Source organism: Glycine max, chromosome 10, assembly GCF_000004515.6.
Source record: "Glycine max cultivar Williams 82 chromosome 10, Glycine_max_v4.0, whole genome shotgun sequence".
In the NCBI taxonomy this organism is placed as follows: domain Eukaryota; kingdom Viridiplantae; phylum Streptophyta; class Magnoliopsida; order Fabales; family Fabaceae; genus Glycine; species Glycine max.
In genome coordinates, this window is record NC_038246.2 from 5,186,726 (window position 1) to 5,258,814 (window position 72,089).

At 30.8% G+C, this 72,089-nt stretch overlaps 5 protein-coding genes across 7 annotated transcripts; 2 read left to right on the forward strand and 3 right to left on the reverse strand.

Annotated features, from left to right (window-relative positions):
• Window positions 1-8,618: 8,618 nt before the first annotated feature.
• LOC100778636 (RNA polymerase sigma factor sigF, chloroplastic) lies at window positions 8,619-14,227 on the reverse strand. Its single transcript, XM_006588730.4, has 9 exons — window positions 13,751-14,227; window positions 12,338-12,489; window positions 11,919-12,043; window positions 11,604-11,804; window positions 11,210-11,498; window positions 10,907-11,137; window positions 10,301-10,441; window positions 9,913-10,113; window positions 8,619-9,254 (listed from the first exon to the last, which is right to left on the reverse strand). The coding sequence occupies exons 1-9, from the start codon at window positions 13,848-13,850 to the stop codon at window positions 8,967-8,969; spliced, it is 1,728 nt and encodes a 575-aa protein (XP_006588793.1). The 5' UTR covers window positions 13,851-14,227; the 3' UTR covers window positions 8,619-8,966.
• A 6,593-nt stretch (window positions 14,228-20,820) lies between these two features.
• LOC100779699 (transcription factor TCP11) lies at window positions 20,821-21,682 on the forward strand. Its single transcript, XM_003536953.4, has one exon. The coding sequence runs from the start codon at window positions 20,897-20,899 to the stop codon at window positions 21,467-21,469; it is 573 nt and encodes a 190-aa protein (XP_003537001.1). The 5' UTR covers window positions 20,821-20,896; the 3' UTR covers window positions 21,470-21,682.
• A 4,013-nt stretch (window positions 21,683-25,695) lies between these two features.
• LOC100814098 (OVARIAN TUMOR DOMAIN-containing deubiquitinating enzyme 12) lies at window positions 25,696-32,356 on the reverse strand. Of its 3 annotated transcripts, none has more exons than XM_006588732.4 (11): window positions 32,262-32,356; window positions 29,618-30,034; window positions 29,361-29,518; window positions 28,749-28,822; window positions 28,456-28,510; window positions 28,245-28,319; window positions 28,059-28,132; window positions 27,911-27,959; window positions 26,972-27,056; window positions 26,485-26,541; window positions 25,696-25,988 (listed from the first exon to the last, which is right to left on the reverse strand). In XM_006588732.4, exons 2-11 carry the CDS (start codon window positions 29,937-29,939, stop codon window positions 25,927-25,929), a joined length of 1,011 nt encoding a protein of 336 aa, XP_006588795.1. In that variant the 5' UTR covers window positions 29,940-30,034; window positions 32,262-32,356; the 3' UTR covers window positions 25,696-25,926. The 3 variants fall into 3 exon arrangements, with proteins under 3 accessions (XP_006588795.1, XP_006588794.1, XP_003535167.1); XM_006588731.4 differs by having other exon boundaries at window positions 32,133-32,268; XM_003535119.5 differs by having other exon boundaries at window positions 31,950-32,264.
• A 6,394-nt stretch (window positions 32,357-38,750) lies between these two features.
• On the reverse strand, window positions 38,751-43,184 carry LOC100817276 (serine/threonine-protein kinase PCRK1). Its single transcript, XM_041006351.1, has 5 exons — window positions 42,664-43,184; window positions 41,762-42,163; window positions 40,808-41,068; window positions 40,464-40,586; window positions 38,751-39,748 (listed from the first exon to the last, which is right to left on the reverse strand). Exons 2-5 carry the CDS (start codon window positions 42,140-42,142, stop codon window positions 39,218-39,220), a joined length of 1,296 nt encoding a protein of 431 aa, XP_040862285.1. The 5' UTR covers window positions 42,143-42,163; window positions 42,664-43,184; the 3' UTR covers window positions 38,751-39,217.
• Window positions 43,185-48,694: 5,510 nt separating this feature from the next.
• Window positions 48,695-59,869, forward strand: LOC100780238 (putative white-brown complex homolog protein 30). The gene is made up of 14 exons (XM_003536954.4): window positions 48,695-48,885; window positions 49,557-49,630; window positions 50,442-50,714; window positions 51,918-51,981; window positions 52,055-52,201; window positions 52,382-52,416; window positions 53,695-53,768; window positions 54,065-54,984; window positions 56,297-56,593; window positions 56,706-57,200; window positions 57,719-57,867; window positions 58,214-58,503; window positions 59,029-59,162; window positions 59,711-59,869. Exons 1-14 carry the CDS (start codon window positions 48,695-48,697, stop codon window positions 59,865-59,867), a joined length of 3,300 nt encoding a protein of 1,099 aa, XP_003537002.1. The 3' UTR covers window positions 59,868-59,869.
• The last annotated feature ends 12,220 nt before the right edge of the window (window positions 59,870-72,089 follow it).

Consider the following 72,089-nt stretch of genomic DNA (forward strand, 5'->3'; position numbering starts at 1 on the left):
AACTAAAATTTATATAAAAAATTAATATATAATTATATTGCATTAAATTTATATAAAAAAATCACCATTCTGAATATTTAAATTGATCAACGTTTAACATTTTTCACACAAATTAAGAAAAGTATAAATAATTTAAATATTGAAACGATTTTGCTAAATTTTTTTAATCATTTTTCATAATTTTTATATATACATTATGAAGTACTATAAAACGATAGTATTTATTATGAGGGGAATTGAAATGAAAATTTTAATATTTTATTAAAAATTAATAACATCAATGTTTTTTTTATACTAATACCTCAACTAATTTAAAGTAGAGGGAGTACTAAATCAGCAGACCCTTTAATTAATTTGAGCTTGATGTTAAAGTTTTATTTGTTGCTTGGAACGAAACATTAATCAAGAGATGGAGAGATCCAAGGACACAAAATTTATTAAAAAAAGATAAGTGGAAAGGTATAGAAGGGGATGTAGCCAAGAAAATAAGTTTACTTGAGGCTTGTTGTTGTCTGATGTTTCCTTAGCACAGGGACCATTAGCGATTAGATAGTCTGAAAAGTAACTAATCATATATGTTGCCTTTTGAAGGTTGCATAAAAAAAAAAAACAGTGATACGTAATATGAGTTATTTGGATTTTTTTAAGATGAATTATGAAAGAAAAATAAACTTTTTTTTCCATAACTTCAAACCAATTTTATATATTTACAAATACAAAAGGTAAAATAAAATAATTTACAAAAAATAAATAAAATTTGACCTATAAGAAAATTTTAATTTATCTTATCTTCGTATATTTTGGATTCTTCTATTTTTTATTAAATTTATTTAGTCTTTTATATTTTTAAAATAATAATTTTGATTCTCATATTTTTTGTATATTTGATGAATTTCATCGCTGTAAAAAGAAATTCACAAGTAGGGTGAGAGACGGAATTCACCAAATATAAAAAATAAGAAGATAAATATTATCATTTTTAAAGTATAAGAATTAAGAAAAATTTTAACTCAAAAATGAAGGACATAAAAACTAATTAATATATTAGTTTAATGAATATACATGGTTAATGTAAAAGGTTTTATATTCTTATTTAATTAAAAAATTATTTTTATTATAATTTTAGGATAATTATTTTTAAAATCAACATACTTATTATATATATATATATATAGATTCGTGATTGTATCACAGCGGAAAAAAACTACAGTCTTAGTCCTTTCTTTTCTGTATTTTTATCCAATCCCCTGTTATTTTAAATGCTAGATTACAGCTAGCTCTCTTCAACCTCTGCAGCATATTAGCAAGCAACAATTTCTTGTTTGTTTTTATTTTCATATCATTTAGAAGGTTTGTCCAGGCCAGGGTGCAAGGAGAAGAAGGGTAGCTATAATTTCTTCCTCTTTTCCCCTTCAATTAAAGTTTATATACACATGCCTGCAACATTGTTACTGATTGCATATTGTTTTATCATATGTAAGAACAATACACAAGAGAAAATCAGATACATGGGCCAGAAGCTAGTGTTTAGTAGATTATTCTGTTCTTCTTTAACTGTAGAATGGAATCCCTGGAATAAGTTTCCTTTTGGACTGTAAAGATAAAGCCATGAATGGAGGCACTGCAAGAACACTAATAGTAAAGATACCCACTTCCTAAGAAAAAGGTTCTAGTATAAAGGAAAAGTTACTTTCTGCACCATAATTCAACCATGCATAGACATATGAGTCTCTATACACCTTTTAAATTACATTATTATAATTCAGTATCTCATCAGTGCAGCTTTTACTTTCCAAATTAGTGTTACTAGCAACTGAAAAAGAAAACTAAAATTAATAATAAAAGTAATAAAATCCCTCAAGACTTTAAGTAGAGAGATACTGATGCACATAAATTTCAGTACCATGATGAACTGAACCTCAAATTGTGAGTTTCAAAAGACCCTTGACATGCTGAAAAAGAAGATCTGTTCAATAATTATGCAAGTTGTTGAAACTGATCTAACCTCTTTCACGTCTTAAACATAACACATAATGTCACAATGTGAAGAATCACATATATAGTGACACTCTTCAGTTACAATCTTTATGATAAAAACAATATAGAGAAACTAAGATGGTACTAGTTCCTAGGCCTTGGCTCAGTGCTCATGCCAACACAGAAGCATGGCTACGCAACGGCGAAGAATGTAGAATTTTGCTCGCTGCTTCTTCACAAGATGGCTGCACTTCTGGCCAAAAGACTTGCAGGGATCACAAACTTGATGCTGTTGCTGCTGCTGATGATTGCTTTGGCTTGTGTTGCTTTCCTGCACTGCCATGAATGATTTTCTGGCAAAATGTACTATTCCTGATATGTCACCATACAGCAATAATATATATTAAAGTGGTAGAAACATTGGAGCTTCTGCTTCCACTATATATATATATATATATATATATATAGCAAAAGAACACATATCAATTTGGGTAGTAATTTTTTGGATATTCTAGATCAAGTATGGACTGTTACCATTGCAACACATCAGTTGTCAGAAGCATGTGGAAAATAGAATGGGCCAAGGTTTAGTTTCATGTGTATTTTACCCACCTTGGCACTATAATTCAGCCACTAGAAAAAATTGAAGTCACTTCATCTCGGATTTGGTTACAGATTTCTTGAAAAATAATTATGGATTTAACAAAATTTAAATACAGTTTCTTACATGCCTTTAGCATTCTGTAAAAAAAATGGAGTTTCACTTCTGTAATTTATGAAATAAAGGTTTTCATTAAAGATATGGTAGATTATTTTTTCTTGTAGACATCACATGTATCTTCTATAGGATATAATCTTACTTGAGTCAAGTAAGTTATTATAGGGAGCATTTTTTTCGATTTTACTTCAGAGTATTTAATGCAATTATATATTTAAGACTTGAATTTGAGATCACTGAAACAATTTTACATCAATTGCATTGATATATCAAAATAAGTTGTCGGCCGATCAAAAAGAAAATCAAAATAAGTTGTATCTGAAGTTTTGTCCTTATGGATTAAATTGGTGCATGTTCATTGATTGCCTCCATTATCAATGTTATTTTTCTTGGGAAGGGGAGAGGGGCTTGTTAAAAGAGAAATTCTTACTTATTCCCAAGTATATGTGAGCATAGTTTCTACTGATAGCAAGACAAGTGCATGATGTTAGATTTGACAACGTTGTCATACGTTGTCTTACAAGTAGTGGCCCAGCCGATGTACATGCCTCATATGCAAAAAAAAAAAAAAATGGTTATGATGGACTTGGCCTGCTGAAGCAACGTATTTATGGAGCCTATACAGCCCCTAAAAATTGTTTTTAGTTCTTAGAATCTAGTGGAAACAACAATAATGACACTTTTCCTTTTCCTCTTGATGCCGTATTTATCAAAAGAAAGCACGAGATATATTTTGTTTGGGGCAACCATGAAGTGAAATTTCCTTGATGAAGTGTTGGCATGCAATGTCTTGCTCATGGGTCATACTTGCAACATAGTATGAGCATATAACGCGTGCTGAAACTAGACATCTTTTGGCATCTTTGCATTCCTTTTTTCCTTCTACACTCTTCTTTTGGAAGTTTTGGTGAGTGCATATAAACTACAGAGATAGTGAATGCTTTTTGTTTGAGTTAGTTAATGATATATAAATAAATTCGGAATCCATGTATTGAGTTGACGCAATGATAAAAGACTCTATTGTATTTACACGTGGTGAACAATTTTCTTGAACTAACAACAGTTACACTACTACGAACAAAATTAGTCTCTGATTTAGTAGATTAGGAGACAATCTCTCACCAAACACAAAAAATTATAGATAACTTGATTTGCATCAGTTTGCTTATAATTAATGTCCTTAAAAAACTTCAGCTTAATTGAGCTTTATGATCACGACCAATATTTGCAATGGTTTATAAATTTCCCCCTTTTAGGATCCTAAGCCATGTCCTAATTCCGGTTGAAGATACAATCATAAAATACATGTGCATCATCTTTCACATACATTACTTTTTCGTTTATCTTATATCAAATTAACTATTAAAATACAAGTATAAAAAGATGCGTTTCAATTCCTTTGTTTTGCGTGCATGTGTTTGTTTTTCTCTTATGAGATTTTTTTTTACTAGGCATGGTACAGATTAGGTGGTGAGCTAAAATTGGTCCATTGTAAGAAAAGTCAAGTTCAATTAGATTTTAGATTGGTCTAATTTAACCTGTACGGGTGAATGTAATAGTAGTTTACATAGAGAAGTTTGCAAATGACCAACAAATCCTATTGATCCAAGTTTTCATCTCTTCAAACACTAGGCAAGTAAAACCTTTAGTTGAGACTTGACCTTGGAAAATTATAGACAAAAACAGGGCTTTAAGAATACTCGTTTACATTTGCATTTACATTCTGAAAAGTTCTATCTAGAATGTAAAATTTTACATTTTTCCAGAATACAATTTCACATTTTAGATAAGGTGTTTTGAAAGCTTGAAAAAGTGCAGAAAGCGAAATTACAGGTGTGGGAAGTAACTACCAGCTCGGCCTATACGTGCTTCCCTGATGAAATGGACAACACAATGGTGGATTTAGAAATAGCCAAGAGTGTTGCTAGGTGCACCCAGTATTCTTTGAAAATGACAAAACTATCCCTGCTAATTTCTCCCCTTACGGATCAAGTTGATCCGTAAGTCTTAAAAATCAACTTACGGATCAACCCCCTTACAAATCAAGTTGATCCGTAAGTCTTAAAAATCAACTTGATCCGTAAGGACTATTTCTATCTTTTCGTGGTTTGTGCTGGGTGCACCTAACAGTACTCAACACCCAAAAGATCGGCCCATATATGGCTGAGACTATAAAAAAAATATTTTGCCTTATCTCAGCCCATCTCTAAGAAAAGTTATACATGTATAATAATTTGTATATTATATTTTGTGTCGATTTTTCTTTCTCATCTTATCATTTATTACATTTCAAATTCATCTTTTGTTTTCTCTCTCTTTCTCTCTCTTAATTGTATTTTGTTTTAGTATTAGTTGTATACTTTCTTATACAATTTATTGTCCTAGTATAATTTTTCTTTCTACGTTATACTCTCTAGGGTAGGTATGCCATACTTCTCACTCTTTTAATTAGTTCCATTTTATAATATCTATCTTCCCTCATTGTATAAGGATTTTCATATATAATTCATGAAAGTGATATTAATTTTTTTAACATTTTATATTTTTAAAATTTAATTTATTATTATTATTATTATTTTGTTATTGTTGTCATCATCATCTTTAAATTCAAATTAAATCTTTTATATTTTATTTTAATTTAAATAAATATTATTATTTTAAAATAATATTAATATAATTATACTATTACATTAAATCAAATTAAATATTATTTATGCTAATCTAATTTATTGAAAGAATATAATAAAATATTTTAAACTTATATAATTAGACAATTGTATATAAATAATATTTATCTGGTATATATATTTACATATTTACAGGTATTGAAATACGAGTACTTATGTTGATATTTTTGCATGATATTTCTAAAAGTATGTGAAAGCATGTCACTGTTGTTTTCATGTGCAACACAGCAGCTGGATCATCCTATAGTAGTAGATGGATATATTTCTGGTGCAGCGGTAAAGTTGTGCCTTGATGACTTATTGGTCATGGGTTCGAATCCGGAAACAGCCTCTTTGCATATGCAAGGATAAGGCTGCGTACAACATCCCTCCCCCATACCTTCGCATAGCGAAGAGCCTCTGGGCAATGGGGTACGAAGTTTTTAATAATATGTCATCATACAAATAAATTCATAAAAAAACAAATGAGATGATATCAACCAACAACACATCACAAAGTTCACACAACAACTAGCCCTAAACAAAAAAAAAATTGTGAGCAGTGTTAATTAGTTTGGCGTCGTCTCAAATGTAAGTTGGCATGTAAAACCCTATTAAATAATGTAAAGAAAAAAGTTAATTAGATTCGGAATGAATGAGTTGGACGTGGAAGTTCACCGGAAGAGCCTCTGACACCGCAAAAGAATGCTGAGAGACCATGAATACATGGATGACTACGATTTTTATGTGAGCAAAACGCTGTATCTCAGTGTTGCTCCGATGCCACCACCAATACATCCATGTTTTGGTGAAGTCTTTGGAGAGTGATGGGCAGTGGCGGATCCAAGATGCTAAGTCAATTGGTGTAAATTATAAAAAAATAAAATCAGTGAATTTACTTATATAAATTAATATAGATAAAATAAAATTAAAAATATAAGATTTTATTTATAAATTTAATGAATTTTAAAAAATAAGCGGGTGCACATCCTCACTCACATGTAGGTCAACAACCTCTGGTGATGGTTATCTGAGGGTGAGAGAGACCGAGATATGGTCACGCTTAGACTTGTCATGAAGTATCGTCTTCCTCTTTATGCTTATTATGTCAACTAGGGTTCTGAGTTCAACTCTATTTGATTTGGTAGTAGTACTTTATGTCTAAATCTAAGTTTATATTGTATCTTAGCAATGAGGATGTAAAAAAATTTATAAACAAAATAAAGTTATATATATATATATATATATATATATATATATATATATATATATATATATATATATATATATATATATATATATATAATTCCTGAGTCAATAGTCTAAGAATACTAATTAATATTTGTTTTTAGGAATAAAAGAAAAAAGAGGAAGAGAGAGTTTGAGATTTGAATTTTTTTCCACAAAGATAGAAACAAACTAACTACTAACGTTTCTTGAAAAATAAAATCGTCACTTTCGAACTAGCACTTTAATCTTTCTTCTGTCAACTGATAGCCATCATGTCCGTTAATTTGATTCGTCATTAATTACCTTTAGTACACATGCATGCCTTCAAAAGTTTGATATTGGTGTGCAAAAAGTCTCAGCCACGTAAAATAAACGAAACAACATCACCTTGGTGTCTACTCATTTATAAAAGTAAAGTCTATATAGCTACATACATCACGTCCTTGTTTGGCACGGCATTTCTTGATTGTACAGTGCTCAATGGAAGTTAAAGACGAACCCTTGAGGCTTCTGATAAAGATTAAAGATTTTTGTTCAGTGTTCCGTTTTTAAAAAATCAAAATCATATCTTAATCATTCGTTTATTCTCCTTTCTTGGACATTGAGCACATTTCTATTAAAAAAAATGGTATAGTATGCTATGGTTCACTGGCTAATCTCATGCTGCAATGGTCGAATAAACTAGGCAATCCAAAAATCACACTTTTCTTTAACGATGTGTAGAGTATAACTAACAACAAGGTAATCATGCAAAACGCCAAACAACCCTTGGTGCAGGGGAAGGAAGGTCTCTAACTTCTCAAAGGCTACTTCTAATAAGTCATAGAAATTAATTATGAAATTTGTAGTGTTACAGTATTTGAGTTTAACGGTCAACAGAAATCAGTTAATAGAAAAAACAACATTGTCAGTTTAACAGATTAGGAGGAGCAAATCTTACCATTAAAAATTAAGGGGATAAAAATCATAAATTTATGAAATTAGAAGGACCAAAATTATAATTCAACCTTTTTATTATTATTATTATTTTCGTTAGTATTGAAATTTTAGTATGCTATCTCTAAAGGTACACGAAAGCCATTACGCTCTTGTTTTTATGTGCAACTTAGTAGTTAAATCATGTAATAGATAGATATATTTCTGGCTCTAGTAATAGATAACATGTCATGATAAAAAAAAATATTCAGAAAACAAATGACATGTTATCAACTAACAAACTAACACATCACAAAGTTAACAACAGCTCTAAACAAAAGGTTTGTGACTTCATGTTAGCAATAGTCCATTAAGTGTAGACAGCCACTACACATGCATTCACCATTCCCTAACATTTCTACTCGTCATAAGCCAGAGAAAAGTGTAACCAAATTTGCTCAAGAACTCATAAAAACTAAGGTGTTTTTCACAATAGATGGTGGAAAGATAGTGCTAAGATAGAAATGTCATTATTAGAAACCATTCTTGATCTGGAACAGAAGATTCGGAAGGAGTTGGATGTGGAAATTTACAGGCAAAGCTTCTGGCACACAAAATGTTGAGAGACAATGAGTTAATTCATGACCATGGCTTCTGTGTAAGCAAAACACTTCATCTCACTGTCACCCCACTATCACCTCAACACACACTCTGTCAAGGTGAAGTTTGTGGGCAGTGATGGGTATGTGAAGATGACAGAGACAGATAAGGTGAGTGACATGTGCAGCAAAGTTGAGAGACAATGGGGGGCATTCCTTCAGAGCTTATAACCCTTAAATAGTTGTAATGGAGGATAACCTCTCTCTGTTTATTATGTCAATGAGGCTTCTGATGTTCATCTCTCAAATTTAATAGAGCCTCATTGAGTTGCAGTTTTACGTAGGTTTGTATTGGAACACTTTCATTTAGTTTGGTTTCAATTCTAGATAATCAACACATTTACTTGTTAAGGTGTGTTTAATACATTTTTTTTCAGACAAGTGAAAGTTATAATAATCTAATGAAAGTAAAGCCAACGCCCAACGGTGCATAGAAGTACAAGGATGGATGCATTCAATGTAAAGTGAGACGATGGAATTAGAAATTCAATCAAAAGAATAGTAGAATACAAATCCACGTAAGACATATACAAGATATAATTTATTTAACGTAAAAAAACTTTCTTTTCTAGAATAAATACTATTTAAATGTTTTCACCTAGAAGTGTTCGCATTTGTATAAGCCTCACCTCTTAATACACACTTCAAGTTTCTTGTGGCAGCCAGGTTCTCTGATTTGTCCTCAATAACAGTATTTATTGTTAAACTTGCCTTCAAAAGTTCGATCCTGGTACCGCTGTTCAGATTGTAACCAGAAAAAGTCTCAGCGAAATGAAGTACATAACCTTGGTGTCTACTCATCTATAGAAGCAAGTCTACATAAGCATCAAGTCCTTGTTTGACAAGGCACTTCTTCAGCTTGTATAGTGCTCGGATCTCCAATTGACGAACCCTTTCCTTAGACAAACCAAATATGTCTCCGATCTCTGATAAAGATTTCTGTTCACCATCCTCAAAACCATATCTTAACCGGATAATTCTCCTCTCTTTTGGGTGTAAGACACTTAGGACATTGAGAACATGCCTTCTCATAAGCTGTTTTTCGACAGTCACATCTGTGGCCTCAACAGTGGGGTCTGCAGTAATCTCCTGTAATTATTAAAAAAAAATATGGCTAAATTTGTAGTGTGTGGAGCATTTGTAACATTATGTTGCCTTAAAAAAGTAAAGGATCCATTATGACCACATTCGACATCAACTAACATCAGGAGACCATCTACACATAAATTTATAATAAATAAACAGAATTTTAGACTACTAGTTGTCTGATTATCTTTCCAACTTAATAAAAGCTCACATGCAAGAAGAGAGGTATTGACAAGTGCAAATTTAAATGAACTTGTGTTTATAATGATTAATGAACTGAACAGAACAAAGTAGATACTGACACTTGAGTCTGATCACTACTCAGTCTTGCCATTAAGTAGTATGCTATGGTTTGATGGCTAACATACTTTAGGTCACTGGTTCCCTTTCATCACAGCACAATTACTAAGAAAAATTCACTATTCTTGCAGTTGCTATTAGACTACCAATTTGTTTTTACAATTATCAGTATAAGCAAAACCCTCCATACAAAGACTCACCAAACTGAAAATGGGAAACTGAATAACACTATAATCAGTTGTAAATCCTTTTGTGTAAACATTATTGATGCAGAACTTGCATTTCACAGTTACCCTTTATAGAGTATAAGAAATTGCATCATTTCAAGGTGGAATCACATTAATTAGCTAGCACACAATACCTGGAAAGTTGTATTTTGGTCAGCCCACACAGTTTGCTGCATTGAAATTGGAATTCTTGCAGAAAATAGTAATTTGTCAATCTTTTCTACAGTAACTCCTACCCTTCTTGCTAATTCTTCTTTAGTTGGGTGAAGGTTTCCTTCCTGAATGTACAATTTCTTAGCCTCCATTACCTTGCCCAATAGGATAAATACCTTCTCCTGGAGATAACAAGAGTTCTGTATTACAGAAATAGAATATCTTGCTTTGTAAATAGCAAAGATACAATAAAAATATTAATGCAACGGTAGTTGACATCATTTTTGTTCCTTATTAACAATAAAAAAATATTTCATGAACACTGACACTTCAAAAGGGTGAAGCTTAAATTTAGACAACTAAATTTACCGGTAGACGGATTGTCCTGGAATGTCGAAACACTGCCTTCCTTATTGCTTGCCTTATCCACCAGAATGCATAATTACCAAATCGACTACCGGCTAGGGGATTGAATTTTTCAACACTCTTCATAAGACCCATACTTCCCTCCTGCAACAGCACCAGAAAAGAAATGTAAAATACAGCTGCTAATTGTAATTGACAATACTGAAGAGTGAAGACAATTATCACAACCCTTTAATAAAAGTAGTTTTTCCCCCCAATTCATGCTCCAACTCAAGCCAATCAATTATTTACAGATTCTTCTATGTTGAGAAAAGTTGATGAATGAGGTTAAGTTGAGATCAGTAAAGATGAAAAATGGCAAAATCTAAAGCATTCATTCCCCTTCTATATTCTACATCTATAGTCTTTTTATCCTGGTGTATCTCTTTCACATTTAAGAAAAGCCAAGAATCTTGGTTTACTAATTGATGAAAATATGAAATACTAGGCAATCCAAAAATTTCTTGAATGATATTCACAATTTAGAATATAACTAACCAGGAAAACCATGTAAGCACTGAACAGCCTTTGCTACAGGGAAAGGAAGGTCTTTAATTTCTAAAAGGCTACCTGTAGTAAGTCCTGAAGGCTGAGACCACGCCCCTGATAACTTTTGGCAACATGGACTACCATGCGTAAATTTGCTTGAATAAGCTTTTCTCTGCTTCTGTTACCAGAATGAAGCTGTGATTGCAGCAATCGACAATTAAGTCCTGCACCCTCTGCCCATTCAGCCATAGTTGGTTCCCTTCCAAATTGAGATTGAAGATTGGTCTTCACTTCTTCCAATCTCAATAAGTCCTGTTACATATTCCATGTTAATAGAGTATCCCATGAGTTTAAGTAAGGAATTCAGGGGAACTAGCAAAACACCTGTATCTGAGATATCAGTTGAGATTCTTGTTCAAGTGTCAAAAGTTGTTTTGTTTCGGGACCCCACAAGAACAAGCGCAGGGGATCATCTTGATCAAGTTCTTCATTTTTCTTCTTTTCTGCACGTAGCTTTTCTTGTGCATCATCCTTTCTTGCAAGGTAGGTTTCATCGTCTATAACTTTCGACTTAGGTACTTTTCTTTGTTTTGATCGTCTCTCTAGAAGCCGTGTTGACCTCACAGTTTTATTTCTTCCAATTGAAGGATCAGCCAAGCTAGTAGAGGCCAGACTGAATGGAAGTTTTTAGTTTAGGCATTACATTCCAAACAAATTAACCTATAAACAGGAAAAATAAATTAAGGATGCCAGAGTTAGCTAAGAAGATAGAACTAACCCAAAAGGAATTGAATCATCATCAGCTTTAATTGATTTCAAGTCTTCAACTACTGAGGATTCTTGTTTCGAGGTAGACAAAGCTTTCTTAGCAAGAGAAACTCCATTAAATTGCACACCATTTGGACGCCTCTCCAAGTCAACAGAAACATGCTCTAAAGTTGAAGAAGCAGCAACTTCCCCTATTTGTGAGGAAGTTAATCTGCAATAGACCATTTATGCCCTTATAAGGAGACAACTAAGGATGGGCAAAATTTACTATAAGCAATTACTAAATGATTAAATTGACATGGAAGAACAATTTTATTTCTCTTACAAGTACTGTAAATTAGGCCAGTGATGCAGGTGCTTCCTAAAGTCAAGCACTACCTGATCAGCATTTTCCGTGTTATTCTCTTCATGAACCGTGACTGTATCCATCTGCCTTGTACTTAACATTGCCTGGAGTAAAACACGGGGAAGAATCATTAATACAGTGTCCATTATGTGACTAAGTAGGAAAAACCTGTAAATTACAACCTAAGAAAATAGTTGATGCATCCATGCAAAAAAGATGGCATCATTACATTTAATAGACTAAAAGTTGGTCTCAAAAGTTTTGATCCATTGAGATTGAATGGACCAGCAATGAATTCTTATTGATTGGACAACAAAATATAAAATTTGAAGGATTTCATTATACGGATTTAAAGAAGCCGAAATTTGATGAATCCAGTATATCGATAAAATTTGAACCTGTGATGTCTTGTCTTCCTTAGACATGTGCAGAAGAGGCCTATATTCATCACGCTGCTCTGGTAAAAGAACTGAGGCAGGAAAATTCTGTGCTGAAAAATTAGAAGACCAAGAGGCAACTGTAGGGGAAGCTTGTTCGTGAAGCATCAAAACTGCAGGTTTATGGGCATAGAAATGTAACAAATTTTCAACTCAGACTAATAACAGGTTGGGGGAAAAATATATATGCACAGTCACACACTACTTAGCTCAAAGCAGAAACATTGTGTGGAGACTAGGTGTAAATGGAAACCCGCAAATTAGTGAAAGGAATTCTTTAAGGATATGTTTGGAAGCAGAATTTCAGAGGAAAAGAGAAGGGAGGACAATTTTGTCTTTAAATTAAGAGTTACCTAATGTTTATAAAAATAGAAAAAAGATTATGACATTAAGTTTAGAGTTTAATAATCATGCACCGATGGTGTAAAATAATTTTACACTATCATCCAATCACAAATCCCCGTTTATATGACTTTTAAATAATTATCCTAAAAGTCAACAAACTTATCATAAATGGTGGGTTGTGATTGGATGACTGTGTAAAACGATTATACTCCGACAGTGTATAGTTCTTTTTTTCTTAAGTTTATATATATTATTGTAATTTTTTTTTTCATTTTAAAAAGATTTTTTACACTCTCAACCAAATCCAATAAAAAATTGTAGTGTATAATAAGTTTGTTGACTTTTACAATAACTATTTTAAAAGTCATACTATCGTTGATTTTTTATTGGTAGATTGTATAAAAAAAATTAAACTAACAATACATAGAAATAGAAACTCCCCTCCCCCTTCCCATCCATTCCCTTCTAAAACCCAACTCTCAAACAGACCCTAAGATTCTAGAAATTGAATATGGTTAAATTCTTCCCTAACACCAGAAATAGCAAAATGATGTAGAAATCCTATGAAATCAATTAGCTAACGAAATCTCAATAACATTAAAATTCATTACTCATAAAGTGAAAAAGAAAATACGATTCAAGTATACAACACACACAGTATAGGTCTCCACTGCAAAATCATGCAGAACTTAAAGTTTTAAACAGCATTGGTAAAGTACAAACGGTATTCAACTTTCTCAGAAAGTAAGCAGAAAGAGTAAAAACAGCATTGAGTATAACCGTGCAATGTATCTTGACACATTACTGATTTTCCACCAATACCAGCTTCATCTTAATTTAAAAATATCTTCTACCACACAAACAAATTTTTAACTTTAAGCTGAGTAAATTTGGGAAAATTCAAATGCAGAGGCAGTTATAACGTTGGTATAAAAAGTAAAAACACTTGTTACTAGTTACTAGTTACTAGAGACAAAAAAAAAGGAAAAGAAAACGGAATTGTAACAATTGAGTTTATAATAACAGCACCGGAAGAAGTAGAAGAGGACGAGGGGAGAGTGCTCCAAGGGTGATGAGTTCTTGGAGGGAACGGTGGAGAAGAACAGAACATGGTCCTGGCGAATTCCATAGCTGAGGAGGGAACAACAAGAAGAAGAACAGCATAGTACGCTAATGTGGTTGCAGCGTGATCATTGTGCAGAGGAAACGGAAGTGGTGTTTGGTTGTTGCCACCACCATGGCGGGGTGGGATATTTGGATAGAAACGGATAGAATGGGAGAAGAAGGAACAAGGCTTTCGTAGAGACGTAGCCTATTTCGGACCTCTGAATTTCTTTCGTTTTTCCGACACTGGATTAGGTTGCTCTTTTTATTTTTACATAAAATAAGAATAAGAATAAGAATAGTGTCATTTTTTCTGTTTGGGTTTGGGCCACCCTGTGGAATGCGGCTACTTCTAGCCCGGTTTCTATCTAACTCCACTAGTTTCAACTGTGACAAAAGTTTGGGACTTGAATCCTGCAACTTCCTTCTTAAACCCTGGACCTCCCATTATTTAGTGAAAAGACCATTATATCCTTAATGAAATTTTCACTTCCCATCTACCAATCCTAACACCTCCCTTCTTCATTCTCTCAATTTTAACACCCCCCTGCGACGGCATCTCCTTTGGCAGCCACCCTTCACGACAGCATCTCCCTCCCTCGACGGCCACCCCCGCGATGACATCTCCGTCTCGCTCCCTCATTCTCATTCCTCCTCCCAAGAAGGTAAGTGGCTTCTCTAATCAAATTTAATCAGCTATAAAATAGCTTTCGGAATGACAATTTTGTAAGCAAAAAAACCTTCCGAAATGACCTTTCCATTAGCAAAAAAAGCTTCTAGAATGGTTGTTCCATAAGTATTTTTGCTTACGGAAAGGCAACTCCAAAAAAAGTTTTTAAAATCAAAATGGAGGTTCTGAAAATCAAAAAAGCCCATTCCATAAGCAAAAACTACAACCCTAAGTAATATTTTTCTAGAAGTGTATTTGGCAACTTTCAAGAAGGTAGAAACAAAAATAATAATCCAAAATAGTCTTTTTGAAAATACAATTTGTATCTTCTTAAATGATTGTTCTGGATAGCACTTTTTTTCTTACGAAAAAGGTGTTCCATAACAATTACATTCTAGAAGGATCACTTCGTAAGGATACTTGTACCCTTACAAAACTCCTGTTCTAGAAACAAATTCTCAACGTGAATGTGAATATGCAGAGTGGAGAGTTGGAGAAGGAGAAGGACTTTTGCAGCGTTGAATTGGACTTACTTTATACCTTCGATGGATGTGAGAGAAAGAGTTGAGTTGGAGAAAAAGAGAAGAACTAAAAAAGGAGTATAGACTTTCGCTACAGCAAGAAAAGAAGAACCAGAGCAGGTTGACTACAAAAAAAAAAAAAAGGAAGAAGGAAAAAAGAGAAAGAAGATAAAAGGGATAGGTTGAAACTTTTTTTAAAAAAAAATAGGAGATATAGTATTCAATTGCCCAAAAGTTTGAACCTATGAAAAAAGGGAAAACTGTCCCAAACCCAATTTCAAGATTTTGTTTCAATTATATGGTTTTGTGAATTTTTTTGAAAAAACAATCACAACCCTTGGAATTGAAATGTGTACATATTTAAATCAGGCTTAATCATACTTTTAACCTTTAACTTGTTATTTTTTGGTATATTTTACATCCAACAAATTAATTTGACTATTTTGTTCATAATTTTTTAAAATGCAAATTTTACCTTTTATTATTAAGCTTGCATGGCATGCTAAAATAACTGTCCTTTTTACTCTCAACTTTTTTTCTTACAACTTTTACCCTAAACTTTTTTACGTTTTAGCTAATTTTTCCTCAATTTTTTTTATTGACCAATTTTACTATCAACTTTTTACTTATTAGGAATTTTACCCTTAACGTGTACGCTTATGTGAGCATGTTCACCTAAAAGATGAAAGGTAAAATTTGTAATTTTTTTTTAAAAAAATTAAAAATAAAATACATCAAATTAATTTGTTGGGAATAAAATTCATAAAAAAAATAAAAAAGTATTTAAACTTTTAATTTATATGTAGGCTGAATTTCAAAGTGTATGGCGGTTTTAAATTAGTTTATGGATTCGAGTAAATTAAAAAGAAATATTGAAAGTAATTTTCATCTTTCACATGATTTATTAGTTTCATATAGGTTCTGCATTTTAATGATAACATATAGTGCATGCATTAATAGAGGTCACAAAACAACAAAGTCATGTAATTAAAAAAGAAGAAAGATAAATAAAGTATAAGGATTGAGATTTGAAATAATCAAAGTTTTTTTTTCATGTTTTTTAAGAAGCACATGCATTAATAGATTAGTAATTTTATAATGTGCGTGCATTTATATTTTTAAAAAGTACATGCTACCCCTCCCGAAGCAGAATCTTTAGCCCTTCTCACACGAGTCACGGCTATCCAGTGAGTTGCTTCCAAGAACATGGCAAACGTTATTTTTGAGCTTGGTTGCAAACACATTGTTGTCTGCATGCATGCAAAGAAGTACGTGAATAATGAGTTTGGAGATATTTTGAAGATTTCTGAACATAGGCTTAGATTTTTAAAAAAAAAATTGTAATGTTGAGTTTGTTGACAGATAAGCAAATTAAGTCGTATATTATTTAATAACAGAGTCTAGATTTTATGTTAATCCGCACGTACTACGATTACATTTCAAATTGCATTGCTTCAATTCACATTTATTGAATAATGATATAATATGAGCTTTGTTTTGTAAAAAAAAATAAAAATACACACATTAATAGATACCAACATGTGACAGGGAGAAAATGCCCATCTTTGTTGCTTGATCATAACTCCATAGATTAATTTTGGCTAAACTATAAGAATAATCTTTTATAACTTATTTTGTATTTTTAAACTGGTCCCTTAAATTTTAAATATTTTAAAATGGTCCTTTTATTCAATGACACATTAAAAATATCAAACTTATCTCATTAAATTTACTTAGATGAAACTATAAAAATTAACTAATGTGAAAAAAAATACATATATAAACAAGTTAAAAATGATTGTGCATAAAAACTTATTCTTGTGAGCAATTAAAAAATATGCATTTAATATTGTCCTCTAAAGCATAAGGGAAGAACATAGATAATGATTTTTTATATTTATTTATAAGAATTAAAATAATTTAACGTAGTTACACTAAAAATGTATTAATAAATATTCTTATAAAATTTGTTCTATTTTATTGAAGGTTAAATTATTCATTTGGTCCTTATAGTTTCACGATTTATAATTTTTAATTTATATAGTTTGAAAATGATTTTTTTAGTTCATATAGTTTAAAAGTAGTCTTTTTAGTTCTTATAGTTTATATTTTAACTCTATTTTAGTCTATATAATTTGAAAGTGATATTTTTAATCCTATAATTTAAATTTTAATTATCTTTTAGTCCTTACTAAAAAGTATATAAAAATAATTAATTATAAATTAGTTATAAATTATTAATTATTTTTTATTATAAATTATTTTACGATAAATTAGTTACTAATTACTTATTAATGTTTTTGTAATTAATTGTAACTAATAATATTACTCATATTGATAAGGATTAAAAAAAATTAAAACATAAAATATAAGACTAAAAAGATCATTTTTAAATTATAAAGATCAAGAGAGATTGAGAATAATAAGAACTAAAATAACCATTTTGAAACTAAAGAAATGAGAAGAGAAGTAAAATATAAAATAAAGGATTAAAAAATACTTTTAAACTATAAAAATTAAAAAATAAAAATAATAAAATTATAAAGATAAAATAAACAATTAAACCTTTCCTAAATTATCATTGATGGAAGGGAAAAAATATCCGTGCAAACGTGAACCAAACTTTCCACATCAGTTCATCACAATTTCCAAAAGTAGTCAACATGTCAGCACGTTAGTTGACTCAGCAAATTTGAGACAAACCACCTGAACTCCCACAGTCCTAACTCCTAAGAGTCTCTGATACGTATATATTTTTAAATGTTTATTTATTTGAATTTATATGCATTTTATCGACAAAGTAATTTCAAAACAGTTTTATTATTATATATATTGCATAGAATGGTTGGACGATAATGCTATACTTTTTCATAAATTTTTGTACTTTTTGATTTTTTAATCATTATTTTGCTTATGTTTGGTATATGGAAATATTTTATTTTCAATTAAATATTTATTTAGATTCTCATTTTAGGAATAGATGTGTTAGAAACTTCTATAAAATTTAATTAATTATCATATAACTTTTAAAAAATTGTGTTTACAATTAATTGTCGTGAGAAATTTTAATAATTTTACCGTCAACATGTAAAAATACATTTTCTCCTATAATTTTAGAAAAAATTCGTTTTTACTTATTCATAAATTAACAAAATATTTAAATGTTTTTAAGGGAGAAAATATTTATATTTAAAAAATAAATTTATTTCCTTTTGTCAAAACATGTGAATGAAAACCAATAAATTGATCTAAGTAAGGTTTTAGATTCAAGTTTTGTGGATGAAAAGATATAATTTTAAAGAAATACTCTACTAAAGGTAACTCGTCATGAATAAAATGGATGAATGTCATAATGATAAAAAAAATATAAATGAAAATATTTTGAGATTAAGATATGATGAATAATTCATTTAGGTTTCAATTTAAAATTTTGTTATAGTTATTAATTTAAATTTAAATTCGACTCAATTAAGATTCAACAATAATATATAAGATATGGGTTGATTTGTTAACATATTTATTGATATTAAAATTAAATATAATTAAATCATAAAATTTAGAAAAATTATATAACTTAAAAGAATATTTTATAATTTCCAATATAAATAATAATATTACTGCATCAATAGAAATATAATATCATGTTAAATAAAATATTACTTAATAAGACAAGAAGTTGAATTAGTGATATATAATTATTTAAAAATTATACTTTTTAAAAATATATAGAACATCAAATCAAGTTGTGATATTCAACTTATAACTCAAATTTGTCCATAAAATACATGGAAGTTATTTTTTTTTAATCTCAAACAAACCCATAAAAAATAACTTCGAGCCGCACAAAACTAATGAGTTGGAATGAATCATAAACACAACCAATATTAAGGTGGACAATCTTGCGTATTATGAACCACTTTTATGCACAGTTAGATTAATCACATCTACACACACGTTTGTGTGATAGCACAAAGTATTATTTCGTGTGAAATAGTATTTTTCTTTTATATTTTGGTTTGGAAAACTAAAATTAAAATTCAAAAATAGAAAACAATCACACCCTATATCTCTCCCCCAAACATAATAATTTTTATTTTGTGTGTGTGTGCAATAAAAAGGCCACAAAAAATTAAGGGTGTGTTTGGTTTGCATTTTCATTTTCTGTTTTCATTTTCTGAAAACTGTTTTCATTTTCAAAAGATTTGAATTCTGAAAACATGTTTGGTTTGATTTCTTGTTTTCTGTTTTCATGAAATAAAAATACTGAAAATTTATGATATATTGACTTATTGTCTTTTTGTATTTTTAGATTTGCTTAAAACTACATTCATTGTCACCGCAATTTCATTTTAACCAAAATGAGGTTTCTATTCTCAACTGAAAATACTGAAAACGAAAATTTATTGTTTTCATTTTCTAGTTGTTTCCTGTTTTCATTTTCACTGAAAATGTTTTCAGAAATCAAACCAAACACATTTTCATCACCGTTTTTTGTTTTCAGTGAAAATGAAAACAGAAAACAACCAAACCAAATACCCCCTAAACATTTGAGCCTAAACGAGCTAATTAGCTGACAAAAGATCATAATAATTATTCTAATAATAATGCATATTTGTTTCAATTTTTTTAGTTTTTTTTAACTTCAAATAATTAAATTAAATTGCAACAAACAACTATTGAATATTTTTAAAAATTATTTAATATTTTCTATTCTTAATTTTCCATAACAGGAAAAATAGTAAAGACACCAAAATGATATATTCATTCATCACTTTTGAAAATATCAATAAAATAAACCTTTGTCTTTTTTTAAAGGAGTTAAATACACATCTTGAATGCCAACATTACATTGTTCAAAATTTAAGCTGAGCCTTTATGTAAAATCTCAAATTCTAATATTGTGGATAAAAATATGTGATTGGGATAGGACACCATATTAAAAAGTGGTCAAATAGATTTTTCAACAAAAATTACTCATCAACAAAATTGATAGATATTTTACACATATTATATAATAACAAAAATAATATACATTTTGAATAATTTAAAATTTCATCTTTTAGAAAAATTCCAATAATAAATATTAATCATTTTTAATTATTTCAAAATGCATACTTATATACACATAATAAAAAGATAAAACAATAAAACATTAAAAATATTTATGACAGTATAAAAATTATTCAATATTTATCCATTTGTATTAGAAAAATTATTTAATGGTCACTTATTATTGATTGAGAAATGTTATATCTTATTACAAATCTTCATGTTACTTTATAAAGGAATTATTAAATGATAAAAATAATATATTTAATATTCAAAAAAAATATAAATTCATACTTATCATGTAAACAAATATCCCATGAAATATTTAGAATTATTTTAAGTTAAATAGTTATGCACTTGAATTGTAAAAAAATATTATTAAATAATTAAAATTATTTATAATATGAGTTTTCAAATAATTAATATAAAATTTTTCAAATTTTATATATGATAATTTATAATTAAATAAAAATATAAAAATTAATATAGATGATAATGATTTATATCTCTTAAATTAAAAAAAATTATTTCGTATTAATGTCAGACAGTAAAAGAAATAAAAGAATTAAACTGTTGTATATTATTAATGTATAAAATATTTTATCTTATTCTTTTTATTAATTATGGATTTGGGTTACAAAGTGGGGACATTCAACATTGGGGAGTGGGGTGCGAAGATTTGAAAACGCAAAAGTGAAGGCCCACTCACTTCAAATCCACGCCACTATTACTATAAAACCCCTCACTCTCTCACTCCATCATCACTCTCCCTTGTGGGGTCACAATTTCAACAATCAAAACCCTAAATTCCCAAATTCACCAAACCCTACAATGACCTCACAAGTTGTCCTACACAACAATTTCGAAACCCAACCCTCCGTCACCGTCACCACCGCCACCAACACCGAGTCTCCACCCACCGCGCCACCGTCACTCGCCGTCGTCAAGAGACCCTCCACCAAGGACCGCCACACCAAGGTAAACGGCCGCGGCCGCCGCATCCGCATGCCACCGCTCTGCGCCGCGCGCATTTTCCAGCTCACGCGCGAGCTCGGCCACCGCTCCGACGGCGAGACGATCGAGTGGCTCCTCCGCCACGCCGAGCCCTCCATCATCGCCGCCACCGGCTCCGGCACCGTCCCCGCCGCCCCCGTCTCCTCCGTTGCGCCCTCCGCTCCCTCCTCCGAGCCCATGGTCGCCTGCCCCGTCACGGCGGTTGGCGCTCAGGGAATGTTCGCCATGGCGCCGCCGCAGCCGCAGCCGAATTGCCGACTCGACCTCTCTCCGCCGGCGGGGTTGGAATTCGCGGTGAATGGTTACCGGCACATGCCGTTCACGGCGCTGCTGTTGCAGCCGGCGACGGCGGAGGATAATCAGAACGACGAGTCTCTCGGCGAACAATGATAGCGGTTCGAACCATTGAAAGCTTTATTTTTTTAATTTTAATTTTAATTTTATTGATTTTAGGGTTAGTTTTTAGTTTTGCTTGAAATCAATGTGGGTGTGTGTGTTTGGTTACATTTACAAGTGATTTTGTTCTGTGATAGAAAGAACAAGGTCAAATGAAACAGTTATGTAAATTACTATTAGAAACCGTATGAATGTGAATTACTATAATATATTTGGACCTTTTTTGTTTGGCGGTTTAATGTGTATAAAATTTGGATTCGGATTTGAATTTGATGGTCATTGGGAGTATATAGGATAAGACGAGCATTTTTTTCGTCGTGTGAAAACTCGAATGATGAATGGTTTTGCCCAAAAGTTTTATGATGATTTTTTAGGGGTGTAAATGTGTGATCGTGTTTCTCTGTTGGCAAACGTGGTTGAGTGTTTTTCAATTTTGTTGTGTTTCTGTGATAAGTCCACCATACCGTAGCATTCGTCTAATTTTGGGTAAAAGTTTAGGAGAGTTTTTGGGCAATTGATATTGGTAGATTGAAATTGTATAGACATGATAAAAAGGGGTTTGGATGCAGTGAAATGGTAGTCTCTAACATGTAAACTAATGTTTAAATTCACAATAGTAAAAGTGTTTGCCTTTACACTTTGTTTGATAGGAAGAAAAGAAATAAGATATATATAAGTGAGAAATAGAATAGATTTAGGTGTTTGGACTTTGGATTACAAGAGAAATAGAGGTGGACAATCTCAAATAGCTAGATAAATAATGAGGACACAACTGGGGACCTGAAGACAAGATTCAAGTATGCCAAAACAAAACCAAGTAGATTTGGCTTGAGTGCCTCAAAGAGACTATTGATGGATGAGAAGGACTTGAATCAGTATGTTTCCATGCTGAAGATGAAGGCTAAGGAGCTCCTTCGTGCATCAAAGTTTGGATAAGAAGAAAAATAAGTCAAAGGTTGATTCTGGCAAGATAACTTCATCAAAAGTGTTGTGGAGAACAAAAAACCAAACACAGAAGAATCAAATATTAATATGGATAATCTATCAAGGAAAGCCAAGAGAAGGCGACATTTCAAGCCAAGAGAAGGCGACATTTCAAGTTATCACAATCGAGGCCTAAAGCATATGGAAAGATACCCTCAAAATCGAAGCAAGGAGGAAAGCACTGAAAGCTATTAATTATTTTATGAAGGTAATTACTTCACTGTTAAGTTAATTTGAACTAGTTATGTAAAAATAGGCAAAATTATAAATGTCTATTTGTCTCAGAATTCAATTTTGGTCCACCTATAATTTAATTTACGAATTTAGTTTTCAGTTTTTTGTAATTCTGTTAATGTCGTACATTTAAATAATGTTAACCTCCAATAAAATTATGACACACGACAGTTAACGTTTAATAGAAACATAACATGTAACGGTCAACATTGACAAGTAACGATTAATGTATAATTTCAAAGATAAAGACTGAAATAACGAAATTACAAAAATGTATGATTTAATATAGTAAAACATTTTCTTTCTGCTTAACAAAGACAATTTATTTTAACTTAATATGATTATATTCAGCCACAATAAAGTGATATTGGATTAAGTTTATTTATTTATTTTGGAAAAAGAATTGTCTACCTCCCCCTCCACAACCTTGCCTGCTTGTAACTTTTTTTGGTGTTTTGCATAAGGATTGGAGCTTAATATTGCAAAATACTACTGTATGGTGGATGTTTTGGCCAAGTGTTTTTATGGAGAAGTTTTGTTTGTCTTTGTGTTTTCTCCAAATGATTAGAGTCTATGGAATTTGTCAGTACAAAACTGTCAATTGGACCAGCAATTCAGTTTTGACCAAGTTGTGTTTTCATTATTGCATCTAAAATTGTGCTTTAATATTTGTCCGTCTTGCTGATTAACAAGTTATTTTTGATTGAAAACAAGTTGCAACTGTTTCTATAACTTCATTGGACCCAATTGATCTTGCCATACATACTAGGCATAGGATCCCAACTTCATTGAGCCGTGACATACATGTCACACTATCATGTGATCCATCACATCAGCATATCAATAGCACTTTATCACTAGCATATCACATCAACATTTTTTTGTTAAAATTACTTAATTTTAAAAACTTAAAAACCAAATGTGTAATAAAAAAAAATTCAAAAATCAAAATTGTACATGGACCAAAAGTGAATTTAAGTTTGTATTTAATGATTCAAACAATTATTTTTTTTTCAAAAATTAAAACTCACCTTCAAAATGCTTATTTACATACAAGTTTTTTTTTTCTACCATAACCCATTAATGGTCAATTGGTCTAGTTTGTCAAAATTGTGTCAAAATTAAAATTAGATGAATCCTAATTTGTTTTCAAAGTTTATACTGCTAATTCCTCAAACTACGGGCCTGCTTGTAACAATTTTTCATTAAAAAAATCCACACGTGTTTTAACTTTTCTAAATAATCAAAAACAAAAAATGATTAGAATATAAAACTATTTCAAATAATTTCTCATAAACACCAAGATATTGGTGGAGTAAATCGAAACACAATCTCACATTTGAAAGGTCACAAGTTCGAGCTTGCAATTGTTTCTGGACTTGGTTAAATCATTTAAATTAAGTTTAAAGGTAACATTTATCTCTTAAAGTTTGTCTCAATTTTGATTTTATTTATTACATTTTTTATATATAATTTAGTTTATATAATTTTAGAGTTTTATGATTATGCATGGATAATATTATTTTATATTATTATTACAAATCACTGTAGATATAACTTTTAAAATATATTATAAAAGTTAACATATCATTAATGATAATCTATAATTAAATAATGATGTAATTTTACATTATAACTTTTTTTTTTCTCAATTTTAAAACTACTATAAATTAGTCTCTAGTAAGGGTATGTTTGGCCCAACTTTTTTATACTTAAAAGTTACTTTTAAATTTAAACTGTAAATACGAACTTAAAAAAATAAGTAAAAGTTGTTTGTTAATTTTTATTTATTTTAACTTAAAAACTCCTTTTAAATTAAAAGTTGGTTGATAATTTTTTTAAAAGATTTAGTTTTATTTAAAAATAATTATTTCTTCCAATGAAAAAGTATATTTATAATGTCAAAATATTGTGTAAAAATAATTTAATTTACATAAACTTATTTTGTTGATATTGAAAAGCATTAATTTAAAGCAATAATTTATGGAAATGTAAAATTTGATCTTTTATATATGGGTTTGCTAACATACTCTTATGTCAGTATTTTAGTAACCTATACCAAATTATTTGGATCAAAAACTTATTTTTTTTACAATAAATTTATTTTCAAACAATATGATAATTTAATATTTATATTTTTAAAATTTATTTAGTTTTTTTACCCCACTCATTCTCTCTCCTCTCTCTAATCCCTGTACCATTTTTACCTAATCAGTGAGGACCATAAATATAAACATTAAATTAATATATTGTCTCAAAATAAATTTATTATCACAAAAAAGAAGTAATTGAACTTTTGATTCAAATAATTTGGTGCAGGTTGATAAAATACTCCTACATGATAATATGTTAGCAAACCCCTTTATATATATGTGTGTGTGAACGTGTGTTCTTTACTGGCGTTGAAATTAGTCCACATTACAGGAATTTGAAGTTTTATTAAGAGGTGAAAAAGTGGTATACTTGAGAATCAAATGTGCATCCTCTAATAAGTTAGCGAAAAGTCAAATAAAGCTACTGGATTGAGCTTTTTTTACGATACTTTTTTTTTTTTCATTTTTTCTTTGTTAAAAATAAGTTCTTTTTTTTTTCAAGAGCTTTTACTAAAATGTGTTTGGCCCAACTTTTACTTATAAGGAGAAATTAAGCTAAAAAAAAAGCTGGGCCAAACACACCCTAAGTACCAGAAATAAAATGTAAGCTTGATGACAAGGATCAATTCTTAACAAGTTTAAAATTATAGGAACTTAAAACCAAACCTTTCAAGTATAAGAACAATATTAAATATGAAAGAAATTATAAGCATTAAAAACATATTTAAACTTTTAAATTGTGAAATAATTGTCATGTTCAAAATCAGTCCGAGCACAGGTACTCGTTATTTCAACCTAACAAACTTTACTGGATAGTACAGCACTAATATAACCTGGTGAATCAAGAAACAAACTAGATAAATTGTTATACTTAAACCCTTTATGTATAAAATGTCATTGGGATGTAGCTATTTGTAATTGATAAAAAGGAAAATCAAATCATTCATACAAAAATAAAAGAAATGGGAATATAAAAATTAAGGGCTATTCTATAGCACCCCAAAGGTTTGGTATCCCTGCTAAGTTGAAGGCATCCTTATTGGCTGTTGGCTGACTCTTGGATGAATTTTGATACACAGTCCAAAATGCAGAGGCACCAAATTTTTGGATACATGTTCAGGTTATATGTCAGCCACACTATTAATGCTTAGTCCCAAAGCTCCACCACTTTTTCTTCTTTCTTGACTCACTTGAAGGTATATCTGGATCAATAGGTTAATAATGTATATATGATAAACCAACTCCATACCATATATTTGGAAAATAATAAGGCTAAAATAAAATTTTGGTCCCTTGTCTGAATTTTTGGTTTCAGTTTGGTCCCTTAATGTGTTTCTGCTAGATCAAGTTTAGTCCTTTCATCAATTGATCACACTAATTTGGTGAACTCAGTAACACAAAACAAACTGTGAAAGATGTCACGTGAGCCAAAATTAATAGTTAGTGCCAAAAACTAACAAAAGGACCAATTTGGTCTAACAAACTTTAAAAGACCAAAATAAAACTTTTTTTAACTTAGAGGACCAAACTGAAACAAAAAATACAAATAAGGGACCAAAATTATGTTTTAGCCTAAATAAACATCTAAGTGCTAACACAGGATTTGTCAAATATATTAACTTCCAACCAAAGCATTCAAACTATGGGTGAGCTTGTTTCAAACTGATTCAAGCTAAATATAAAAATTCATAAAATTACCTCCTTGAGGATAGATGGAGTTGTAATGCACCTCTGCCCAAAAACTAAGGAAAATCACTGCCATAGAAATACAAAATCAATGCAAGTTGATTATATGTGATTGATGAATGATGAACAATGAAAAAATGGTTGTAAAGCAATCAAAAATAAAATGCCAAAGCCATCAATGGTTCACAAATTCATAGATTTAGTATAACACAGAATATTGATCCTGACACACAAATCAAACTTTATCCAACCAATTTCCATAATTAGGTTTCCAGATAACAGATATTGAAGTTACAGTATTGTTCATTAGCATCTTGTGAATGAAGGCACCAAAGCTTATAAATGAATGTCAAATTAACTAAGGAACAATTGAGAAAGATTTCAAGAAACAATGTGATGTGAACAGAGTTAACTAAGGAAACAAAAGTTTGAAGAGAAAATGAGACAAAAATAAAAAATAAAAATTTAGAACAGATAAACAGAATGAAGAAGATCTTACCTCCTTTTGGCTTCTCAAAATGAGGAAGTATCTCTATGCAACAGGTGTCCTTGAAAGAAGTTATCACAAATATTCTCACACCATACTGGAGAAAAAAGGAAAACAATTTCAGAGGTATCAGTCATAAATAAAAAGACATCATTTCATTGTCATTTTCAGATATTTTATTATTGCTATAAACTAAAAATGACATCATCTTAGGCATAATTAAATAGGAAAAGAGGGTCAACAGAATTAAATCGGATAAATTATGCCTGAAATTTTTGATACATGGATTCATCAAATTTAAATCAACACTTTCTTTTAAAGGATCACAACCCTGCATTAAAGACTATTTATTAACAGTTTAGTGCCTGTGATAATAATAAAATGTTAGGTAATGTGTTTTTAGACCTTGGGATTTGGAATAAAGAAGGAAAAGGAAAAGCCAAAAGCTCCTAAATAAAACTAAATTTTCTAAAGCTCTTTTTTTTTATAAAAAAAAATTTATTCATTAAAAACTTTTTTAGAAACATTTTAAAATTATATTTGGTCTAAGTTCTCCCTTTAATGAGAAGAGAAGCTTAAAATATGTTATGCCAAACATTACCTAACTGGCTAACTGTGACAATTGAAAATATTCCAACATCAATAAGGCAATAAATGGTCCATTTTGTAGGCACAACAGTTTGGTTGTTAACAGCCAAATTAATATATAGGATATTTTCTAGAAAAATTAGAAGTAACCACTGTAACAAAATAATTGTTAAGCAAAAAGCAAACTACCAAATTTGAAATTTGCAAACCACATATTGTCAAAATCAAATGGTCACCTTACTGATTCATTATTTCTCTAGAAGTTTGGCAAAATAAAAAATGTCTCACAGCAAATGGAAGAACAATGAAAAATATTCAAACAAAGTTCAACAGAAGATAAATAGTAAGTTGCATGACTTATACCGAATCTGCAGCTGCTTGAAGGGTGACATGATCCCCCCATTCACCACTCCTAGTTTCATTGACAGTGAAAACAAAAGAAGCTATTAATTTGCTCAATAGAAGTTTTACATATGGATAGATAGAAAGAAATAAGAGTGCAGATTATTACTTAGACATCTTCTCCAAATATTCGTCATATTCCATGGGAACATATCCCTCATAAATCTCTGGATGAGACTTCAGCTGGTTAAAAACACCATTCAACAATCTGAATCCAAGAATAATTCAAAAAGAAAAAAAGCATTGCAGACATTAAAATTTAGACAAGCATAATTCACTACACTAGATTACAAACCTGGTTCACAACTTGTCGTCTCACATATTTGTGGTGATCAGGTGTGTTATACAATTGATCAGACAACGCACGAAACTGGAGAGGAATAAAAATAAAGAATTGATACTTATATTAAATATGGAAACTAACAACTTAAAACTGATGAATGCTACCATGCACATGTTGATAAAAAAAAAGAATCGGAGAGAAATGCAAATTAAAAGCAACAAACCTGACAATTACCATCACCTTGTACCATATGCTCCACAAAGTCATATAACTGCAATCTGGTTGAAAACATAGGCGGCTTAATTTGGCATGTTGAGTGTAAGACCAATAAAAGAAAATGTACATGAAATAAATTATTCTAAAAATTATGAATGAACAAAAAAAACACTCAATGAAGCCCATTCGTTTCCCTAGTTTCACTGTAATTGCAATTATTAAATTACTGGCCAATAAAACATGCATCACGACAACATTTTGTTAGTTTCTCACCAAGGAGGAATAATGCTTATGACTTACCTATCCAGAAGCCTTTGATGATCTGAAGAGGCTTCATCTATAGAAGGAATTTCTCCATTGATTTTTGGAACATGCTACAAAAGAGGGTAACAACCTATTTTTAGGCACGAAAAATCATACAATTGATCAAAAGATAAGAACTTTCTAAAACCATACTACATGGCCTGGGCAGTAGGATGAAAACAAAGAGATAAAATTCATCATAACAAAAACAAAAATAACAGCATCTAGCACTTCTAAAACTCATTTTTTACTTCCCACCCCCTCCCCCAAAACTGACCACCATGTATCAGAGTAGAAGATTCAAACCAGAAGTTGCTTCATTCATCATTGTGTATGAAAACTTGTGGACTGCAGGATTAAATCTTCAGTAGTTCACAATTAAAATTTTAAAAAAATCATGACTTACTAGTTACTATAAATACCAATTAATGTAATGAGTAGAAAACATAGGTCAGAGAGAAGTTTATAACCATAAGTTGACAAAAATATCAAATTGGAACATAATAAATAAGCTATTTCGTACTTAAATGACCATAAAGGGTGCAAAGTATATATATTGAAGGGATGATCCAAAAATAAATTGACAGAAGCAAAAGAGGTTAAACATACAGGAGTCGGAACCATCTGGCTCAATCTCCTCCCTATTTCATCGTCAAGTGGATAGTTGTCTGTAAGCTCCAATGAGCTTTCCTCTGGCTCACAGGGACTGCAACATGAAGAACTAGAAGGTTCTATGTCACCAACTCCGTTGTAAGCATAATCATGACCTGAATACAAAAGAAATCTGATTGAACTAACCAAATTCATGCAAAAAAGATAATTATAAACTAAAAGCAATCACAGAAACTTTGAGCCTTAAATGATACCTGAACAATAGTTCATCATCGATGTATTATTCCAATCATATGTAGGCTCAGAAGCATGGAACTGTTCTTCATCTGTCTGTGAATATCCTGAACACTCAGCAATATCTAGCCGGGAAAATTCTTCTTGAAGAGCCCGTGCAATGATCTCATCATTTTGTATTTGGTTACTTTCAGTATCATAATGGTTATGGTAGTAGTGTCCATTATAGACATCACCGGTATCATGTTGAATTATGTCACTGTAGTATCCAGGACTATAAGCAGGGTCACTGAAAAGATTAATACCCCACTGCACAACATCTGGATGCTCATATAACCCCATCTTTAAGTATTAAATTTGACTAAAAATCTGAAAGTCTTCTTCCAGATAATGTTGAAATGATTTCACACCAGCTAAAATAAACGTGCCTAAATAAGCTGTACATTAACAGATTGGACATTTATCAGTGATTAAGACAATGATATGCTAAATCAAGAACAAATAATAGCATTGAATACATCAGACCAGGCATTGTGTGTCTAATTAAACTGAATCATTAAAGATCTAAAATAGAGGTGTCATGCAAATCTGAGAATTAGATCCTAAAAAATAGACGGGTTTAAGTATAACAATTAATAAAAAAAAAAAAAAACTGCTACTTGCCACTCTAGTATAATTTATATAACTTTATCAGAATTGTTCACAACAAATTTGACAAGTAAATTTTACTGTATACATTATCATGGCCTATAGTTGATATTTGATACTAGAAGATTTTTTGCTTTCCAGTCAGTGCTTTCACAATAGCAACAACAGCCAAACCCTCTTCCACTAAGTAGGGTTGATTACATGGATAAATCAGTGTCATTAGATTTTTTCAAAAACACAATTTCACCAAAACCATTGAAGTATATTATGTTCCTGCACATTAAAATTTGACTAGTTGAATTTTTCTAAATGCAGCCACAAACACAACTACGTGGTCTAGCATGACTGGCCAAAGACTACCTTTCAGTTTCAGATACAAAAACTATACGAACTTAAGCTAATCTTCACCTAAGTAATAACACACCCTCATTGATAGGCTAATATGATGTTAATTATTTGAATATCAAAAGTAAATGAGACTGATTTCAACACTATCCAATGTTATGAAAGGAAATGTCTACTTTGGTCTCATTTCCAGAGAACAAAATAAAATCACTCTCCTCAATGGCTCTGATAAGAAGAAAGAGTGATTTGGCACACAATATCATGATTTGGGGAGGATTTGAGCATATCAAATGTAGACAGCCTTGGTCCCATTGAGTGAGCAGAGAGGCTGTTTCCACAACTAGGCCAATGACTGCCAGGTCAAGAGGCAGTAGATTTGACCTGCGGTGCAAGGGCTCAAAACCCTCTAGGAACACCTACGGGTGAGGTTAAAGTCAACACCTAAGTAGAGATTAGTCTCACGAGTCACACTAAAAGGATGTGAGGAATCTTCATGTTCTTAACAAAAAATAAAGTAGCAATCTTTTCATTGCACAAGTCTCCCTCTTGAAAGTAAAAGGGAGTAGGGGATCCAGCTCCTCTAAAGTGAGCAATTCACTTTAGAGGATTATGTAAATTATCTCAGTTGTTGATGAGAAAATCAATGGTTGCTATTACGTGCACACACAACAAATCATAGACGTGTTGGAATATTAGTATATTATCCTTTGATTTTCTCATCAACGACTAAGATCACTTACTTTACCTATTCTCACTTTAGAGGAGTCAAATCCAAGGGAATAACAAAAGCAAGAGCCATCAAGCATCTACTTCTTCCTTATTGTTAATTGAGATCAAACAACTGTTAGTATTACCCTCTATGGTCTTCTTCTTAGTCCTGCTTCAACATAAAAAAAATCACAACCACTCTGAACCTATTATTACCTGGATCCTCATTAACTAACTATGGGCTATAAAAAAGGACATGCACAAAACTATGTCTATGATTCTATTCCCCACAACTTTAGTGTCAGACAAAAACAATATGCGGAGTTACATATCACATATGCAAGTTCAACAGTTGTTGAAAAACAAACAAGAGACGAACCATAATTGAAAATCCAAAGCATCCTAAAACAATAGATATTTTTTTAATTCACAACAAGCCAACAAAAAAAAAAATCACTCCATCACACCCCTGGAGATCATTACTTAACACCAATCCAAAACAAACCCAGAAACGCTCGAAAGAAAAAGTTTCCAACTTGGAATACAACATACTACCAAATGATCCAACACTTGAAAAAAAAAACAGAAATTGAACAGCACAACGAATTAACAAAACAAAACATCAAAGTTAAATAAATAAAAACACCCCACCTCGGATTCAGCACCAACTCAATTGAGACAATACTCAAGAGACACAGCAACAGCAACAACAGCAATAGCGAAAACAAAGCGAGGTACGAATGCAATAGAAAATAGATGAGGATGAAGCATTGAATTGAATACTTATGGTAAGAAAATAGGACGAAAAAAGGTGCAGTTCACGCGTTTATATACAGTTTGCCACGGAGTTAAAGGTCGAACATCTTCTGCCACTGCTGCTGCTTCATTTTTGAAGCACTGGGCGGCATTTTTTAATCTTTAATCCCGAATTTTTCGTCAAAATCTAAATCATAAATTGCTTACCCATTTGGCCATTCGTCATGATTTTATCAAAAAGATTAAATTTTGGTATCCATGGCCGTTGATTAAGGTTTGGGAATATGGTGTACAGAGAGAGTTGAACGGACGGTTCAGATTTGGTTGCTGAGTGAAGAAGGTATCAGAACCAACGTCTCTGATTGGACCAGGATTGTCATTAATTTCTCTCTCTCTCTCTTCCTTAATGAATTTAATTTTTTTAGTTGAATATTAATATTAGAGTATTTAATTTGCATGTACCGTTAGTCAAACAATTTAATTTCTATGCACAGTAAAATTAATTAGAATTTATTGTTGAGAGATGTTTTTTTAAAGATAGTATTACATCCGTAGTGTGATATTTAATTTTTTAATATATCATTAGTTATTTTTTTCTACCAATACTCCTAATAAATATTGTTTTAATTTTTAAATTTAATATTAACATTATTCTCTTACATTTATTTGATGAGTTAATTTTGTAAAATTAACATTATTTTTCATCTATTTATTAGGTTTTTTATCTATATAAAATAATCAAAGATGATACTTATTTAATTAAGATGATACTTATTTTAAGACTAATGGAGTGATTATTATATAAATTCATAATTTATAAAAAGTAAATAATTACAAATTATATCTTTCCTGTATTGTAATTATACTACATTATTTTTATCTTTTTTCATCAAATTTTCATTAAATATTTAATAAATTTTATTGATATCATATTGGTTGGTGACGTGATAATTAACATATTATTTAATAAAAGGTTTTGTTAATTAGTGTTTTAGTGATATTAGTTAAAGAATTAAAAAGAAAAAATATTAATGTGTAAATTATGAGAGGTTAAGTGAACTCATGGGATTATAATTTTTTATCTTCTAGTAAAAAAATCTATTTTTAATTCCTTAACTTGTGCTTTAAGACACCTATTAACATTTATCTTTAATAAATATGCTAGTGTGATTTAATTGTATTTTTAGTTTCTCATTAAAAGGATAAAAATATAACTAAGTCATGTTAATATGTATGTCTAAGAACAAGCAGTCATACACATCATCATTTAGTGTTACTTATTAGTAATTTTTTTTAAATAATGACAAAAGATTAATAAAGGAATCAAAATTAGATAATTGTAAATATGAAAGACTTTTGTATGACAAAAATAAATATGAAAGACTTAATTTACATAATTAGAATAAAAATAGTATAATTATAAGATGTAAAAAGTACAATTAAGACAAAAATGAATCAATATATATTTGTTGCATAGATCACAATTAATCTTTATTAGAGATAATCATAAAAATAAAGTTGTTCGGTTAATAAAATATAATTATATATATAGGACTTTAATTTGGGATTCTTATTAAACTAGAAAAATCCCCCACAAGTTAATCCACACACTAGTGAAAATAAATTAATATACAAGAGTAGATTTATTTTGAAAAAAAAATACTCTAAATTCCATTTTTTTTCTTCGTCGAGCAAAATAATTTTAGGTAAAATTACGATGTTAACTAACTTGAACTCATATCATTATAGAAAAATTTAATATTTAACTTGAAATATATCATATTTTAGATTAAAATTAGTTGAAAAGAATTTACTTAAATAAAACTTAGCATTTTTTAGTTACAATCTAACTCGTTTCTTTTAATGAATTTATTTTGTGACTTTATTAAAAATATAAATTATCTTATTTCGTTCTTTATATTTATTCTTTATTACTTCTTTTTTTAATTTGAATCAAAAAAATTATATGATAGAAAAGAGATGAGAAAAAATATTTTAGATTAATTCCGAATTGATAAATTTAAATAACATTAGAATAACAGAGTATAATTTAAATATTAAGACTACAAAAAAGTTAAATTGATAAATTAATTTCATAAATATATCTACATAAACCAATATCTATACGAGTGATATGGTAAACTCATAAATAAAATTACACATGTACAAAATTTGGATTAGTTTTTACAATTATATCTCAAATTCAATAACGAAATTTGGGTTTTCTCAAATTCTAGCTTCGTTTTTGTTAGTAAATTATATATATCTATATCTATATCTATATCTATATATATATATATATATATTATTCAGCTTTACAAATTATATTAAATTAAATATTTTATGAATATTTTTATTTATTTCACACTAGTAGAGTAATTTTTTCACTATGAATATATTCCCATATTTAAATCTGGATAAAGGTGGCATTTTTTTTCTTCCATATTTCTTTGTATAAAATTATACTGAAGTTTGATTTTGATTTTCTTATTTGCGTATTTAATATTTCATTTAAACTTTTTATTTAAATAATCAATATATCAATATATTAATTTAACAATATATAATTATTAACAATACAGACTCCTCTAAAAAAACAATACAAAAATTTATAGGTTAGTTTTATATTAATTTCTAAAATTAATATTTATTTATTTCATAGAAGGTTAACTTTCCGTCAAAAAAGCAGCACATGCGTTCCTCCAATTAGACATCTTATCATGCCATGTTACGTAACTTGGTATGTAAGTTACACTTGGTACGTATCATAATAACTTGTTTTTTTAATTATATTTATTTTTAAATTTTAACCCTGTATCTTTACAAATATTGTTATATAATTAATCCTTTAAATAGTGTTATATAAGTAAGAACAACAATTATTTTTTTTATAAAAATATTCAAACAATGATTTCTTATATGCAAGTATTATTTAGAATAAAGAAACAATTTTCTTGAAAAATATTATTCAATATACTTTTTTTAAAATGTCTCTACGGACACTGGACACTTGAATAATTTTTCTTTCTATTTTTAATATATAACAGTGAACATATATCAATTTACTAATTAGTCATTAAGAATCACTAATAATTTTAAATTAGTATTTAAAATATTAATTAAAAAAGTTTTGGTATATTTACTCTATTACTTATTTAAAATTGCACAATAAATATTTTAATTATTAGCTTTATATAAATATTAGGAATCTTTTGACTATTTAAATATATTTGTCAGACTCAATTTAAATTATTCAGATTCTAAGGTTAGTTTCCATTACGAAAGGTCTAAATGAAGAAAAAAAAAACATATAAATTTTTAAGTCACATGCTCATAGTCTTATAAAATATATAGGAAAAAATAGTTATGTAAATAGTGTTTTCATTTTTTTTAATGGACGAGATTCTTTGTATTTATGGCGAGGTCTGCATTGGCGAGTAGTAAATACCCACTATCAAATACTTTATTCGTTTTCTGTCATCAATCAATTAATAAGTTGATTTCTTTTTTAAAATTCTAGTCTAGATCTCAAGGATTTTGATTTCTATCATCACGTACGGTCGTGTACTTATATTATTTATACTATTCATTCATATAATATTTTTTATTTTATTCACATCAATTATTTTATTTTCCATTCTTCTTTCTCCTTTTCGTATATATTTTTAAATGACTACAATTTTTTTCTTTTTAAATTGTTTGTGTGCATATCCCTATCCAGTCACAATCAATCAATTAGTATTTTCCTCCTCTCTACGCCACTGCTTCTCCACCTTCATTATAAAATTATCTCATATTTTCAAACCCTCAAATCATTCAAAGGAAAATGGCGTCGTTCATCCAATAAAATTAAACTAATGCGTGTGCTCTTAACGTCAGAGTTGATGTTTCGTAACCTATCTTGAAAATAATACATGTTCAGATATACGCCAAGAATGACAAATTATACTGTATGTTTGCACTATATATCAAAGGAGGTATGCATACATAACATAAACAAGTTAGGTATACACACACACACACAAGAAGTTGGATGAGTGGAGTTTCAACTTTTAATACACTTATTTGTAAATGTGAGATTTTTTTGGGTACATGACATCATCAGTCCCTTTTTATTTTATAAATACAAAAGAAAATATGTGTGTGGTGTGTCTATATATGATGAGAAAATAAGTATTATCAATCAATTAATAAATATGCATACATCTTTTAATGAAAATTTAAATATTGTGATAGGAAAGGCCCAAAAGATAGAAAATTATATAAGTGGTTAAAATATTTTATTGGCTGTAGTTAAATAATTGTATCATAATTTTTATTTTATTTATACTTAAAATAATATCACGTTGACACTTGAATAATTATTATTCATTGATTAACATTTCTTAGGATTATATAACTGTATCCTTCTTTATCATCAATCAATAAAAAAATATCAATCTCTTATTTTATCTTCTCTCTTAGTTTTGTTAATGGTAGTTTCTTAGTTTAAAGAAAATAATTTTCATATTTTTGTAAAGAAAACAATTTCTATGACGGTTTTTAATAAAATAATTTCTAATGGTTGTTGATAAAACAATTTTTATTTTTTTAAGAAAATAATTTCTAAAGAAATTTTACTTTTAAGATGGTTTTAGAATTGCCGTAAAACATTTTTTCATGACAGTAGTTTTAACCATGATGGAAGATCGTCATAAAAAATTTCTTAGAACCGTTATAAAAAATATTTATTTTAATAGTTTCGTACGGTAAAATAATTTTAGCTTTCTATCATATTGCTTCATCAAATTGTGAAGGACTAGTTCCTCCCACTAAATACAACTCTATTATATTTATATACCACGAAACAAAGATATTATCACAAAATTTAAAAGTGAAGAGTTATTACGTTAACAATACCTTTATAATTTATATTATAGATATAAGAAAACAAATATTCTAAGAAACTCTACTCGTTTAATAAAAACATATTAAATATTCTTTCATTAATATCCAAGGTACACGTTAACAATACCCTCTAAGATAAGAGCAATGGTATTTTTTACGAAAATAAACTACTCCGAATTGCAAAAAAAAAACTAAAGTGAATGGTTCTGATTTTTTATAATGAAAATATTGGTTAAAATAAATTTGACGAAAAACACGAAATAATGTTTATTTATCTTTTCGAACCTTTCCTGTAAGTTATTCTTCGTAATATTCAGCATTTTCCTTAAAATAAAAATACACGTCTCTTAATCACTAAGCAAACCTCCTTAATTTTAGCTCATCCAAAAATAAATTAGAAGACTCCTTAATTTGTCTTCAATATTTTAATAAGAGAATTTTTGATAGACTAATAATGCTAATTTATGTTTGATTCCTTCAAGGGTGGGCTTATTTTTAGTGAGAAAATAAAATAATAATAATTATCGGAACGAATTAAAAGAACCATTAAATGCTTGATTTGTCGTATATACATGGTATATGTCGTGTCCAACTACTATATTTTTTTTCCTTAATTTAGATATCCAACTACTATTTTCTAAAGGAAAAAGTTACATTCTTGTATATACGATGTTGATAGTAGTATTATAAACCTCACATTTTTTTTCCCAAAGCCAGATTATCCGCTATTTTACAATCGAACATGGTACATGCATATACTAGGTAGTATTATATAGCTATACATTTTTCAAAGTGAACAGATATATCCACCCAACAATTAAAAATTTAAAACACCGAGAGCATGTGATGGTGGGTCAGAGACTCATTCAACGCTCTATGTGCCCCAAATTGTGTGATCTGTATCTCTTTTGGTAATTAGTAAAATCAAAAGAGGAATCATTATTTACATGCTATTACTTTCTACACTTTCGTGTTGCTTCCTGCATTTTTTGGAATATTTTTTAACATTCCAAAATGATTATTTCAGAAGTTAAAAAAGAAGTGCATTTCAGAATGAAAAAAAAAAAAATACCGGAAATAACATGAGAAGTGCAGGAAATAATAGTCTTATTTACAACTCTCCTCAGTTCTCTATACATAATTTATTCAGTTAAGAGTATTTTTTATTCAATAAATATTTATATAAAAAGGATATAAAATAAATAATAGATGTTCATCATTTGTTAAATTAAGTTTTTTTTAAGTGTAGTAGGCTACCTTAGTCCAAAGCCTTGGATTAGTCCAAATTATAATTATTGGCTGAAGTCAATACCACTCAGATTCATATTCAAGAATCCTAAAATACACCTATGTAGAGTGAATCATGCATTGGTCTGGTGTAAAATTATATTGTGGCTACCCAATAGTAGGCCTAATATTACCTCTTAAAGGCCTTGAGTCCTATGTCATGGAATCCAAACCTATTTCAAACTCCTATAAATACAAGTAACATCACTATAGTAAGTGTTGATAAAAAAAAAAAAAAACTATAGTAGGTAAGCATTTTATTACACACTAGTGATATCATTGTTGATTTGGGCATTGAAGTGTATTTTACATGTACTTATCCCTCGTTCATGGTATCTTATTCTTGTCGGAGAGTTGCACCATATAAAGTGCACTTTCAACTACACATCTTATTGTTGGTCAAAGTCAATAGTCCTACCTTAAACACATCAAATTAGATTAGCATCAGATTTAATTTCTTCTAATAAAATATGATATAATTATTTTTCTTTAATAAAAGTATAATCATGGTATAGATTTAAGTAATGAAATTGCATCATGTATATTTATAAAAAGAAATGTGAATATAAAGATATAGAATTTACAACTGAAGTATTTTACATCCATTAAAGTGATTAATTTTCCCTTTTCTGTATTGTGGTTTGTGGGTTCTGTATGCTCTAGAGCAGCTAGATGCATCAGGCTCATCAACATAGCTAGCATATCAAAGAAATCCAGCCTCTACCTTGAAATGCACAATTCATTCCTTTTACTTACTTGAATAATACATCCCTCAAATTTTCATTAAATAGCTTGATAAGCAAGAAAGCACCCCTAAGTAGCACAACCAATTTATACACTTTGTTATGGGAGATGAAGAGGTTTGGCATTTCCTTTTTGTGACAACAATAGCATTAACATGAGCTGCTCTTTGTGGCTTCCAAGTATGGCAATAATAGATGATTCTTGTCATAAATAAACTTTGCCTCCAATTCAGTGCCTTGACCAGTTTAAACTTTAAAGCTACAACAATCTAATGCTCTTAAAAGCTTTGGCCTCCCCATCCTTAACCAATTGCAATCTGGATTTTGATCCATGGTTACTTTTTTGTTCTTTACTTTAGTACCCTGAGAAGCTTCTGCTGAGGCAGCTACACTCTTCAAGGGTGGCTGTTGATTAGTACTCACTGTAGACTCCACAACCTGAGTCACCATTTCCAACACTTCACTCATCTTCGGGCGATTCTTTGGGTTTTTGACCAAGCATCTGTTAGCTATTATAGCAAGTTTTTGTGCTGACTTCAAGATGTGTTTTCTCTCAAGTCTTGGATCCAATATTAGTTGAAATTTCCTTCTATCTGAAAGGTATGGCCTTACCCATTCCAACAGCTTCTGCTCACCCTTGGGGCGATTTCGATCAATAGGATGCCGGCCAGTGATGAGTTCATAAAGGAAGACACCATAGCTCCATACATCAATCTTTGACGTGAGACGTCCAGTTTGAACATATTCTGGAGCTGCATAACCCATTGTTCCTACGACCTGATGAATGTACCAGCCATATGAACATAAGTTGTATTTTGATTCACTGGATTCCAGCTATAAATAGCTGTTTACTGTGTTTGGATAGTATGACCATGATGTATCACGTATGTTTTTAACTATAAAAGGGCAATTTTATCCATCAATATAACCATGTTAAAATGACAATAGTCAAACAGAAAATAGAGTAATTATTTTTGAGTGATGTTATATCCTCATATAATATCGTATTGATTCTCCTATAGTTGTAAGATATTATAGAAGGATCTAGAATTATTCATTGGCACAAAAAATGAATTTATATTTTAACATAATTTTTTTCCCCAAAGGCACCAAGAGAGAGAGGCCTTATGATTTCCAGAACTAAGGAGAAGCTAAATGATTTTAGTTTCTCCAAAAAGCTAATTTTAACTTATGGAAAAAGCTTATTTTATTTTTCTTCTTATTTCTTTTTATCTCTTACGAAGAAACTTATCCAAACTTGGCCTAAATCATGATTCATATGATGACATTTTTTTTTATAAGCCATATGCTGACATATTTGGCATGACCATTTTTACTCTCAGCCACCTAAAATCATTAGCATGCCTCACTGATGCCTATAGATTCATGTCTCTATTCTAATATGCAAAATTCCTCTCTTGCATATTAAATCTCTGCATTTGTGAACAGTGGATTAATATATGAAATCTGAGATCAATAAACATGGCCATACCGCTGTTGAGACATGAGTCAACCCATCAGATGGTCCCAATCTAGCTAGCCCGAAGTCTGACAGCTTTGCATTCCACTGCTCGTCCAGAAGGATATTTGAAGATTTGAAATCTCTGAAAATTATCTAAAACCCAACCCAACACATAGTTAGCACAGCAATAACAAACTGCACAACATGTTTAAATAGCAAACAAAGTAGTTTCAAAAGAAGTCCAATTTAGCTACTTACAGCTTCCTTAATTTTTTTTCTTTTGGAATGTCTAAATGGGATCAAAACAAGTTTCTACTTTCTACACAAGGCTTTACCTAATTGAGAAGGAAATTAGCTATACAGTATGTCTATACCTGAAAATCCATTTCCTCATGCAGGTATGCTAAGCCACGAGCCGCATCTTGGGCTGTTTTCAACCTCCTATTCCATGGGAGAGGATTTTCTGATCGTGGTGATAAATGGTGTTCCACACTTCTGTTAGGCATATATTCATAAATCAGAAGCCGCTGGATTCCTCTTTCATCATCATCAGCACAGTATCCCACTAGTTTCACCAGATTGGGATGCTCCACAATACCCAGAACATTCACTTCTGTCACCCATTCCTTATGCCCCTGTATTCAGAAAGTAACACACATTGTAATGTAGAGTAAAAAGTACACAAAAGCAATCAGAGAACCTTACTTTACATCAAAACTTGAAGTATCCGGAGATAAATGCTCATTATTACAACTTCTAATCGTCTTTAATTGAAGTAATTCATGTGACAATTCAATTATCAAGCTTTACAACATCACTCTTATTACCACTAGCATTATGATATTTTGTTGGAAATACCACCTAAATTATGATCACCCCTAGATAGGTGTGTGTTGAAAGTCTCACATGACTATATGACTAATAGTCCTGAGCAAAATGGGAACATGTTGAAGTCTCATTGTATAGAGATAGTGTCAAGATAAACTATATAAATGGGAAACAATCCTTATCTTAAAAACCGATTTTGTAGGATTGAGTTAGACTCATAACTTATTTTCTGACATATTTAAAAACATAAAAGTATGCAATATGATATTTAAACACATACTACACAATGAAACCAAATAATGTATACACGCATGACTAGGCCTTATTATATTTTACTATGATTCCTCCTTACACTGCAGAAGCAACAAATCTGTATAACTAGTACTAGAACGGAAAAATCCATTAAAAAATAAACTATTGGTTCTAAGCCATCTCTACCAATGAATCAACAATTCAAAATATTTCAAGAGGACAACATAGAAGGCAAAACAAAACCTTGCCTGAATTCCTCGTCTACCAAGTTGTTTAACTGCAACTTCAATTTTTGTGGAAGGATCATCTACACTCTTGATCAACCCCTTGTAGACACATCCGAACCCCCCTTCTCCAAGCATGACAGAGCGACTAAAACTCTTTGTGGCTGTTTTCAGTTCAGATACAGTAAATACTCTAAGGTTGCTGGGTCTTTGGGACAAACTGGGAAAAGAACTTCTCCTAAGGGAGTCTGTGCTGTTGTCTGAGGCATCCATAGAGTTCAATTCAGAACCAGATCTTCTCATTTCAGCCTCAACATAAGTAGAACTGTTGAACCGGCTCAATATTGACTGCAAGCTCTTGTGACCATCCTTCTTCTCTCCAAAGTAGAATGAAAAACACTTCATTGCAACCTGACTTGAACTAGACTGCATTTTCACGAAATTTAAGAACAAATTAAGAAACATAGACTCATTGAAAAGTAAAATGGCATCTAAATTGAAGGTCATACATGATGTTCTAGCGTGTTTGATTTCACATTCCAGATGTGGTTTTCCACGTTTACTAAGAAGCTAATAGTTATTTATAACTTCCACATCCCGCACACGATTTTTTTACTTCTCAACAAGTTTCCAAACACGCACATGCTTTCCTAATTCTTCACCAATTCAGAAAGGAAAAACCCATTTGGAGCCTCACCCCTCCATCCCCCTCCCAACAACTCTACTTTTATGACACAGAATTTGGCAACAGAAACTATATGCTGTGGAAAATAAAATTCACTAATTCAGAATGGCACGTGTCTCCAAATTCAAAAGAGGGGATGCAAGGAAAATAGAAACCTTTATATACCTTTTAACTCAATTCATTTGGGATCAATTGCAGGCCTTATTTGTTTCCAAAGCAAAAAATAAATACTAAAACTCACCTCAAGTTCAAACAGATATAGTTTGATCCCAAAAAGCCTCAGCTTCTCTTAGCTCAACAAAACCAAAAATCCCATTTTTCTCTTCTGTTTTTGTACCCAGATTCTGAGAAGAGAAGACCCACCACCACTTAAGCCATTGCATAAAAAAAGAGAACAAAGAGAAAGACTTCAATAGAGGTCTCTGCACGGCTTGTTGCAGCAGGGTCAGCTCACCAACCAAATTGGAAAAGAAAATCAAGCAAACAAAAACAACCTTAATTGGGTAGTACAATTTGATATCTCTATAGACTATAGTAGTAGTATAATTTAAGATCCAAAAAAACTGTGTAGTGTGAACGTCTATTCCGGGTTTGAGAGACCAAGTAATAAAGAAAAGAAAAAAAGAAACAAAGAAACAAACACAACCAGGAAATGTTGTTACTTGTTCTTGTTGTTGTTGTAATGGGCAAGAAGCATAATTGAGCTAAGTCAAGTCAAGGTGGTACACACGCAGCCTTGTCTCTTCTCTTTTTTTTATCTTTTGGGTGATTTCACAAATACGTAGGTAGAGTTAGTTAAATTGTAGATGTAGATAGAATAAGTCAAATACGACACAGATTTTGAACGTGGTACGTTACAGTGTAAACTGTAAAGTTAAATTGTGTAAAGGATACGAATTTTGCACATTGTACGTGGTGGTTGGTTGCTTTTCTTTTTTCTTTTTCTTTATTTTTTTTTTTTCCTTTTTTACCTTAAAGGAAGTCGGATAATCATGATTGATTCCAATGAAGGATTACATTTTGTTTGGTTGATCATTGTCATATAAATTTCTTAAAAATATAAGTAAAATAATATATTTGTTATAACCTTTAACTATTTATCTCATTAAATAATTTAATTAGATTAATCATTAATGTGATATTTTTAGTGTAATTAAACTTCTTTTAGCTTTCAGTTTTCATTTAAAAAAAATAAAAAAATGAGAGTAAAAATATGCTAGATTAAAATTTAAAAAATTGAAAATATTTTAAAAAATAAGTTTAAAATTGAAAATAGTAAATCAATATTTTCTGTGTTTATTGAAGAAGTAAAAACATGACGAAAACACGATAAATATTTGTTTTCTAAATCAAAATAAATATGCTTTCTAAATTTTAAAATTTTGAAAATAAAAGTTATTTTTCAGAAAATAAAAAAAAGTAAATACTTAAATTAAGTATCACCTTAGATTTTCAGCTTTTCTCATGAGAATATTTTCATAGGAAATTTGGTCAAAAACATTTCCAAAAACATGTGAAAGTTATTTTTTAAAAATCAATCAAACATTTTCAACTTAAAATTCCTCAGAAACTAAAAATTTTGTTTGTATTAACTCGAAATAAAAAAGTAAGAGGAGAGGGTGTTGCAGGTAAAAAAAAGAAAGTAGGAGGAACATGAGTGCTTTCACTGCTTTGTATCAAAGGGATCCTAAGGACCTTCGTGGATGATACGGAGTGTTGACCGTTGACTGGGTCAGTATGGATTGTGATTTGTGAAGGGTGGTGAATCAATTGTTTTGCCTTTGGAATTTCGTTATCAATAGTGAATTTGAGTTAATTATTTGTTTGGGATTGTTGCGATAGATTCCACTTTCCACAAAATAATCCGGTGCTTAATTGATTACTTGAAGTGTTTGGTAAAGTTTTTTTCTTTTTAGGGTTAGTGTTTGGTAAGTTTTTTTTTTTTTTTGTTGATATTGAAGTTTTGGGAGCTACCATATAATCCTATATGACTTTATTGGCAAATAATATTTATCAAATAAATTGAAATTAAAATAGATACAATGTCATGAAAATGGATATGTTTTAAACTTGAAAGTACCGTATAATATATATATATATATATATATATATATATATATATATATATATATATATATATATATATATTATATACTGAGAAATAGAAATAAGAATGAACTTCACTTTAGGAACTATATTTTTTAGAAGATGATGTTATGTCGCTTCCTAAGAGCAACCTATCAATCTCACCGTAGGGATTTACTAGAAACCATAACAATTAATATTTAATCAATTGTCGAGATTCAAAGAATCAATTAAAATATAATATTTGTTTACAAAATAGTAAATAAAATAATTTTAAATTCTTTTCTTAGAATCTATTAGAAATATATCTATGTATTTATTTATATATAGATACAAATAGGTATACATAATGTAAATACCCTAAATTAATATTATACTATATTAGATTAGATATTAAATTTATATTTGTATTTTTTTGTATTTAAAAATATTCATTGAATCCGGTTAATTGAAATTATTCTCACGTTTGTATTTGTTGCAAAAAAAGCTTTTTAAATTGTCCGTAAAAATAGATTGTGCTAATGAAAAAAACTTTCAATGTTGTACAATATTCCTTTTTTTTTTCCATAAAGTGTTCTGAATATATATATTTTTACATAGATGTGTGTTTTTCAGAACTGTCATATAATTAGTATAGTTTTTTATTGTTATATAATTCAATGTAAAAGACATTTTTATCACTAAACAAAATTGACTAGACAACAACAAAAAAAAATGGTGGCCTAAAACGAAAAAACCATGGCCTAAACTTTAGACAATGGTTTTTCAGGTGTGATATAAGTGGGCGTTGCCAATTTTAATAGGTAACGATTTTTTCACTTTTGTCCACAAAACCTCAAAAACCGTTGCCTAAGATCTCACAATAAACAACAATTTTATATCCCACTTTTTCTGCATTTTTTTAATAAGTGTTGCCTATTTATCTTCCATTAACCATGTATTTTTTTTTTTTATCTATCTTAGTTCCCATCTTTTTTACTATTTCAAGTAAAACATTGAACATTATACTCCTTTTTCTAAAGTTTTTCAAACATCGATATTATTTATTGTAATAAAAATACTAAACTAGTTAAAAAACAACTAATGTTTTTTGAGAAAAAAATATATTTACTTTTTATTAACAGAATAATTAATAATAGAACATTCTATTTTAATTAATTTTATGTTTACTTTTTATTAACCAAATCCCTTCGTAAAATAAAAATAAAAAAATAAGAAACAAAATTGATTAAAATCAGATTTTTTATTATATGAAATATACACATCAATATTCATGGATTAAACCTTTTATTCCATTTCGAGTTCCTATGTTAATAGGAGTGAGATTTCTACTTTTTCACACAGCAACCAAAAATCTTCTTCTAATATTAACACTATCACTTCACTTATGCTATTTACATGATACACTTGTGTTTTAAATCTTTTTTTCTTTTGTTGAAAATATCTTTTTCACATAAACATAGTTTCATTGCAAAATTATACAACAAAATTATGTTATGTTACATCTCCTTTTATACAACAAAAATATTATTCTATTATGTATTTTGTCAACGGAATAATGTTTCCATTGTATAAATTTTTTTATCTTTTTTTATTATGGATGTTTAGAATCAAACCAAATCGAGTGTCAAATCGAAAATGATCAAAAAATTAAAAATCAAAGGTCATTGGTTTCATTTAATTCTTCAAATTGTGTGATTCGCTTCAATTCGCTTCAATTTGTAACTTAGGCTTAACACACAAGAATCAAATCAAATCAAACTACACTACGAACACTCTTGAAAACTATTATTACAATTAATATTTTTATTGTTGAATATCTACTTTCTAAGTTGTCATGATTAAAAGTAAGTATTATGAATCTTATTTTATTGGGTTTTTTGAAGTTCGGTCAATGGAATTTGGAAGTATGTATTATGTACTGTTTTTACTTTTAAGTTTAATAGTTTATTATTTAAGTTGAAAAATTATTATTCAAATATTATTCAATTTGAAAATAATTATTATTTTACTCTAAGTTTAACCGTTAAAATTTTTGGTATCTATCTATATTGTTGAATGTTGACCTAGTTATTATTCAAGTCTTGAACATTTTTTAATTTCCATACTTACTAGATTTTCAAACCACAAAAACTGAACCGTAAAAAAATAATTTGGTTTGGATTGGATTTGATAAATACTTTAAAGCAAATTAAATTGAACTTTTAATTTTTTTTATTTGATTTAGACTAATTTTAAGTCAAAATTGCATTAAACCGCACACTGAACATTCATTTTTACAAAACGAAATTGTATTTTTTTTATCTATTTTTTAAAATTTTCTTAATTAATTATAAATGCGAGTTACCATTCTTAATAGTATTCATTATCATTTTTAATTAAAATTGAATTAATTAGTTATAAGTTAATTTTTTTAAATGTCATCATTAATTTTAATTTAAATAAAAAATAATTTATATCACAATTAATTTGATTACTGTTAAAAAAGTAATTTGTGTCATCATTAATATAATTTGTATCATAATTAATTCAAATAAAAAAGATAATATTTATCATCATTAATATTTAAATTAATTACGCTGTTTTTCGTAAAAAAAAACTAAATGAAAATATTTTTTCATTATCTAAAAGGAATGAAAAAAAAATACATAACGAAGGTGGATCAAATAATCAATAGAATCATCTTACCATTTTTTTATTTTTGGTTGCACTCGCATTTTACACAACTAAATCATATTTTTGGGAATGAGAATAATTGTTCCGTGAATTGTTTGGTAAAATTAAGGCTTGGGTATTATTGTTTACTTTGGGTGAGGGTGGGGTTGGCTTTGTTTAGTCACATGTATTTTCCGATTTCCAATTCCAATTTTCTATTCTTACTAGTTTAGTTTCCCGTGTAACTGACGTATTAAATTTATATTTTATAATTTATAAAGTAACTTTTTTTTTATATTATTTCGAATTTGAATATATTATTATTTATTTATTTAAATTTTAACGTATGTTATTATGTCAATAAATATATATATATATATATATATATATATATATATATATATATATATATATACACGTTACAAAAATTGTTATTATAAAAGAGTTGTTCTAGGTAGTATTTTACACTTGTATGTTTTAAAATAGAATAAATAGGTTTTTTTATTTTTTTTTTTAAATAGGCTTAAGTTGGTCTTTCATTTGCTCCATAAAAGTTTAAAATTAAGAAAAAAATTTATTTTAAATGGGACCAAATTAAATTTTAAAAAAATAAGGAACTTAATTGAAACTTTTTTTTAAAAAAGACCTAATTGAAATATTTTTAAAAATTAAAAAATCTAATTAAATATTTTAATAATAAGAAGACCAAATTAAACTTAAAAATAAATTAGAAGAATAAAATAATAATTAAATATTTTTTTAATTAGAATGCAGTGAAAATAAAAATTTGATGGCAAAGTGAATTGAATTTATTAGGTCAATCCATCTAATTCATATAGCCTAATATGCCAACTTGGCATATCAATGTGAAGGTGTTGGTTAGTTGGATAGAGTCACTTAATTCATTCTTAATTTATTTTTTTATTTGTAAGATTTGAAATTAGTGTCAGAGATGTACAACCACTTATCTTATTTAATTAACTGATTTAGATCTTTCATGACTTACCTTAATTTAATATATATATATATATATATATATATATATATATATATATATATAAAATGAATAATATGTATTTGCAATTGTGCTTATAAAATAAAATTAGTGACGTGTTAAAAGAAATGGTTAATAACATGCTTTGTTTATTCTTTATTACTCACGTTTACTTGTACTTGATTAAAATATATTGTTTTTAGAACATATATATATATATATATATAAAATGGACTCAAAATAAAGCAAAAGAAAACATATGCATGGCTCGTGTATTGGAATGGAAAGAAAGAATGTACATGCTTGAATCTAGCCACCCATTTCTCTGGGCCATTTCTTCATTCCAAATCCACGTCCTTTCCTTTCACATTTCCCTCAAACTCCACCATTTGCCAATGTCTCAAACTCATCGCCAACTATCCCCTTCCTCCTTCTCTTTCTTCCTCCACCACCTTCACCGTTCTTCACTATTATTCCATGCATGGCATGTTCTTCATCAAAGCGTGCTTGATCCACTCTCCTCCTCCATATCACTCAAATGAGGAACTGTGCATCATGGCTCCCTCTTCTTTTCACGTTGATCCCTCTCCTCGCGTCGCGGATTCGATGCGCCGACAACAACTTTGCACCCTCCTTTTACTCCGAAGAAATCTACAAGGAGCTTCAAAACCTCGCTTCCCTGTTAAACAAGGACATTAAAGCAGGTTTAGGTTTCTGCATCAAGGATGTGTGAGTCAGTCTGTTTTCTATATCATTGCCTTATCCTTGTTATTGACTCTACGTAATAACCATGCATGCATGCTATGCAAACAAATGAAATTAATGTCAGATTAATTAACATAAATCCCATAGATGTGTTTAGGATGTGAGTTCAAATTATAACATGAGAGGGGGATGAGTCTGGGGGTAGGGACTAGTTTCTTACAATGTGATGAACCAGTGTTCGAGTTTTCATTGCAGAGAGAGATGCTTACATTAAGTGCCTGACCATGCTTTGAACGAGATTGTTTCCGAAGAAACTAGTTTCTTATAATGTGGTGTTTATGTTTAGTATCTGATCATGCTTCGAACGAGATTGCTTCATGCGGAACTAGTTTTCCACAACGTGCTGAACCAAATGTTGGAATCGCCACTAGAAGAAGGTTGCTTTGAAAGGAGATTTCTATCTGTAGGAAAAAAATATTATAACATGAACACCTATGCTATGTTAATGTTTCAAAAGTTAGCATTGGTAATTGTAAATACTGTGTATCCTAACCCTATTATTATAGCGCAGTTCAAAAACTTTAAGTAGAAAATAGAATTGTTGTATGCATATTAGGAGTATCTAGCATGAGATAGCACAAATGTTGTGTTGTAGCGTTTGTACTTCAGTGTTGACAGTACTGTTGGCATTTCAGGAATAAAGATTGGGAGGAAGCATTTGATTTTAAAGGAAGGTTGGATTTCGTGGATTCTTGTGTTAAAAAAAAAGGTATGAGCTCCCATGTTCGCCTTGTAGTGTAAATTGAAGTCAACTCTCTCAAAAGCTCAAACTGTTAGGGAAAGGCTTACAAATGATTATATATATATCTAGCGTGTTTCTTCATGCAAAAGTGCATTGGGCTTGAAGCATGGAAAATGCTTAATTCTACCCTACCTTGTGCTGAATTTCAAGTTTTTTCTTTAGATGAGTGGAGGCAACAAGGACCAAACTCATGACCATACTTGGACATGGAAGCTCTAAAACTTTGCTAATAACCAACTCTCCCAATAAAAGCCTAAGTTTTTAGGTGAAGAAGGCTTATGAATAATTTTATACGTAACATTATATCATTTACACCAAGATTATGATTACTCAAGATTGGAGGATTTCTAGTAGATTTTTTTGGCCTTGGAACATGACAACGATGTAAGAATAAGTTTGTCCATTAGGATTATAGATAACTCAAAAAAAATGTACAATTTTTCACTTGAAACTCACATAAACAAAAACGAATCCATTGTGTATAAACTTATCATATTGGTTTTTTTAGCATTTTCTGTCTCCTTATGATACAAGGAAACTACAATTCTCATAAATGTGTGTTGCATGAGATAGTGCCACAAACTAGTCCTTTCATCAAAACTTCTTGGTAATGATTGTCATTCACTATATCCAGTGCCAAAGACATACTTTTGTGTAATTGAGCCATTTGAATTTGTAGGATAAGGAACTCTATGGCATATACTGAAATTTGCTTTGTTCTTTTTCTTGTCACGTATTTTTATACAAGGTCCTAGATATAATGAGATTTGATTGACAGGGGATTTCAGAGATAGAATATGTACCGCGGCTGAAGTAAGGTACTATTTCCATGGTTTCTTGGAACAAGCGGCATCATCCACTAATTACGTAAAACCTAACAAGAATTGCAATTTGACCTCATGGGTTTCTGGTTGTGAACCTGGATGGAGTTGTAGTTCTGGCAAAAATGTTGACTTAAAAAAGGATGTAAAGGAGATTCCTTTTAGAACAAGTAACTGTCAGCCTTGTTGTGAAGGGTTTTTCTGCCCTCAAGGATTGACTTGCATGATACGTAAGTATGTGATACCTTTTCAAATTTTACCATTAATTGGTAATTTAGGATGAAATTGTGCTAATTATTGAGACAACCATCTTTTTGTTGTTGAAGCATCCATCAAATACTCTTCTTGTATATGGATCTCTGCTATTATCTGTGTCTTTGTTATAAGCTGTCATTTTTTCCAAGCTTGAATGCATAATATAAGATACAAGGAAATTGACCCTTCATTATATCACAGATACAAGATAAGAAATATGTATACCTCCGACAATTCCGTTATACCAGGCAGGATACACATAATATTTGTTAACAAAACATAATATATCTTGAAAATTATGTCTATGAAAAAGGCAACCATTGAGATCAAAGAGAAATAAATTACAAATAACACATTTGTTGCAATTCTTGGGATTTTGAAGTTTGAACTAGAATAATTTATGAAAATGGTTCCAAAGTCGTTTAAATTACATTATCATAAACTATAAAGATGGTTCCAAGATTGTTTAAATTACTTGGTTGTAAATATGGGCACACAAGTGCTAGGTGAGATGCAACAAAAACTAGAATCAGAAGCAATTTCATGAACTTGGGGTTGGGATTAATCTAACTCAGATACGAAAGCATTCAAAAAAGGACCGGTTCCGTATATGCCAAGTCAGTCAAAAAGAAAAATTATCCTGAATTTCTAGTTTTAGGACTGCAAGTTAGAGTTTCTTCAAAACATACTGAATGTCAGTATTGTGCTAAAATGAACTATGGGGCAAATTTTATCACAAGGGTTAGGGTCATGATTAGAGTATGAAACCTGAATTATATTTAGCATCCATGTTGATGTATATGGTTGTGAGTTTTTTTTATAAATAGCACCCCCTAAATGATCCCCTAAATGATTAGAGTATGAAACCTGAATTATATTTAGCATCCATGTTGATGTATATGGTTGTGAGTTTTTTTTATAAATAGCACCCCCTAAATGATTTAATTAATGTGTAAATAATTTTTGTTATCTAGCTAGATGAAGAATATTAGTGTATAATGCATACACGAACATGCATATTCTTTTCTTCAAGTTTGTTTTTGTTAGTCATGGTGCTAACTTCCATATCATGCAAAAACCAACTTTTCTTTTGTTTGAAATTTAGAATTATCTCTTATGGATAAAATCAGCTGCTTAACCATCTTATTTTTTAACTTTTCTGATTTTTCTCTGTGAAGCTTGCCCGCTAGGTTCTTATTGTCCACTTGCAAAACTGAACAATTCAACCGGAATATGTGACCCGTAAGCTCTACTCTTGATATTAATTTTTCTCCATATTGTTTTCTAAGCTTCATCACTAAAAATAAATTTGCAGATATAGTTACCAGATACCTCAGGGAGATACAAATCATACTTGTGGCAGTGCTGATATTTGGTCTGGTGTGATGAACAATAGTGACATCTTTTGTTCTCCAGGATCCTACTGCCCAACTACAACACGCAAAGTTTCTTGTGATAGTGGGTATTGATTTATCCTATACCTTATTTTGCGATGTTTAAATTATCTAAATTTCCTTTTTAGCAATATAATGTCCTCTAAATAAAACTTCATTATTACATGCTACTACTTTTCATGTCCATTACAACCAGCCTTGTACTAACTATTGAGCATTCACACTCATTAGTTTTTTCCCAATTTCAGATATTATTGCAGGATGGGTTCTACTCACCAAAATCGTAAGTTTTCTTTTTTTCTTTTTTGTATATATCATAAGTATAATTTATTTGGTTAATTTATTCCACCGTTATATGTGTTTGGAAATCCAGTGCAACATGAAAAACCACATCCACGGGAAGTAATGGTCTATTTGGATACAAGACTAGAAGTGAGTAGAAAAACTCTCAAAAGCACTTCTCACTTGTATCCAGACAGGTCCAAAAATGAAGTAGCTTTCACGTATTTTACTCTTTATGGAGAGAGAGAGTGTCGATCAGTGTGTCAAAGTTGGTTCCTAAAATAGAGGGACAAGTAAATTGTGGGATTCAAGTGGGGTGGTGAATTGGATGACTGCTTTGGGTGTTATAAGACTTATGATGTTGTGTGGAATTGAATGCTGCATAGTAAAAAGCCAACAAAAGAATAAATTTAATGTTGCATAAATGAGAATGTTGTGTTGGTTTAGTGGAAAAACCAAATAAGATAGGATTAGGAATAAATGCATTGGAGAGAACATTGGGGTATCACTTATTATAGAAAAGATGGTATAAGCTAGGCTTAATAAGTGTTTTTGAGATATATGGAGAAGACCTGAAGAAGCCTTGGTAACGAGGGTAGATTACTTGGAGGATAGAATAATTGCTAGGGGTCAAAGGAGATCAAGAGAAGCTTGGCAAAACGATTAAGAAGAAAGGTTAATAGTGTCTCTATATAAATGTTTCTCCATGTGGCAGCAAACCTCACCTAGTGAGACAAGGCTTGGTTGTTGATATGTTTTATCCTTAATTTCTTTTAAATGTATTTATACTCTTCTAAAATCATGCTTTAATTAGAAAATTGTGATTTAACTTACTATTTTTAACCAACCTCTTTGGAGGCTCTCCTTTGTCTTTCTCAGTAAGTACGAAAATGCTTTAAGAATAAGCAAAAATTAAGAATCTTTTTTAAGTCCCTATCAATCATTGTTAATGTTAGAGACTCAGAAGTCCCGAAAGAAGTGTATTTTAGAAGGAAGTTGGGAGTATTGTTGCAACAGATTGTAATAGATTGGTGTAGATATATACAGGATGTTACAGTTAGAGGGGAATTACAAACTAAAAAAGAAGATATCATATTTTAACTTTTTTCCATAGTGGGGTGAATACATTATAACAAAGTTGATATGATAAACTGGACCAGATCCTGAAGGTTATCTATCAGTAATTGGATTTAACTTTTGTCGCATTTCCATGCTTTATTTTGTTTGAGAATGGAGGGTACTAAATCAGAATCTTAGTCTAAATTGTTCATTTTTGCAGCATGTTCCAAGTTGAGTACCTGCAATCCAAACACAGCAAACCAAAATATGCATGCTTATGGCGCTTTGCTTATTGTAAGTAGAATCTAATATGGTATTGGATAAGGTCATGCTTTGCTTCCCTTCTATTTCATTTTTCTTTATTAGTTATGCAGTATGGAAAACTTTCATTCAACTTTCTTTTGAATGCATAGCTGTTATGGTTTATTTTACATACACATTATTAAACATTAGATCAACCTAAAAATGTTCCAAAGTTTACTTGCTCTTTTTTTAGCATGTGCAATAACATGAAATATTGTCAAATATTTTCCAAGAATTTCTTCTCCCTATGTCTAGTTTATCATATTTGATACTATTTTCCCTTGTAGGTTGCATTGAGTACTCTCCTGATCTTCATTTATAATTGTTCTGATCAAGTTCTAGTTACTCGAGAAAGGAGAAAGGCTAAATCCAGGGAATCTGCTGCTAGACAAGTAAGAGAAACTGTACAAGCCCGAGAAAGGTGGAAAATAGCAAAAGATGTTGCTAAGAAAGGTAGAGGGGGATTGCAAGAGCAATTGTCTCGTACTTTTTCTCGCAAAAAATCGTTAAAGCAACCAGATCATTCTAGCCAAGCTAAACGTGGTACGGGCGATACATTTTTGCCACCAATGCCTCCAAATTCTTCAGGCATGTATGAGCAGCCATCAGCAGGTTCAAAGGCACAAAACAAGGAACCTACCAACCTTACTAAAATGTTGAATTCCTTCGAGGATGACCCGCATAGCAACGAAGGATTCAATCTACAAATTGGAGATAAAAATATTAAGAAGCAGATGCCAAAGGGCAAGAATTTACACACACAAAGCCAAATTTTAAGGTATGCTTATGGTCAGATAGAGAAGGAGAAAGCTCAACAAGAGAAGAACAAGGACTTGACTTTCTCCGGAGTTATTTCAATGGCGACTGAAGGCGATGTTCGAACAAGGCCTGTGATTGAGGTAGCTTTTAAAGATTTAACTCTTACTTTGAAAGGTAAAAGGAAACATATAATGAGATGTGTGTCTGGTAAACTCATGCCGGGTCGAGTTTCCGCTGTGATGGGTCCCTCTGGAGCTGGCAAAACTACATTTCTTTCTGCCTTGGCAGGGAAGACAAGAGGATGCACTATGACAGGCTCAATTCTAATCAACGGAAAGCCTGAATCCATTCATTGTTATCAGAAAATTATTGGTTATGTGCCACAAGATGATATTGTGCATGGAAACTTGACAGTGGAGGAAAATCTTCGTTTCAGTGCAAGATGCAGGTATCTATGTGATTTGCCTCGGAGAACTTACTCTGTGCCTGTCTTTTTTTCATATGCTTGAAATGTGTGAACTTTGTTTGTTATTACCTCTAGTTCATTGCACTTGATTCAAAGGTTAATTAATTAGGACAATTTATTTTGTATACTCAGCAGTTATATATGATGCATTCCTAATCTCATGCTTATGTTAATCTTTGACAATTTGCTTCGTATAATTTAAGGTTAATTTAAATAATTATTTTTTGTTAACGATTTATGAAAAGGTACTAGAAATATAACTCTGTTTTATCTATATTAACTTATTAAGTAACAATGCAACTCTTTTCATACTATCCATATGGAATATATTTAGAAGATATAGAAGGAGAGATATTTAGTGCAAGAAAAAAAAATAATGCAAAACTTTGGGGTGTGTTCCTCTCAAATCTTTTCCTCACCAGATACTTCCTCATTTCTACTACTCCTTTCTCAGCTATATGTTCACCCTAATAATTGAATCCCTTGCTTCCCTCACTTTTACCTCAAAATTTTTGGTACGTTCCATTCCATGACCATGTATATGCTCCATATTTCCTACTCTACCCTCTCCTTTCATAGACCTTAATAGTTAATAGTGACCAAAAAAATTGAAGCTGTAGGAGGTTTATGTAACATTTAAAATAACTAACAAAAAATGTTATTTGTATAAATTTGTCCAAAATGGATTTATGTAATTTACTCTTGAAATTTGGTTTCCAGTGTCTGACAAAGTAACTTTTTCCACAAAACCAAATTACACAGTTTCGTTGATAACAATTTTAAAAGGGTAAGCTGATAGAGGGCAATACTTTAGAGTTCAGAGGGTGTATGTATTTTACCCTCTTATTTAAATATGAAGGATTCATTAAATTAGTTCACCTCTCCCATGTTAACATCAATCTTGTTTTCGTATTCTACTGGTTATGCTAGGACTTATCTTTCTAAAAACTTGGAATACATAGTAATAATAATCACTAGTAAAAGGAGCCAATAGAGATTTAGAATTTATTTCTAATCATGCATTTCAATACTTCTTACATTTTTACGTAGGTGCTAACTTTTAAAATGAACTATGAAGATCTTTGAATGACGAAATATTTGCAAATAGAAAAGGATGGATAAAAGGAACTGGTTCAATTGCACCAACTACATAACTATCTTCCTGATTATATAGTGAACTCATGCACTGAATGTCTCATACAAAATAAGAGCATTAACCTATTCTTTTGTATATTATTTATTGTGGTCTTCTAATTGCTAATTCCATTTTAATGGTTGTTTCTTATTACCGAAGACTATCTGCGGATATGCCAAAACCAGATAAGGTTCTGATTGTTGAAAGAGTAATTGAGTCCTTAGGACTCCAGGCAGTGAGGGATTCCCTTGTTGGGACAGTAGAGAAGAGAGGTATATCTGGAGGGCAACGAAAGCGTGTAAATGTAGGGATGGAGATGGTTATGGAGCCTTCATTATTAATCTTAGATGAGCCTACAACTGGCCTAGACAGTGCATCTTCCACTTTACTACTTAAAGCACTTCGTCGCGAAGCACTTGAAGGGGTAAATATTTGCATGGTACTTCACCAACCAAGGTAAGTAACAACATGCTTGAATTAACGTATTCTAGAAAATAAAATTTGCTTATTGAGTAATCAGTCAACATATATATAGTTCATATCTTATTTTGATTTTGTTGTATTGCAGCTATACTTTGTTCAGAATGTTTGATGATATAATCTTTCTAGCCAAAGGTGGCCTTACTGCATATCATGGCCCTGTTAAGAAAGTAGAAGAATACTTTGCCAGCATTGGCATCACCGTACCGGATCGCGTGAATCCTCCAGACCATTTTATCGACATTTTGGAAGGTTTAGTGAAACCAAATGGAAATGTGACCCATCAACAACTTCCTGTAAGATGGATGCTACATAATAGTTACCCAGTACCACCAGATATGCTTCATTTTGCTGATCAAATTGCTGCCTCCTCCTCCTCCTCCTCCACCTCAAATGTAAATGATGCAATAAAGGGTGCAGATGAAGCTGTTGATCAATCCTTTGCTAATGAGTTTTGGGAGGATATGAAGAGTAATGTTCAGATGCAAAGAGATCATATAGAGGCAACCTTCTTAAAGACTAAGGACTTATCAAATCGAAGAGCTCCCGGTGTATCTCGACAATATAGATATTACCTTGGGCGGTATGAATTATGAAATATTTGGATTTAATTTAGGAGGAGTACAACTAACACACCTTTTATTATTAGTTGAAATTCATTGAAAACTATTAAATCATGAGAGAGAGTCATTTAATAAGACGTGATATTCATAATTTTTTATAATTTTTAATAAATTTTAATCAATGAAAAAAAAATATTTAAAAGTGTGTTGTTATACAAATGCCCTTATAGAGATAGCTAACTAACAAGGCTAGATTTCTAGTTTATTTTAATCAAGTTTATCAATACTTTGTCTAATAAGAAATAAACTGTAGATAGAGTTAAGTAACTACCTATGTATCTTAACATACATATGCATAAGATATAATGTAGAGTGTTCAGCATGAAACTTGAAATTTTAGTTAATCTGTCTGTTTAAAATTAAATTTCATAGTATATTTTGAACAAATTGAGTTGTTTATACTTTTTGTATTCCAATGAATTATATACTTTTTGGATTATAACGTGGGTTAATTATTAACTATCTTCATTATGTTCAGGATTTGTAAGCAGACACTACGGGAAGGAAAATCACAAGCAGTTGATTACCTTCTCTTATTAGTTGCTGGTGCTATATTAGGAACTCTTACTAAAGTAAATGATGAAACATTTGGGTCCCTTGGATATACCTATACCGTTATTGCTGTCTGTAAGTTTCAAAACTCCCGGCTATATTTAATTCTCATTTTTTCTTCTAATAATGAACCTGTCTTTTTCTTTCTTGGGTTAATTAATCTAATCATAAATTACGATTGATATGATTTTAAAAATAATTATTATAAAAATTAATAAACTTATCCTATTAAGTGATTAGTAATTGGATAGCGATATAAAATTATTTTACATGTCTAACTTATTTTTTAACCAAAGTTATATCAAACTTTATTTCTTATTTCTTATAAAGAAGACAAAATTTTGATTTGTTTTTTTCACTAAATTTTCATTTAAGCTAAGCTTTATGTGTGTCTTCCCTCATACGTATTGCACATTTGCAGCTTTACTTTGCAAGATTGCAGCACTCAGAGCATTTTCTCTGGATAAATTACAATACTGGAGGGAGAGTGCATCAGGAATTAGCAGTCTGGCTCATTTCTTGGCCAAAGATACAATTGAACTTTTCAATATAATCATCAAACCTGTAGTTTATTTGTCCATGTTCTATTTTTTTAGCAATCCAAGGTCAAGCTTCGGAAGTAATTACGCGGTTTTGGTCTGCCTTGTGTACTGTGTATCTGGCATGGCTTATGCAATAGCAATTTATTTTGAGCCTGCTCCAGCACAACTGGTATGGATCATATAAATATGAGGCGTAAAAATGATCCTAGATATCACAATTTTATGCATCCCAGTAAAAATATGCTTAAATATGTTAAAAATCTTTCATAAATGACCAAATTTTGTTCTAAATCTCAAATAAATTTTTTCATTATTTTAAATCTCTAATATATTAAAATTTTTGTTGAGTCTCTAAATCAATTAAATCATATATATCATCTTACAAATTGATCTTATAAATATCGTCAACGATGTTATCACGTCATTACAAAATTGATGATAGAGACTCAAAATAAAATTTTTAATATATTAATGACTAAAATTAATAAAATAATTTATTAGGAATTCAAAATAAAATTTGATCATTGATTAAGAACTCTAAACATATTTAAGTTAGAAAATTATTTCTATTTTTAATTCATTAACCAATGTAGAAATGACACCAGATTATCATTTGCCCACATTTTCAAATTGCTGATAATTAATAACTGCACATTTGACTTTCTCTTTGTGGGTCTTTTCTTATCACTTGTAGTGGTCAGTGCTTCTCCCAGTTGTTATGACTCTCATTGCAAACCAGACAAGAGATACTGTCTTTATGAAGATCCTTGTAAAGTTGTGCTATCCAAATTGGGCTTTGGAGGCCTTTATCATTGCAAATGCTGAAAGGTCTGTTTTAATAATTAGTGATTTTATAATCCATTTGCTTATGGGGAGTGTTGAATTTTTGAGTGAATGCATTCATGCTCGTACATATGAAAACAAATGTAGACATGTATGCACTCATGCACATTTTTTAATGCGTAATTGTATAAACTTCAACTCTAGGTTAGGAACAAAATTAGTTTGCAAATGAAAAAAATGTATAATCAAATAACTGGATTATGATATAAATATAATATTCAAATGATGTTGTGTTAGATGCGTGTGAAGTCAATTAATGACATTTAAAGATTAAGATAACTGATATACCTATTGTTCTCCCTGTGTTATCTATTAAGCCATGTCTTAGAAGTTTTAATTAAGATGGTACAAAATTCATTAAGGTGAGATCTTAATAATCAAATGTTCTTTGTTTGAGACTTTGAGTTTATGGATGCAATGGGTTATAGAAAAACTTGAAAACACATGCTCATTTTAGGACATAAAATTGTAGTTTCAATTGCCTTATAATCTTGCCACAAATATAACTCTTTTAATATGCTATTTTTCTTTAGGTTTACTGGAGTGTGGCTGATAACTCGGTGTAGTTCACTAATGAATAGTGGCTATAATGTCAGCGACTGGCCTCTTTGTCTGGTTGCCCTCATTTTTTACGGTATAATTGCTCGAGTTGTGGCCTTCTTTTGTTTAGTGATCACTCAAAAGAAGTGATTTGGGGTATGATTGTAATCCTAATGCACAAATTAAAGATTTTAAGATGTCGTTGCTTGTGTGTTGTAGCAATTAGGGATAGTTTCCAGTTTTTGAAATATTTGGACTTTTAATTAGTTTGTGCAAAAATGTATAATAGCAAAAGATATAGTGTCTTGAGTTCTTTAAATTTTAATCCAACCACTCCTTGGAATCTTCTGGTTAATTTGCTTCTCACTGTAGGTAACAATAGGAACTTTTTTCTCATTTGCATATTTAACTCAAGAGCATATATGATATATCCATTTTATGTGAGACCCACGTTAAGATATACATATGTACTGTGGGTCTCTGAAAAGTTTGGCTTTAATGTGCTAGGCAATTAACAGTAACACGTGTGTCATGGACTCATGAACAGTTTTATTAAATATGTCTAATCGCATATCAAGTAAAGATTACTCGTAGTGTTACAATGCTAAGACTAATATTAATATGCTTTTTAAAGAAATTTATAAAAAGAAAGTGAAATTTTCAAAGTGTACGCGCTGATTTTACTTTTGTGTTAGGTGATAAGAAAAAAAATCTTATCTTATATGGCTTAAAACATAATGAATGTATTGAGAATCACATATTCCCTGTTATGTTATAAATTTGAGTATTTATTTTAAAATGAGACAAATTTTAACAGTTACTTTTTTATGAGAATTTAACCGAAATGTATAGTGTAATATATATATATATATATATATATATATATATATATATATATATATATATATATATATATATTATTACTTATATTTTTCAATAATGGATTATTCTATAATTGAAAATTATTTTAAAAGTTACTTAATGTGATTTTTAATTATTTTTTGTTGAATGTGATTGATTTTTAATTAATGGACAACATAAATTTTTTTAAGCATGTTTTTAGTTCTTATAAAATTAATAAGTTTTTATTTTAGTATTTTAAACAAAAAATCTTTGATTTTTATTCCTTGAAAAGTTAAAAGTTTGTTTTTGGTCTTATACTATATGACCATGGTTAATTTTTTAACTTTAACAATTTAATATTTAATAAATATTTTAATACTAGAAAATAATTATAAAAAAAATGTGTTCAACATGTAGTATGCTATAGTGGGATTTATATATTTTTAATTCTTAGGTAATGTGATGTAATCTGTGGTGGTAAAAAAAAAACACAAAATGTAGATTATGAATTTGTAGATTGTGACAATTTTTTTAATTACCACCACAAAATACTCTACACCTTGCTTTTCAAAATCAATTTCCGCCATCACCATCCTGTCTTCTTCCTCAAAGATGACCTCTCCTGTGGTCCCTCTACCTCCTCCTATGAGCAAACCCTAGATCTCTGAACGTCTTGGACGTTAACCCAGAATTTGGTCCCTAAAAGTGGCACACTATTTATTTTTGGTCCCTATAAATGAATGTTTTGTACAATGTATTTTTGTATAATTTAGTCTCTGATTTCTTACTTTTTAGTTTTTCTATCAATGCAGAGACTAAAAACTTAGGACTAAATTATATATTTTTTTTACCATTGAATCAATAATTTTTATTATTTTCTTATAAATCAATAATCTTTATTATTTTCTTATGTTGTTAACAAAATCACAAATAGAACAATTTTAGAAAAATGAAATGAATTATTTCATAAATTAAAATTAATTATTCATTAGTTAATCATTGTAAGTTAATTTATAGAAGTTTTTTCATATAATTTCTCTAAAAAATGAAAGAATATGTATAATTAGTTAATGAGAAATTAATTTTAATTTATGTAAAAACTCATTTGATTTTTTTCTTCTTGTAGAAGTGTTTCTAAAAAAACTTAACCAAACAAAATACTAAACCTTGAATTAGTTTAATTGGTCAAGAAAAATATATGGTGAACAAATTAAAGACTCTCCTAATTTTTTTATCGATAAATATTAGTTGATAATTATTAATTTTTTGTTAGTTGAAAATTAAACTCACAATCTTTTTTCTCCCTTTTTTTACCACTAAATCAACTTTATAAGATAAAATTTGGGTATAATATGGTAAATACACTAAATCAACTTTATAAGATAAAATTTGGATATAATATGGTAAATATATTGATGTTGTTTTCCAATTTAAATTTAAAGTTTATCTTGATAACTTATATAATAAAAGTCAATGTTAAAGGTCAATACATATTATTAAAGTATAACTTTAATTTTAATTAAATAATAACATAAAAATTATATACTTTGAGTCTTATGATTTTATGTATACTACCAAGATAAATGGAAAAGTTTCAATTAAAAATCATTACATATTTACATTCTTATTTAGCCAGATATTTATATTATTTCAAAATTTAAAGAGTTTTGAAATTTGATTATGTATGTGTAATTTTATTTTTTTTATCAATCGTCCCTAACGAAGGACATATATACAAATTATATTAAGTATATATGGCATATGTGCGTGGGTGGACAAATATGATCATAGATATATAACGTAATTAAACATATAATTATGTATGTTATATCTATATGACATTTTTTTTTTTTTGCTGAATTATATCTATATGACATATTGCCAAGGTATTGATTTCCTATTACGTACATATGTCCAAATATATATCTATAATTATGTGAGAATATATGTTATCATTCATGAGGGAGCCTTTGATTTAATAACTATATATAATATATTCTTAATAAACCCTTCTAATTAACAAGAATAAGTGAATTCTAGTCCTTACCATCAATTGTTTAAATATATTCAAATGATGTAGAAATAGCTTAATAATTAAAAATTCTGTTCTTCAGTCAAAAAAATAATTAAAACTTCTGTTATGTAAAAAACTAGAGTAAAAAAGAAAATATTATTTACAATATTACAATGTTTTAAATAATATTAGCAAAATAAAAACACTTTAAAAATATAAAAATAATTAGGTGGTTGAACTTTAAAAAACCTCATTTTCTAAGACGATTATTTAAAAAATTATTTTAAAAAGTAAAACAGTTCCTCACAAAACTGTTTTAGAATCTCTAAATTTTTTAATTTTAAAAAAAGATATTTTATCTCTAAGGTACAATTATCTACTAGTTTTTATCTCTAAGTTATGTATTATCTTTAACATTATCTATAAGATGATAATTATTTGCAAGGGTTATAACAGCTCCTATGAACAAGGACCCACAACTCCACTTTACTTCTATAAATACCCAATTTAATCGAACCCTCAACACATCCCACTCACATTAGCACACGTTTGTGCATACGCTCTTATATTTTTTCTCTTATTCTCTGAGGTAAACCCATTTGCACAGGGGTTGATGATGGATCTTCAAAGATTTTTCTTTCTATTTTTTTTACTTGTATGAAATTTAGAAAATAGAATGGATAAGGAGGATGAAGAAGGTGGTTGGAAGAATCACTTCTTCAGAATTAGTGTCACACACAAGGTGGTGTTCCTTAATAAACCAATTTCTTGAATCACTCAAGTAACTAAAGAGATTCACTCTCACACTTTAGAAGGTGATTAAAACTCAATTCAAGGTCTATTTTTTTTTATTAGAAAATATGCAGCCTATAAATAAGAATGACATCAAGTTGATTACACAAGTGAGAAGATGAAATGATCACCAATAACAACAATTAATGGTGTCATTAAACCTAATTAAAACTATAATTAATAACAACAATTGATGGTGTCATTATACCTAATTAAAACTATAATTAAGACACAAAAACATATAAAAAATTGTGCAACTCCTTGGTCAGCCAAGAGGGAGCCACAATCCTAGAGTTTTCACCTTATTAAACCTTAATTTCTTTAAATTAAAACAAGCTCATAGGTGGTACAAATCTAAAGAGAATTGACAGTCACTTTAACACAAGTTTGGACCTTTATTTCAACTAACAAAATGCTAATAAAACCACTCAACAAAAGTGGCACCCTCTACTCTTCTTACAACATGGTGCAATTGACAATCTGAAGCTTCTCAACTTGTTACGTGGGCCTAAATTCAAATAGCATGGTTAACACTCGTTGAAGAGCTTCCTTGGCCTTCTTTGTTCTAGTCTTTGTCATCGGTCCTCCAAGTCCTTCTAAAGGTTTCTTGCCCTTATTCCTTGCCTTTTCCTCATCACTCTTTCCCTCTTCAAAAGGATTTGTCCTCAAATCGGCTTCTCCATCTACATAAAAAAGAGTTAAGTCAGACATATTAAACGTAGTACTCACATTATACTCATCGGGCAATTCAATCTTGTACACATTGTCATTTATCCTTTCAAGTACTTGAAATGGATCATCCCCTCTTGGTTGAAGCTTGGATTTTCTTTGCTCTGGAAACCTCTCCTTTCTCATGTGAACTCAAACCCAATCTCTGGGTTGTAAAACAATCTTTTTGCGCCCCTTGTTTGCTTGTTTAGCATAACTCTCATTCCTTTTTTCAATTTGGGCCTTGACTCTTTCATGGAACTTTTTCACATAGTCAGCTTTGGCTTGTCCTTCCTTATGCTTAAAAACTAAAATATTAGGCATTGGCAACAAATCAAGAGGAGTTAGTGGTTGAAACCATAAACAACCTCAAAAGGAGAATAACTAGTGGTGCTATGCACAACCCTATTATAAGCAAATTCAATGTGAGGTAAGCAAACTTCCCAATTTTTAAGATTCTTTTTCAAAACGGTCCTTAGCAAGGTACCCAAAGTCCTATTCACGACCTTCGTTTGTCCATCCGTTTGAGGGTGACAAGTAGTAGAAAATAGTAGCTTAGTACCCAACTTCCCCCATAAGGTCCTCCAAAAATGGCTTAGGAACTTGGAGTCCCTATCACTAACAATGCTTCTTGGTAATCCATGGAGTTTCACCACTTCTTTAAAGAACAAATCCGCCACATGATTAGCATAATCAAATTTCCTACAAGGCATAAAATGAGCCATTATAGAAAACCTATCAACAACATCAAATATGGAATCCTTACCATTACTTGTTCTAGGCAATCCTAAAATAAAGTCCAATGATAAATCAATCCATGGAGAATCCGAAATTGGTAAAGGAGTATACAAACCATGAAGCATTACCTTTGACTTGGCCTTTTTGCAAACAATACAACGCACACAAAATTTCTGCACATCTTTCTTCATGTTAGGCCAATAAAAAGACTCTTTCAATGTATCTAAGGTCTTTTGGACCCCAAAATGCCCCATCAACCTACCTTTATGGGCTTCACACATAAGCAAGTTTCTAGTAGAACACTTGGGCACATATAATTTATTTTCTTTGAAAAGGTAGCCCTCATATCTATAAAAACCATCTTTAGAAAACTTTTCACAATTTTTGAAGATTTCACCTAAGGTGTTATCTCCTTCATACATTTCATTCAAGCAATCAAATCCAATCATTTTTGTTTCAAGCATAGAAAGCAAAAAGTGCCTCCTTGACAAGGCATCCGCAACAATATTTCCTTTCCCTTTTTATGTTTAATAACATAAGGAAATAGCTCAAGAAATTTCACCCATTTGGCATGCCTTTTGTTTAGCTTACCTTGTTCCTTTAAGTATTTTAGGGACTTATGGTCACTATGGATCATAAACTCCTTGGGGTAAAGATAGTGTTGCCATGTTTTCAACGCTCTCACTAAGGCATATAACTCCTTATCATAAGTAGAATAGTTAAGGGTAGGACCACTTAATTTTTCACTAAAATAAGCAATTGGATGACCTTCTTGTAACAATACAGCCTCAATCCCAACATTTGAAGCATCACATTCAATTTCAAAAGATTTTGAAAAATCTGGCAAAGCAAGTATAGGGGCATTGATTAACTTTTGCTTAAGAGCATTGAAAGCTTCCTCTTGTTTCTCTCCCCCATTTGAAAACAAAATTTTTCTTAATTACCTCATTCAAAGGTGCTGCCAAGGTACTAAAATCCTTCACAAATCGCCTATAAAAACTTGCTAGGCCATGCAAACTTCTCACCTCGGTCACACTTTTAGGCGTAGGCCACTCTTGGATAGCCTTGACCTTTTCTTCATCAACTTGAATCCCTTTGGAACTCACTACAAAACCAAGAAACACAACATGGTCTTTGCAAAAAATGAATTTTTCAAGGTTAGCATACAATTGTTCCTTCCTAAGCACACACAACACTGATTTTAAGTGTGCAACATGCAAATCAAGGGTTGTGCTGATGAGAATCCTGAAATTGGTCAAATACAGGCTAAAGGCCCAAGTGGAGAAGGACAAAACCCCCAAGTGGAGAAGGATGAAGGCCCAGAGGCAGAGACATTATCAAGACTATTAATTGTTGCTGAAGGTCCATAATAAATATGTTCTATTTTTTTATTTATAATTTTGTTGGCCCAAACTATTTTGAAGGTCCATGTCTATTTTTATCTTTTTGTTCAGATACACTATAAGTATTAGTTTTTGTTTTCAATAAAGAGACTTTTGGCATTTGATAAAATTTGGTGAGAGTTTCTCTTTGGGTTCCTTGTTGAACCAATCTCAGACTTATTAAGGTAATTCTTGTGGTGTCTACCCTGACTTATCTTCCTTCACCGAAGTGGCGTCATCCGAATCCTCGTTGCCTGTATCAAGCGTGTAGAAGCAAAGCTTCATGGTGAATCAAAGGTGATTCAAAGGTGTTTTGATGATAACAACGATGATAACAAAAGATGATGACAAGGGTGATGACAAAAAGCTCAAAGATCAATAAAAGAACAACTCAAGTGAATCAAAGATCAATCAAAGAACAACTCAAGTAAATTAAGAAGAATTCAAGACTCAAGAAGAAAGTTTAGAGTCAAGAATCAAGATTCAAGGTTCAAGATCTCAAGAATCAAGATTCAAGGTTCAAGATCTCAAGAATCAAGATCAAGATTCAAAACTCAAGATTCAAGAATCAAGAGAAGGCTCAATCAAGATAAGTATGAAAAGTTTTTCTCAAAAATTGAATAGCACATGATTTTTCTCAAAACATGTTTACCAAAGAGTTTTTACTCTCTGGTAATCGATTACCAGATTGTTGTAATCGATTACCAGTAGCAAAATTATTTTGAAAAAGTTTTCAAATTGAATTTACAATATTCCAATTAATTTCAAAAAGCTGTAATCGATTACAATGTTTTGGTAATCGATTACTAGTGCCTTTGAACATTGAAATTCAAATTCAAATGTGAAGAGTCATATCCTTTCACATAAAAGCCTTGTGTAATCGATTACACTGATTTGGTAATCGATTACCAGTGATTGTTTCTGAATAAATCAAAAGATGTAACTCTTCAAAAGGTTTTTGACTTTTTCAAATTGGTTTTAAGTTTTTCTAAAAGTTATAACTCTTCTCAATGGTCTTCTTGACCAGACATGAAGAGTCTATAAAAGAAAGGCTTTGTTTTGCATTTTCATTCATTCATTCAATACTTTTACACTTATTTCATACAATCCTTTACAAGCCTTGAATCTCTTTAAACTTCTTCTTCTTCTTTGTACCAAAAGCTTTTTGAAGTTTTCTGGTTTTCTAAACCTTGAAAACTTGTGCTATTCATCTTTTCATTCCCTTCTCCCTTTGCCAAAAAGAATTCGCCAAGGACTAACCGCCTGAATTCTTTTTGTGTCTTTCTTCTCCCTTTTCCAAAAGAACGAAGGACTAACCGCCTGAATTCTTTTGTGTCTCCCTTCTCCCTTGTCAAAAAATTCAAAATGACACAGTCTGAAAATTCTTTTGATTCTTCCCTTTCCCTAATACAAAAGTGTTCAAAGGACTAACCGCCTGAGAATTCTTTTGTATCCCCATTCACAAAGTCTCAAAGGTTTAACAGTCTGAGATCTTTGTCTTAACACATTGGAGGGTACATCCTTTGTGGTACAAGTAGAGGGTACATCTACTTGGGTTTGACTGAGAACAAGAGAGGGTACATCTCTTGTGGATCAGTTCTAGTGGAGGGTACATCCACTAAGGTTTCAAAGAGAACAAGGGAGGGTACATCCCTTGTGGATCTTTGCTTGTAAAAGGATTTTTACAAGGTTGAAAGAAATCTCAAGGACCGCAGGTCGCTTGGGGACTGGATGTAGGCACGGGTTGTTGCCGAACCAGTATAAAAACTCTTGTGTGTTTGTTTCCTTCTTCCCTACTCTTTTACTTTTCGTTGTGCATTTAATTTCCGCTTTTACTTTCTGTTAAGTTTCTCTTCTACTCCTTATTCTCTTAACAACATAAGTAAAAGCCTTAGAAGAGTAATTTTTTAATTAGTAAAGGTTTAGGAATAATTAATTCAACTCTCCTTCTTAATTATTTTGAGGCCACTCGATCCAACAAAGCGATCTGCTCCTAGTCAGGATCACATCATCTGGTATCAAAGCTTCGGCTCTTGATACAGGTTCTATCCTATCCTATTATTTTTCTTTGTAATTTGTCCAGGTTCGTGTTTTGTCCTTGTTCTGTTATTTGTTTTCTTATTTGCGTCTTGTTGCGTTCTTGTTTGTGTCTTTGTTTCGTTCTTGTTCTTGTTCTTGTCACGTTTTTGTTCTTGTTCTTGTTTCTTGTGTCTTTCAGACTTTGTGTCAAAAAAAAATTTGTTTGAGTTTTGTTTCAAGTAAAAAAAAAAGTTCAGAAATTTTGAAAAAAAAGAGATGAAAAGAAGAAAAAAAAAGTGGGTGTTTGATCTTTGAACATGAAATTGAGGCAGTTAGAGGCGTTTTTTGGGAAAATTGTAGGGCCAAATTGGGGATTTGCCCAGGGATTCTCCTCTAAATTTTGCGCGTTTTGATACATAGTGGGCCTCAAACGGACAACCATAGCAAAAGTTATGAGCATTTGAAGTTTACTGGTCTTATTTGTTATCCTATCTATTATCTTATTTGTTATCATATCTGTTATCCAAATTAAATCTAATTTGTTATCCAAATCCAATCTAATATGTTATCCAAATCAAATCTAATATATTATCCAAATCAAATCTAATCTTTTATCCAAATCAAATCCAATCTGCTATCCAAATCAAGTCCAAGTTGTTATCCCAAATCAAATCTGTTACTCAGTCTGTGATAATTATATTGTCTTTCCTTTTATTTTATATTACCTTGTGTGTCTAATTTGGTCCATCCAGGAACTTAAGAGGGAACACGAGTGGTAAAAGGCAAGAGGGAATACATTACACAAAAGCCTATATTGAGAGCATCAAACATGAGTGAACTACCATCAAAGAGAGAAACACGTGAGTAAAGTGTGGTGAGGTCCTGAATCTTTTTTTAAAATTATTGCAAAATTCTTTGTTCCTTAATCATGGCAGGAGCTGGTGACAATGGTGGTGTATATCATCAACTGGGCGGATTTCAGCGCTTATTATTAGACGCGATGACTACACAAATGCAACGTTTATTGAAACGTAACAATGAAGAGCTCTACAGGAGAATAGAAGGACTAGAGCACCAAATGAATCCAAATGCTGGGAGACCTTATGGTGGCAACAGAAGGGTCAATGATGGATCGAACCGAATAGAGGGGCAAGACAGAATTGAGGGAGTAAAACTCAATGTATCCTCTTTTAAAGGCAGGAGTGACCCAGACCCCTACCTTACCTGGGAGATGAAGATTCAACATGCATTCTCCTACAATGATTATCTGGAAGAGCAGAAGGTAAAGTTAGCAGTAGCTACATTCTCAGACTATGCCCTTGTTTGGTGGAAGAAAAATCAAAGAGAGATGAAGAGAGAAGAAGGACGGGAGATAGATACATGGACTGAGATGAGAATGGTCATGCGAAAGAAGTATGTTTCAACTAGCTACAGTAGAACCATGCGACAGAAACTCTAGAGGTTATCCCAGGGAAGTTTGATTGTTGAGGACAAGGAGATGGAGATGGCACTAGTGAGGGCCAACATTGAAGAGGACACCAAAGTAGTGCATGATGGCTTCACCAACAAGATTTCTTTCCAGGACCATGACCATAAAATTATTCTTAAACCTCTATCTCTTAGAGAAGTGTGTGATGACCAAATCAGAAGGAGAGAAAAAAGAGAACAAGAGAGAGACAATAGTGAGGCACCACAAAGGAATAGAAAAAGGAAGAGTGATACACTTGAGAAATGGAGTGATACACAAGAAAGAGAGAGTGACAATTCTATTCAGTTAACTATTTATGTTTCTCCTAGTGTTCAACCCTTATTGCAGGAATTTGAAGATGTCTTTCCCAAGGAGATTCCTCATGGACTTCCACCTTCAAGAAGCATAGAACATCAAGTTGATCTCCCTCCAGAAGCTTTATTGCCTAACAAGCCAACTTACAACAGCAAGCCCCAAGAGACTCAGCATAAGGATGCACAAGCCAAAGTTGAGTATGTGAAAAGATTGTATGACCAAGTGAAGGTGCAAATTGCAAAGAAGAATGAAAGCTATGCCAAGCAAGCCAACAAGAACAGGAAGGAAGTGGTACTTGAACCCGGTGATGATCCTGGACATTTGAGGGCAAATGCTTTCCAAGAAGGAGGGAATGATGAGAATCCTGAAACTGCCCAAATACAGGCTAAAGGCCCAAGTGGAAAAGGACGAAGGCCCAAGTGGAGAAGGATGAAGGCCCAAGTGGAGAAGGATGAAGGCTCAGGGGCAGAGACACTATCAAGACTATTAATTGTTGCTGAAGGCCCAGATGAATTTGAAGGCCCATAATAAATATGTTCTATTTTTTTATTTATAATTTTGTTGGCCCAAACTATTTTGAAGGCCCATATCTATTTTTATCTTTTTGTTCAGATACACTATAAGTATTGGTTTTTGTTTTCAATAAAGGGACTTTTGGCATTTTCATAAAATTTGGTGAGAGCTTCTCTCTGGATTCCTTGTTGAACCAATCTCAAACTTATCAAGGTAATCCTTGTGGCGTCTATTCTGACTTATCTTCCTTCACCGGAAGTGGCGTCTACCCTGACTTATCTTCCCTCTCTGGAAGTGGTGTCATCCAAAAAAAAACTCCGTAACCTGTATCAAGCGACCCGCTCCTAGTCAGGATCACATCGTGTGCTATAAACAAGGATATCATCAAAGTACACCACCACAAATTTACCAATGAATTCTCTCAAAACATGGTTCATTAATCTCATAAAAGTGCTTGGTGCATTAGTCAAACTGAAAGGCATAACCAACCATTCATATAATCCATATTTAGTTTTGAAAGCGGTTTTCCATTCATCTCCTTCTTTAATCCTTATTTGATTGTAACCATTTTTCAAATCAATTTTGGAAAAGAAACAAGCACCATGCAATTCATCAAGCAAATCATTAAGTCTAGGTATTAGATACCTATATTTAATGGTAATATTGTTTAAAGCTCTACAATCGGAGCACATCCTCAAAGAACCATCTTTTTTTGGAACCAAAATTACCGCGACAGCACATGGACTCATGCTATCTCTTACCCATCCCTTACCAATGAGTTCTTCCACTTGTCTTTGGATCTCCTTGGTCTCTTGAGGGTTGCTCCTATAAGCTTGCCTATTTGGCAAAGAAGCTCCCGACACGAGATCAATTTGATGCTCAATTCCCCTCAATGGTGGCAACCTACTTGGAACACTTGATGGAAACACCTCTTCAAATTCCAGCAAAAGAGTTTTCATACTAAAAGGCAATTCAAAGTTGTCGAAAGTGTTAAAGGTCAAAACATAATTTTTGCAAATCAACAAGTATAAGGGTTGTTTTGAATGAAACAACCCTTTGACCTCTCCTTTTGTAGCTAGAAAATTCTCTCTCACTTCAAGTATTTCACTCATCTTTTTCCTCTCTTGTGTTTCCCTCTTTTTGTCCTCACTTTTTGAACTCTCAAGTGTTTAACTCTCTTTTTCTTTTTCTCTCTTTTCTTGAAGAATTTTCTCTCTCATTTTTCTTTGATCCTCACATACTTCTTGTGGACTCAATGGTTCAAGTACTATCTTTTTGCCTTGATACGTGAAAGAGATCTTGTTAGTGAAACCATCATGATTAGCCCTCTTATCAAATTGCCATGGTCTCCCCAAGAGTAAGTGACTGGCCTCCATAGGAACAACATCACAAAGCACCTTATCATTGTACTTTCCAATGGAAATATCCAACGCCACTTGCTTCCTTACTTGCACCTCTCCATCCTTACTAAGCCATTGAAGCTTATACGGCCTAAGATGTGGTTTTGTGACTAAATTCAATTTAGACACAAGTCTTGCACTTGCCACATTGGTACCACTCCCTCCATCAATGATCATCAT

Bases quoted from the DNA above. Each gene is read 5' to 3' on its own strand.
- LOC100778636 (XM_006588730.4), bottom strand. From the start codon at position 13,850: ATGGAATTCGCCAGGACCATGTTCTGTTCTTCTCCACCGTTCCCTCCA. The intron at 11,499-11,603 runs GTTAGTTCTATC...ACTTCCATTCAG, and splicing joins GATGATTCAATTCCTTTTGG to TCTGGCCTCTACTAGCTTGG. The intron at 10,114-10,300 runs GTAAATTTAGTT...TGTTATCTCCAG, and splicing joins CCAGGACAATCCGTCTACCG to GAGAAGGTATTTATCCTATT.
- LOC100779699 (XM_003536953.4), top strand. From the start codon at position 20,897: ATGACCTCACAAGTTGTCCTACACAACAATTTCGAAACCCAACCCTCC.
- LOC100814098 (XM_006588732.4), bottom strand. From the start codon at position 29,939: ATGGGGTTATATGAGCATCCAGATGTTGTGCAGTGGGGTATTAATCTT. The intron at 28,511-28,748 runs GTAAGTCATAAG...GTTTTCAACCAG, and splicing joins CATCAAAGGCTTCTGGATAG to ATTGCAGTTATATGACTTTG. The intron at 28,320-28,455 runs GTTTGTTGCTTT...ATTCCTCTCCAG, and splicing joins AAGGTGATGGTAATTGTCAG to TTTCGTGCGTTGTCTGATCA.
- LOC100817276 (XM_041006351.1), bottom strand. From the start codon at position 42,142: ATGAAGTGTTTTTCATTCTACTTTGGAGAGAAGAAGGATGGTCACAAG. The intron at 41,069-41,761 runs GCAAGGTTTTGT...TTCTGAATACAG, and splicing joins TTGGTAGACGAGGAATTCAG to GGGCATAAGGAATGGGTGAC. The intron at 39,749-40,463 runs GTATGGCCATGT...TACATTCATCAG, and splicing joins TGACTCATGTCTCAACAGCG to GTCGTAGGAACAATGGGTTA.
- LOC100780238 (XM_003536954.4), top strand. From the start codon at position 48,695: ATGAGGAACTGTGCATCATGGCTCCCTCTTCTTTTCACGTTGATCCCT. The intron at 50,715-51,917 runs GTAAGTATGTGA...TTCTCTGTGAAG, and splicing joins AGGATTGACTTGCATGATAC to CTTGCCCGCTAGGTTCTTAT. The intron at 51,982-52,054 runs GTAAGCTCTACT...ATAAATTTGCAG, and splicing joins TCAACCGGAATATGTGACCC to ATATAGTTACCAGATACCTC.